This window comes from Salvelinus fontinalis, chromosome 28, assembly GCF_029448725.1.
Source record: "Salvelinus fontinalis isolate EN_2023a chromosome 28, ASM2944872v1, whole genome shotgun sequence".
Classification (NCBI taxonomy): domain Eukaryota; kingdom Metazoa; phylum Chordata; class Actinopteri; order Salmoniformes; family Salmonidae; genus Salvelinus; species Salvelinus fontinalis.
Window position 1 is genome coordinate 8,177,170 of NC_074692.1, and position 70,318 is coordinate 8,247,487.

At 42.1% G+C, this 70,318-nt stretch overlaps 2 protein-coding genes and 1 pseudogene across 5 annotated transcripts; 1 reads left to right on the forward strand and 2 right to left on the reverse strand.

Moving 5' to 3' along the window:
• Positions 1 to 16,370: 16,370 nt before the first annotated feature.
• LOC129825882 (cytochrome P450 1A1-like) lies at positions 16,371 to 24,457 on the reverse strand (annotated as a pseudogene).
• Positions 24,458 to 27,016: 2,559 nt separating this feature from the next.
• LOC129826053 (aldehyde dehydrogenase 1A1-like) lies at positions 27,017 to 37,562 on the forward strand. Of its 4 annotated transcripts, none has more exons than XM_055886340.1 (14): positions 27,017 to 27,345; positions 29,616 to 29,755; positions 31,171 to 31,275; positions 31,460 to 31,600; positions 31,754 to 31,883; positions 33,624 to 33,685; positions 33,885 to 34,013; positions 34,939 to 35,052; positions 35,279 to 35,381; positions 35,537 to 35,721; positions 36,012 to 36,176; positions 36,312 to 36,469; positions 36,773 to 36,847; positions 36,954 to 37,562. In XM_055886340.1, exons 1-14 carry the CDS (start codon positions 27,177 to 27,179, stop codon positions 37,024 to 37,026), a joined length of 1,749 nt encoding a protein of 582 aa, XP_055742315.1. In that variant the 5' UTR covers positions 27,017 to 27,176; the 3' UTR covers positions 37,027 to 37,562. The 4 variants fall into 4 exon arrangements, with proteins under 4 accessions (XP_055742315.1, XP_055742316.1, XP_055742318.1 ...); XM_055886341.1 differs by having other exon boundaries at positions 29,619 to 29,755; XM_055886343.1 differs by lacking the exon at positions 27,017 to 27,345 and adding an exon at positions 27,702 to 28,158 and having other exon boundaries at positions 29,619 to 29,755.
• A 933-nt stretch (positions 37,563 to 38,495) lies between these two features.
• LOC129826054 (transmembrane channel-like protein 2-B) lies at positions 38,496 to 57,981 on the reverse strand. The gene is made up of 18 exons (XM_055886344.1): positions 57,805 to 57,981; positions 53,320 to 53,410; positions 52,982 to 53,063; positions 52,773 to 52,879; positions 52,514 to 52,612; positions 51,329 to 51,471; positions 50,849 to 50,996; positions 49,570 to 49,764; positions 43,031 to 43,210; positions 42,469 to 42,627; positions 42,157 to 42,285; positions 40,527 to 40,594; positions 40,179 to 40,418; positions 39,978 to 40,103; positions 39,477 to 39,555; positions 39,189 to 39,318; positions 38,830 to 38,983; positions 38,496 to 38,793 (listed from the first exon to the last, which is right to left on the reverse strand). The coding sequence occupies exons 1-18, from the start codon at positions 57,900 to 57,902 to the stop codon at positions 38,712 to 38,714; spliced, it is 2,310 nt and encodes a 769-aa protein (XP_055742319.1). The 5' UTR covers positions 57,903 to 57,981; the 3' UTR covers positions 38,496 to 38,711.
• Positions 57,982 to 70,318: the final 12,337 nt, after the last annotated feature.

Genomic DNA, 70,318 nt, shown 5'->3' on the forward strand with positions numbered 1-70,318 from the left:
AATCATATTTTAAGAAGAGAAAGTGTAGAAATGGGTGGGTTTTAACCAGAATTATGACTTTATGGCTGTGTTAACTAGTGACAACCCTATACTGGCTAGCGCGGTATATTGTCTCAAATAAAATACAATTGTATTAGTCACATACACATATTTAGCAGATGTTATTGCAGATGTAGCGAAATTAATGTTTTTCTAGCTCCAACAGTGGAGTAGTATCTAACAATACACAAATATACACAGAAATCTAAACCTTAGAATGGAATTAATAAATATAGAAATATTAGGACGAGTATATATATATATATATATAGTATATATAAATAAATGTGTGTGTGTGAGGGGATGTATAGACATTATGGACAGCATGTGGATAGAATATGTAGCATATCTGAAGAATACGTGGATAGAATAGTGTATGTACAGGAATAGTTGAATAGGATGGCCTTGACTAGAATACAGTATAAACATATGAAATGGGTAAAACAGTATGTAAACATTATTAAAGTGACCAGTGTTACATTTCTATGTACAGTACATAGTGCAGCAGCCTCTAAGGGATGCAGGGATGAGAAGCCAGGTGGTAGCCGGCTAGTGACAGTGACTAAGTTCAGGGCAGGGTACCGGGTAGAGGCAGGCTAGTGATGGCTATTTAACAGTCTGATGGCCTTGAGATAGAAGCTGTTTTTCAGTCTCTCAGTCCCAGCTTTGATGCATCAATACTGACCTTGCCTTATGGATGATAGCGGGGTGAACAGGCCATGGCTCGGGTGGCTGAGGTCCTTGATGATCTTCTTGGCCTCCCTTTGACACCAGGTGCTGTAGATGTCCTGAAGAGCAGTGTGCTCCCGGTGATATGTTGGGCTGACCGCAACACCCTCTGGAGAGCTCTACGGTTGCGGACGGTGCAGTTGCTGTACCATACGGTGATACAGCCCGACAGGATGCTCTCAATGGGGCATCTGTAAAAGTTTATGAGGGTCTTATATTTTCATGATTATTTTTGTCATAAAAATATGTGCGTAAAATATGTATTTTTTATTCTGAGTAGCACAAGTGATTTGTGGTTATGGAAACTCAAATCAAACAGATAAAATTGTATATTTATTATAGTTCTTTTACCATCTAAATGTTCAGGGCTGGACCAAAAACATCCTGGGCTGAAGCCCCAGAAGCCCAGGCCTAACGATGCCACTGCCTGGGCTTGCTTTAAGGTTATTTCCTGGGCAGAGCCAAAACAGCCTTAAGCTAGTGCAACAGTGCTTTAGGAGGAGAGCACTAGTGCTAACACAGCCTCTATCATTACAGTGTTTACCCCTGGTCAAAACATTGCCTGAAACAGTATAGTGTAAGAAGAACCAGTGGCGACATGTCATTCAGTGCAGAGACCCACCTGTTAAGCTAAAAATATATATACAGTACCAGTCAAGAAATGTGGACACACCTACCCATTCAAGGGCTTTTCTTTATTTTTACTATTTTCTATATTGTAGAATAATAGTGAAGACATCCAAAATATGAAAAGACACATGGAATTATGTAGTAACCAAAAAAGTGTTAAACAAATCAAATGTGTTTGACCCAATCAGTTGTGTTGTGACATGGTAGGGGTGGTATACAGAAGATGGACATATTTGTAAAAGACCAAGTCCATATTATGGCAAGAACAGCTCAAATAAGCAAAGAGAAACGACAGTTCATCATTACTTTAAGACATGAAGGTCAGTCAATCCGTTAAATGTCCAGAACTTTGAAAGTCTCTTCAAGTGCAGTCACAAAAACCATCAAGTGCTATGATTAAACTGGCTCTCATGAGGACCACCACAGGAAAGGAAGACCCAGAGTTTCCTCTGCTGCAGAGGATAAGTTCATTAGCGTTACCAGCCTGAGAAATTGCAGTCCAAATAAATGCTTCACAGAGTTCAAGTAACAGACATATCGCAACATCAACTGTTCAGAGGAGACTGTGTGAATCAGGCCTTCATGGTCGAATTTCTGCAAAGAAACCACTACTAAAGGACACCAGTAAGAAGAAGAGACTTGCCTGGGCCAAGAAACACGAGCAATGGACATTAGAAAGGTGTAAATCTGTCCTTTGGTCTGAGATTTTTGGTTCCAATCGCCATGTCTTTGTGAGATGCAGAGTAGGTGAATTAGATGATCTCCACATGTGTTGTTCCCACCGTGAAGCATGGAGGAGGGGTATGATGGTGTGGGGGTGCTTTGCTGGTTACACTGTTGGTGATATATTTTGAATTCCAGGCACACCTAACCAGCATGGCTACCACAGCATTCTGCAGCAATACGCCATCCCATCTGGTTTGCGCTTAGTGGGACTATTATTTGTTTTTCAGCAGGACAATGACCAAACACACCTCCAGGCCTAAGGGCTAGTTGATCATGAAGGAGAGTGACGGAGTGCTGCATCAGATTACCTGGCCTCCACAATCACCTGACCTCAACCCAATGGAGATGGTTTGGGATGAGTTGAAATGCAGAGTGAAGGAAAATCAGCCAACAAATGCTCAGCATATGTGGGAACTCCTTCAAGACTGTTGGAAAAGCATTCCAGGTGAAGCTGGTTGAGAGAATGCCAAGAGTGTGCAAAGCTGTCATCAAGGGAAAGGGTGGCTACTTTGAATAATACATTTTTTTGGTTACTACATGATTCCATATGTGTTATTTCATAGTTTTGATGTCTTCACTATTATTCTACAATGTAGAAATAGTAAAAATAAAGAAAACCCTTGAATGAGTAGGTGTGTCCAAATTTTTGACTGGTACTGTACATATATATTTTGGCTGGTTTTGCATGTTATTTTTGCATTAATACGTGTCATATATCAGTTTGCAAACAATGTAAACAACTTGTTGAGTTAAATAAGTGGCATAAAAACTTGGTCTCTTTTTTTCTTGAGTGAGTGAGGCAGCTCCAAAACGCAGGTGTTTCAGCCTAGTTTAGTGCTTTCTGTGGAGGTGGATCAGCCAGCTGAAAATACGGAGTGTAGAGGTTGGTAATGTTTTCTAGTTGCGCAGTGATTGCCTCAGTGTTCTGTCACTCATGGGGACACTACGTCACAGCAAAATCTTTGGGGAGTGCTCGGAAATTCAAGCCCCTTGGGTACTGCCGTAGAGTTACATTAGAAGTGCCCCTTCAAGAAGGGTCAAGGTCATTGGCCACAGATAACATTACGTCAAATCACGTTATCTCTACAGTAGCTTTGATTGGACAGATCATGTCAACGTCATACTTTCAAAATCCTAGTTAGCATGCTAGCAGTCATTAGAAACATTTCGAACTGTTCCCCTTAAGGGTTTACCTTAAAAACTGATTCGGGATCGGTGTCCCTTCCACGGGACGGTTGAGCTAACGTAGGCTAATGTGATTAGCATGAGGTTGTAAGTAACAATACAATTTACCAGGACATAGGCATATCTGATATTGGCAGAAAGCTTAAATTCTTGTTAATCTAACTGCACTGTCCAATTTACAGTAGCTATTACAGTGAAAGAATACCATGCTATTGTTTGAGGAGAGTGCACAGTTATGAACATGAAAAGTTATTAATAAACATATTCAGCAGCTGGGCTGGAATAATACATTATGGCCTTTCTCTTGCCTTTCAAAGATGATGGTACAAAAAAATACAAAAGAACGGGTTTTTTTTTCTTTGTATTATATTTTACTAGATCTATTGTGTTATATTCTCCTACATTCGTTTCACATTTCCACAAACTTCAAAGTGTTTCCTTTCAAATGGTACCAAGAATATGCATATCCTTGCTTCAGGGCAGTTAGATTTGGGTATGTCATTTTAGCTAGCTAGCTACCTAGCTAGTTGGTGGATATTTTCCTTTTGAATCCAGGGCAGAGGAAAGCAACAGTCACCTCCACAAATAATGTTTACATTGATATCCATACTGAATGAAGCACTTAAGGGACTTCATGGGCACCCTTAACTTTTTAACACCACTTAATTTAAGGGGGAAATTCACACTAAAATGTTTTATGCAACTGGGCCCTGGTACTCAGCACTCTATTGTCCCTCTAATCACACTGACATCTATGCAAATGTAATCAAATCAAACACTTCATGAGAGCCCATGAGCTCATGTTGCACTACATTTCTATAGGCTATGCTATTAAAAATAGGAGGATCCCATCAGCTTTCTATAGGCTAGGCCTACTATATTTATATCTCAACTTTCCTAATATTAAGCACATTGCTTTGCTTTAAAACAGGATTATAGCCTACGTGTCTAGCATGAAAATGAACCGTGGGAAAAGCTTCCTCTATTCGCTATTTGGATAGACATGTATTTTGTTTCCCATGCCCCTGTTCCGAGACAGGGGCATGATCATGGTCAATTCTAAATCAAAACAAATTTCACACATATATTATTTAGTATATGTAAAGACAAGATTAAATTAAGAATAGTCTAATGGGTGACAATATTAGCCACTTGTGAATGATGTATTATCACTTGTGAATGATGCCCAGCTTGTGTGCAGTAAGGCAAGAAACAGCGCATGCCTTTTTTAAGACTTTTTGAAATCATAGTCGCAAACCTCATGTAGCCTAGGCCTTAGGTCTATATGTTTTGATAAGGTTTGTATCACAACTAAAGTGGCCAAATAACTTCTCAAAATTAAGCACATTAATCCACTTTACAACCGGTGTAGAGCCTAACTGACGTACGCGGCTCGTGAGTTTCAAGTTTGGGGAAGATCATATTCACCATAAATGCAGCTTTATAGTAAAGCATTACATGCATAATTGCATTCCCGCTAATTGATTGCAATTTGGAACATTCACGCTTATAGCCTGCTAGCATGTGCGTGTTTATGCCCTTATAATGTGAAAAAATAGCCTAATGGTTTATCAGCATTTTAAGCTAAATGTTCTGATCCGTTGCATCAGCCGTATTGATTTTAAAAGGTTATTTGATGCGAGTGGTTGCATTAATTTAGGATCTATCGCATCCCACAACTGTCCCAGAGTGTGTTTGGAATATTTATTTCTCGCACAGAAGGACAAGTTCACCAATAGAATAGATCAACTTTTGTACTATGGGGGATAGTAGATTGACATAGGCTAATGCTTCTGCTGTTCGTTAGGCCTACTCGTCTTGTTGACTGACGAAAACTAAATGTGGACAGTTCTTCTTGTTATGCTGGTGAATGAGGACCCAAAAGCGACTTAATAACAGAAACAGAGTCTTTATTCCAGTCTTAAACAAAAACGATACTCCTGGATCTATCTTAGGTAAATACAAAACAGGAAAACTGAAATCCTCTCGTCAGTAGAGAGGAACGACTGGAGACGCGACCACTGACTGCAGGTCGCTTCGGGAAGGCACAGGTCGTAGCTGACATAGACACCTGCTCACACGCAGCATCTGAAGAAGGCAAAAACACGACAGGGCGGAACAAGGACACAGAACAGCAAACATCAAACAAGGATCCGACAAGGACAGAAGCGGAAAACAGAGGGAGAAATAGGGACTCTAATCAGAGGGCAAAATAGGGGACAGGTGTGAAAGAGTAAATGAGGTAGTTAGGAGAATGAGGAACAGCTGGGAGCAGGAACGATAGAGAGAGAGAGCGAGAGAGGGAGAGAGGCAGGGGGAGAGAGAGGGATAGAAAGAGGGAAAGAACCTAATAAGACCAGCAGAGGGAAACGAATAGAAGGGAAGCACAGGGACAAGACATGATAATCAATGACAAAACATGACAGTACCCCCCCACTCACCGAGCGCCTCCTGGCGCACTCGAGGAGGAACCCTGGCGGCAACGGAGGAAATCATCAATCAACGAATGGTCCAGCACGTCCCGAGATGGAACCCAACTCCTCTCCTCAGGACCGTAACCCTCCCAATCCACTAAGTACTGGTGACCACGTCCCCGAGAACGCATGTCCATGATCTTCCGTACCTTGTAAATAGGTGCGCCCTCGACAAGGACGGGGGGGGGGGGAAGGAAGACGAACGGGAGCGCGAAGAAAAGGCTTGACACAGGAGACATGGAAGACAGGGTGGACGCGACGAAGATGTCGTGGAAGAAGCAGTCGCACAGCGACAGGATTGACGACCTGAGAGACACGGAACGGACCAATGAACCGCGGAGTCAACTTGCGAGAAGCTGTCGTAAGGGGAAGGTTACGAGTGGAAAGCCACACTCTCTGACCGCGACAATACCTAGAACTCTTAATCCTACGTTTATTGGCGGCTCTCACAGTCTGCGCCCTGTAACGGCAAAGTGCAGACCTGACCCTCCTCCAGGTGCGCTCACAACGTTGGACAAAAACCTGAGCGGAGGGAACGCTGGACTCGGCGAGCTGGGACGAGAACAGAGGAGGCTGGTACCCAAGACTACTCTGAAACGGAGATAGCCCGGTAGCAGACGAAGGAAGCGAGTTGTGAGCGTATTCTGCCCAGGGGAGCTGTTCTGCCCAAGACGCAGGGTTACGAAAAGAAAGACTGCGTAATATGCGACCAATCGTCTGATTGGCCCTTTCTGCTTGACCGTTAGACTGGGGATGAAACCCGGAAGAAAGACTGACGGAAGCACCAATCAAACGACAGAACTCCCTCCAAAACTGTGACGTGAATTGCGGACCTCTGTCTGAAACGGCGTCTAACGGGAGGCCATGAATTCTGAACACATTCTCAATGATGATTTGTGCCGTCTCCTTAGCGGAAGGAAGCTTAGCGAGGGGAATGAAATGTGCCGCCTTAGAGAACCTATCGACAACCGTAAGAATCACAGTCTTCCCCGCAGACGAAGGCAGACCGGTAATAAAGTCTAAGGCGATGTGAGACCATGGTCGAGAAGGAATGGGAAGCGGTCTGAGACGACCGGCAGGAGGAGAGTTACCTGACTTAGTCTGCGCGCAGTCCGAACAAGCAGCCACGAAACGGCGCGTGTCACGCTCCTGAGTAGGCCACCAAAACCGCTGGCGAATAGAAGCAAGCGTACCCCGAACGCCGGGGTGGCCAGCTAACTTGGCAGAGTGAGCCCACTGAAGAACAGCCAGACGAGTAGAGACAGGAACGAACAGAAGGTTACTAGGACAAGCGCGCGGCGACGCAGTGTGAGTAAGTGCTTGCTTTACCTGTCTCTCAATTCCCCAGACAGTCAACCCAACAACACGCCCCTCAGGGAGAATCCCCTCGGGGTCGATAGAAGCCACAGAAGAACCAAATAGACGGGATAAGGCATCAGGCTTGGTGTTCTTATTTCCCGGACGATAAGAAATCACGAACTCGAAACGAGCGAAAAACAACGCCCAACGAGCTTGACGTGCATTAAGTCGTTTGGCAGAACGGATGTACTCAAGGTTCTTATGGTCAGTCCAAACGACAAAAGGGACGGTCGCCCCCTCCAACCACTGTCGCCATTCGCCTAGGGCTAAGCGGATGGCGAGCAGTTCGCGGTTACCCACATCATAGTTGCGTTCCGATGGCGACAGGCGATGAGAAAAATAAGCGCAAGGATGGACCTTATCGTCAGAATGGAAGCGCTGGGACAGAATGGCTCCCACGCCCACCTCTGAAGCGTCAACCTCGACAATAAATTGTTTAGTGACGTCAGGAGTAACAAGGATAGGAGCGGATGTAAAACGCTTCTTGAGGAGATCAAAAGCTCCCTGGGCGGAACCGGACCACTTAAAGCACGTCTTGACAGAAGTCAGAGCTGTGAGAGGAGCAGCCACTTGACCGAAATTACGAATGAAACGCCGATAGAAATTAGCGAAACCGAGAAAGCGCTGCAACTCGACACGTGACTTAGGAACGGGCCAATCGCTGACAGCCTGGACCTTAGCGGGATCCATCTGAATGCCTTCAGCGGAAATAACAGAACCGAGAAATGTGACAGAGGAGACATGAAAGGCGCACTTCTCAGCCTTCACGTAGAGACAATTCTCTAAAAGGCGCTGGAGTACACGTCGAACGTGCTGAACATGAATCTCGAGTGACGGTGAAAAAATCAGGATATCGTCAAGGTAAACGAAAACAAAGATGTTCAGCATGTCTCTCAGTACATCATTAACTAATGCCTGAAAGACAGCTGGAGCATTAGCGAGACCGAACGGCAGAACCCGGTATTCAAAATGCCCTAACGGAGTGTTAAACGCCGTTTTCCACTCGTCCCCCTCTCTGATGCGCACGAGATGGTAAGCGTTACGAAGGTCCAACTTAGTAAAGAACCTGGCTCCCTGCAGAATCTGGAAGGCTGACGACATAAGGGGAAGCGGATAACGATTCTTAACCGTTATGTCATTCAGCCCTCGATAATCCACGCAGGGGCGCAGAGTACCGTCCTTCTTCTTAACAAAAAAAACCCCCGCTCCGGCGGGAGAGGAAGAAGGCACCACGGTACCGGCGTCGAGAGAAACAGACAGATAATCCTCGAGAGCCTTACGTTCGGGAGCCGACAGAGAGTATAGTCTACCCCGAGGGGGAGTGGTCCCCGGAAGGAGATCAATACAACAATCATACGACCGGTGAGGAGGAAGGGAGTTGGCTCTGGACCGACTGAAGACCGTGCGCAGATCATGATATTCCTCCGGCACTCCTGTCAAATCACCAGGTTCCTCCTGAGAAGAGGGGACAGAAGAAACAGGAGGAATAGCAGACATTAAACACTTCACATGACAAGAAACGTTCCAGGATAGGATAGAATTACTAGACCAATTAATAGAAGGATTATGACATACTAGCCAGGGATGACCCAAAACAACAGGTGTAAAAGGTGAACGAAAAATCAAAAAGGAAATGGTCTCACTGTGGTTACCAGATACTGTGAGGGTTAAAGGTAGTGTCTCACATCTGATACTGGGAAGAAGACTACCATCTAAGGCGAACATGGGCGTGGGCTTCCCTAACTGTCTGAGAGGAATGTCATGCTTCCGAGCCCATGCTTCGTCCATAAAACAACCCTCAGCCCCAGAGTCTATCAAGGCACTGCAGGAAGCAGCCGAACCAGACCAGCGTAGATGGACCAACAAGGTAGTACAGGATCTTGATGGAGAGACCTGAGTAGTAGCGCTCACCAGTAGCCCTCCGCTTACTGATGAGCTCTGGCTTTTACTGGACATGAAATAACAAAATGTCCAGCAGAACCGCAATAGAGGCAAAGGCGGTTGGTGATTCTCCGTTCCCTCTCCTTAGTCGAGATGCGAATACCTCCCAGCTGCATGGGCTCAGTCTCTGAGCCGGTGGAAGGAGATGGTTGAGATGCGGAGAGGGGGAACACCGTTAACGCGAGCTCTCCTCCACGAGCTCGGTGACAAAGATCTACCCGTCGTTCTATGCGGATGGCGAGTGCAATCAAAGAGTCCACGCTGGAAGGAACCTCCCGGGAGAGAATCTCATCTTTAACCTCAGCGTGGAGTCCCTCCAGAAAACGAGCGAGCAACGCCGGCTCGTTCCAGTCACTGGAGGCAGCAAGAGTGCGAAACTCTATAGAGTAATCCGTTATGGATCGATCACCTTGACATAGGGAAGCCAGGGCCCTGGAAGCCTCCTTCCCAAAAACTGAACGATCAAAAACCCGTATCATCTCCTCTTTAAAGTTCTGATAATCGTTAGTACACTCAGCCCTTGCCTCCCAGATAGCTGTGCCCCACTCCCGAGCCCGACCAGTAAGGAGTGATATGACGTAGGCGATCCGAGCTCTCTCTCTTGAGTATGTGTTGGGCTGGAGAGAGAACACAATATCACACTGGGTGAGAAAGGAGCGGCACTCAGTGGGTTGCCCAGAGTAACATGGTGGGTTATTAACCCTAGGTTCCGGAGACTCGGAAGACCAGGAAGTAGCAGGTGGCACGAGACGAAGACTCTGAAACTGTCCTGAGAGGTTGGAAACCTGAGCGGCCAGGGTCTCAACGGCATGACGAGCAGTAGACAATTCCTGCTCGTGTCTGCCGAGCATTGCTCCCTGGATCTCGATGGCAGTGTTGCGAGAATCCGTAGTCGCTGGGTCCATTCCTGGTCGGATCCTTCTGTTATGCTGGTGAATGAGGACCCAAAAGCGACTTAACCTGTTGGGGATGGGGGCGCTGTTTAGACTATTTATGCTAATTTGGCTAATTTTTTAAACGGCTTCCCACAAAATCCTTGATCGTACAATATGCATATTATTATTATTATTGGATAGAAAACAGTCTATAGTTTCTATAGGAGTTGAAATTTTGTCTCTAAGTGGAACAGAGCCCATTCTACAGCAATTTCCCTGACATGGAGTCAGATTTGAGAAATGTTGGCCACTTTTCTGAAGTCAGTTAAAAGGGCACTGTCGTTGCTATGACTATACGGACACTTCTTACGTCTTCCCCTGGATGCCTTTACGTGATGACGATTCCAACGGGGTCGATTGCGCGTTCACAGGCCCTACAAATGAAAAAAACCTTTAGCTAGCAAGTCTTTTCTTGCTGCGTAACGCGCGTGGAAGACACCGACCCTCTCCTGTTCCAAGCGTTAGTTTAGCCTGTTATATTTCTCCGGTCATCTTTTCACTCGTTATAGGAGTTACAAACATCATAAAGTAGTTAATTTAAAGCGTTTTATAGCAATTTATATCCGTTTAGTGCGATTTTGGGACATTTATTTTTGCAACGATGTGAAAAGTTGGGCACGCTTTTCAGTTCATCCCGAACGCAGTTGACATTTCCACATGGCAAGAGGACAGCTTTCCACCAAAAGACGATTTCTCCCAAGAAAGGATCCTTTGCCCAAGATACTGATGGAAGAACAGCTCAAGGTAGGACATTTTTATTATGATAAATCGTGTTTCTGTCGAAACATTTTAGTGGCTTAGGACGCCATGTTTTTTGACGTAGCTTCGCTTGGCGCAAACTGTATTGAAAAGTAAGGATAAATTAAAAAATGTAATAACGCAATTGTATTAAGAATTAAATTGTCTATCAATCCCTGTCCACCCTATATTTTTTAGTCACGTTTATGAGTATTTATGTATAAGAGTAGATCACTGTCTAAGTGGCGCAAGGACATTTTCTGACCAGCTGAGCTACATTTCACATTGTCTAACCATGATTTTGGTGGCTAAATATAAACATTTTCGATCAAACTGTATATGCATGTTGTAATGTGATGTTACAGGAGTGTCATCGGAAGAATTCTGAGAAGGTTAGTGAAAAAATTAATATCTTTTGGCGATGTTGACTTTTATCGCTCACTTTGGCTAGAATCAATGCTGGGCTGCTAATTGCTATGTGCTAAGCTAATATAACGATTTATTGTGTTTTCGCTGTAAGACACTTAGAAAATCTGAAATATTGTCTGTATTCACAGGATCTGTGTCTTTCGATTCGTGTATGCTGTGTATTTTTACGAAATGTTTGATGATTAGTAGTTAGGTAAACACGTTGCTTATTGTAATTATTCTAGTCCATTTGTGATGGTGGGTGCAATTGTAAACTATGCCATATACCTGAAATATGCACTTTTTTCTAACAAAACCTATCCCATACCATAAATATGTTATCAGACTGTCATCTAATGAGTTTTTTTGTTGGTTAGGGGCTATAAATATCTTAGTTTAGCCGAATTGGTGATGGCTACTGGTGTTGGTGGACAAATAAAAGATGGTGGATTATGCTAATGTGTTTTTAGGTAATAGATGTACATCTTTACATATTGTGTCTTCCCTGTAAAACATTTAAAAAATCGGAAATGTTGACTGGATTCACAAGATCTGTGTCTTTCATTAGCTGTATTGGACTTTAATGTGTGAAAGTTAAATATTTTAAAAAAATATTTTTTTTGAATTTCGCGGCACTGGTTTTTCAGTGGGGGGGGGGGGGGTGTGCCGCTAGCGCCACGCTGATCCTAGACAGGTTAACAGAAACAGAGTCTTTATTCCAGTCTTAAACAAAAACGATACTCCTGGATCTATCTTAGGTAAATACAAAACAGGAAAACTGAAATCCTCTCGTCAGTAGAGAGGAACGACTGGAGACGCGACCACTGACTGCAGGTCGCTTCGGGAAGGCACAGGTCGTAGCTGACATAGACACCTGCTCACACGCAGCATCTGAAGAAGGCAAAAACACGACAGGGCGGAACAAGGACACAGAACAGCAAACATCAAACAAGGATCCGACAAGGACAGAAGCGGAAAACAGAGGGAGAAATAGGGACTCTAATCAGAGGGCAAAATAGGGGACAGGTGTGAAAGAGTAAATGAGGTAGTTAGGAGAATGAGGAACAGCTGGGAGCAGGAACGGAACGATAGAGAGAGAGAGTGAGAGAGGGAGAGAGGGAGGGGGAGAGAGAGGGATAGAAAGAGGGAAAGAACCTAATAAGACCAGCAGAGGGAAACGAATAGAAGGGAAGCACAGGGACAAGACATGATAATCAATGACAAAACATGACACTTCTAACATCTTCAATATGCTCAGTAGCGTCCTCAATGTGGCTGTCTTCACTTGGCTGTCTTCACTCGTAGTCTACTTTGGGGCTGAGATGCCTGTGAGAAGGACCCAATCACATGACTGCATTGGCTAATAAGAATTGAGATATCTGAGAGAGCCATGTGAGTAAGGGGTGCTTCGGTGCATGGCTGCAGGGAGAGGGGAATTATTATTATTATACTTTGGCCGCAAATGGCCTGGATTTTTAAAGGGGTATTATGGCCACACAAGGGGGATGCCGCAGGAAATTCGAGGCCTGGTGAGAAATGTATGAAGTGCTTGTCAAATTGTGAATGAGAGACTGATGAAGTGTGTGTAGTCTGCACAATAAAACAAAGCAGAGCTCATGCCTTTCATGCGACTTAGAATGTATTAAAAATCAAAACACAGACCAACGTTTCTATCACAACTAAAGTTGCATAAATAACTCTAAATTAAGCATATAGGAGAACCTGTTTCTTTGTTAACACAGAATAGCCGCATGTGTGCACTCCCTCAGGAATTGTTCTATTCTTTTCAGTTAGGTTCTGTTGTATTCTTAATACTATAAAAGAATTTTAAATAATGCCACGTAATTCTAAGCAAATCTTGTCTGCTTAATGAACTAGTTTAGCCCACAGCCATAATGGCATAGCCAGATCAGGGCCTAACATAAGGACAACTCAGAATATACTATTCTGTTCTTCTGAAAATAGACTACTTTTTCTTCATATCATGTTTCTTTAGACCTGTGAAAAGTAACTAATGGATTTATTGTGATGTGTGGGCTCTATTAAATTGATTTATTAGACTTTTTCAAATGTAGATGTTCCAAAGTGGCTTGTAGACTATGCACGGAAGCCAGGAGATGCTAAATGTGTTTATGTTAATAAGTTGTTCCGATGATTAAAAATCAGAGTGTGAACATATCTTGAAAGACCTTGGTTACAAGCTGGACTAATGCCGCGTTCACATGTTAGTTCACATGCTAGGAACTCGGAAACTCTGAGAGTCGGACATTTCAGGGTTTCCTAGTTCCGATTGCCATGTGAATGAGGCATAACGTAATGCCGACGTCATCTTTTAGGGAGAGGTAACCAATAATATTTGCAATTGAGATCAACTGTGCATGTGAATTTATTGCGTATTGATGGTTTAATATGACATCATATGGCGATAATCTAGTGCCATCTATGGTTGCAATAGGCCCCTTGTTATTTGATTATATTCCAATGCAAACTGTAGGCTACCCGTTAGCCTATCCATTGTCACATAATAAAAGTTGTGAAAACCAGTAACAGGCTACTGTTTGTTTCCCTAGCTGAGTTGATGAGCTGATTTGGGCCATCAGTTGATTGACAGCTGATTGAACAGCTTGTTGAACAGCTGATTTCACCATCCCCACTCCAGCAGTGCGTGCCATCCCTGTCTCTTTAATCATGCGACAATGACTGGATATTATCATTCAAGAATCTGACACTTTTCCGCACCCATGTGTTGTTACAATCCTCCCACTGCTAAATGGCATATTATTAGACATAGCCTATATGGTCATTATACTGTATTATACAAGCCTATTATTATTCTTAAAGGTATTTTTTAAAGTAGTGGGAAAGAAGAGGAAGGTAAGTCAAAGGGCAGTGGGCCAGATTTGAACCCATACCGACTCTGTTATATGTGTCCTGGGGTCAGCGGCTGTAACCACAGTACCACACAGGCACTGAGGCCACCAATAATGATTCTGCTTATTGCTTTCTTGAACATATAACAGGGTCCCCCACTCATTTGATTTGAATCAGATGTGTAGTGCTAAAGAAAAAACATAAATGTGCACCCCTTTGTGTCCCTACAGGACAAATTAATGAGTGTGGTGCCATGACTACAATGGTTCAAGCCCAGGACGACACAAAAATGGGTATGGAACTTAACTGGCAGCTGGAAGGCTCCCATGTACCATCTCCTGACATTGTGTCCTTGAGCAAGGCACTTAACCCCCTCAGAATTGCTCTCCACCAGGTGTTGCTGCACTGCAGGGTGTTGGGAAAAGCAGAAGACACATTTCCTTTCTAACCCATGAACAAAAAAAAGTATCTATTCTCTCCATGTTCTTGTCACAATATGACTCTTTCCATATCTCTACACCAACACCGCTGTTAACTATATTGCACCACTGTACAAGTATTCCTGGTATTCTACTACTCTGCCATTACTGTATGTAGGGCTACTATTTAATTGTACAATGTATACTATCCTGTACTATGCCTACTTAAATATTTGACACTGTGAAAGACTAATGTCTCTCTTACTGTGCCTACTTTGAATATTATTGTGAATGACTTGTTTATTGGGAAATATCCTGATATTGTGAGACACTAATATTTCACATTATAACATGTTTACTTTGCCATCAGTTGAGAGAGCTGAAATGAGAGGGCTGAAACCATACCTTTGAACTTGAGATGGGTTAAATGGAGTACTAACTGAAATATAACCACTGGCAGGCCTGTAACATCTCACATGTATCCTAATATGAAATTAACTCCTGCAGGATTGAGTATTTCTTGCAGTACAATGATACACCAAATGTTATTTTTGTCTCGGAAAAAGGAGTGGAGCAATATGGTAAGATGTATTTATTTCAGTATCTCGAGCAAATGCGAATACTTCAGAGGACGCGGGCTACTTGGCCTGGAAGGTGGTGAGAAGCAGCGGGCTGTTGTAATGCGATATATTCGTTTCTCACAATATCACAATCTTTCACAATAAACAAGTCATTCACAATATACTAAAAGTAGGCATTGTAATAGAGATATTATTCTTCACAGTGTGAAATATTTAAACAGGCATATGTGGGTGTCTTATTCAGCGTTTGATCATTTTACATAACAGCTGTAAAGTATTCTGATGCAGTATTTCAAGCACGCAAAATATGCATCAGAAACATGGATTTTCACTGGTTTTAATCTGAAAATGTTTGCAAGGGAAGAATATGTAGGCTACCCTGTTAGAGCCAATTTGTTTTCTCCCCGGGCCCATCGAGAGGAGTAACATTGAAAGAGAAAGCTTTACAGGTGTCAGCAAGATGACTGACACGTTCATTCTAGTATTATCATTAATTTGTCTTCTAAGGCAAGAAGTTTTGAGGGAAGAGAAGCTGCAGGCCTAGTGTAGGCATATTTGACTAGACAAGTTGACTAAAATAGCCTATCAAATTTTGGAAATTATAAGCAGAAATATAAAAATGTGGTTTTGGTTAATTTTTTTTCCTACAGCCCTGTGAAAAAATTTGTCCCAACATCTCTGCCTGTCATACAAGGAGTCTAATTTCTATGGAGGCGACAGTGTCCACTGCCCACCTCCCCAATACAGCCCGCTGCTTCTCGCCACTATCCAGGCGAAGTAGCCCACATCCTTTAAAGTATCTGGCTGGCTAGTTCCGCCTCCAACTTCTCCACACACTGACTAGGCTACATGTAACCATGCTTTTCTGTCTTTATATGTAGACTTTGTTTACTTTGCTGCTTGTAACATGCACTTGGCAGCTAGCTAGCCGGAGGTAGAGTGGGGCCATGCATTCTAAATTAGTTTGTTATTTGTTACCTTCCCAAAAAGGTCTATAGCTTAACTCAGCTGCCTCCTGGTGGCGATTCTAAATATTAAATATTTATTAAAATCCTTCTGCTAAAGGAACATTTTCCTCCTGTGGGGAAATGGGTCAAATTAAGATCTGACATCTGTAGATCTCCCTTTGTCTTCAATGGGGCGATCCTAATTGCTCAGTATTTTTTAAACCATACTGTACCCCTCAAGTGTTTTCTGCTGCATTAGCCTTCTGATTCAGTTTGTGCGTTCCTGCTGTATTGGCCCAATCAGATCAGAGCTGCTTCTACACATGCTCACCCTAGTTTGTTATTATTAATAACTCCATAGTTTAATAGATACTATGAGCTCTGCTGACTAGAACTGTGAGAAACAAATGGGTTGATCAGAGAGCAGAGGGACAGGCAGAGAAATTGGGTGAGCGTAGGGGGGTCGCGTTCCCTGGAGAGTATGGCAGCTATTTTGCTGATTAACAACCCTTATTTCACCCGCCCACGCGATCTCTCTGCTATAACAGACATAGTTGGAGTCTCCTATGACAGCACAGAGGCAAATTAATTAGAAATGTGGGTAAGTCAAAACAATTCTAACTGCGTGACGGAATTGGAGGTACGAAAGCGGACGATGCTCCCTACTCCGGAACACACAAGCCCCTGTCTCTGTGGGTTCAAGCCCTGTATCAGCAACTTCAGTTTATGCCCTTCTAAACTTTGTCTTTTCCTCTCTCCATTTCCGGATGTCCTTTCAAATAAAATTTTTAAAATGCTTCTAAACTGCCATGCTTGTACGTTTTACAATTCAGAGAACCTGCATTTCTCTGGCTGTTGGAACGCGGACAATGTGAGTGTTTGTTATGAGATCTAGTTGAATATCCCGGTGTGCCTATACTGAGGTCTGCGGAGTGGTTCAAACCATTTTTCCCCCCAAACGACATATATTTACCTCGAAAGTGGTCTAAAGTTGAGTTGCGTCCATGCTTCACTCCAACCATGTTCATTAATGTATCCTATGGCGCATAAAACAGGATTTATCATGGAGAAGATAGCATGGAGCCTGAACATGAAACCAGTTCAACTTTGAGTTGTTTCTTGAAGAATATTATTTATAGATGACTTGTGCTTATACAGCTGTATTAAAGCTACAGTCTGGGTTTTGAAAAACAACGAAACGGCCTCCCCACCACTTGTTTTGGTAAACAGCTTAGGGATGGGGTGGAGAGATTTAACTACTCAAATTCATAGACAGACTGGTCATCTATGACATTTTTTGAAGCAATAGAGTGTTTGTTTAAAATTACTGTTTTACAAATAATGGAGTAAAACAAGTTTATATTTTTAGGCAAGTTATCTTCTTAAAGAATTTGTCTTGGCAAACAAACAGTGCTTTAAAATATGTTCAAAAAATGTATCTCAATCTATGATTTTGAGTGGTCACATTTATCCTGTCCCATCCCACTGCTTTATAGCAAAGCATGGTGTATACTGTTGTCTGAAAAAGGACATGTCTTTCAAATTTTACTTTATTTTATTTTATTTAACCTTTATTTTACTAGGCAAGTCATTCTTATTTACAATGGCAGCCTACCCAGGCCAAAACCGGACGACGCTGGGCCAATTGTGCGCCGCCCTATGGGCCTCCCAATCATGGCCAGATGTGATACAGCCTGGATTTAAACCAGGAACTGTAGTGATGCCTCTTGCACTGAGATGCAGTGCCTTAGACCGCTGCGCCACTTGTGAGCCCCAAAATGGCTTCACTGCTGTGACATCCGTGAATTATTCTCTAAGCATATACTGGAAATCAGATACTCATCTTATTCAAATGTATTGTCATGGCTTTTCAGTTCTAGTTTTATCTAAAAAAATATATATATTAAAATAGAACATCACATGATCCAAATTTCAATTTCTCAGACGTGTGTCTTCTGTCCTCTTAACCTCCCTGGAATAAGTCTGATAGATCCAAAGACTGTGACTAATCGGTCTGTTGGAGAGACGGGAGAGCATTTGGTAAAAAGGCGATTCTACTCTATCTATGAGTAGCCCCGGCAACTACTTCAGATGGGGATTGGGGAGAGAAAGAGAGATAGAGAGATCTCTTTAAACCCCGGAGTTACAGATGGAGAGGAGGGGAGGAGTGAGTCGGGTAGGAATGAACCCTGAGTGAACGCTGCGTGGTGCCCAAGGCTCTGATCACTTATCTAAAACAACACTCCCTGTCTTCCTAAGCATTTAGTTGTGATTAATAACCAGATAGGAGTTTAAATAAAAGGCATTTCTAAACTCATTCCACTTGATGAAGGTAGAAGGACCAATCACCATCCCTAATAGTCAAAATAATACTGGGGATGACCCTGTACAATACACTTTTCCAAATCTTGGAATGCATAGATATTATAACATTGTATTCAGATATCATAAAAGTACTTAAGTTATATATAGAATAGGCCAATCTTAAACCACTACAATAGCACATAACATGCTTCTAGGTAAATATCAATATCAATCAATGTTATTACCAATGAGGAAATGGCTCTGGACAAATCCTTGAATATGGCTGCTCACTTTGTATCGGCTAAACTCTGTCTTGACTTTGACAGCTAGCAACTGTGTTTGCATTACAGTGATAATGACGCCACTGCCAGGTAGAGATGTTGTGTTCAGTCTGTATAGTAGTTATGTTTTGGTGTCTGAGTAGCCATGGTTTCTGTGCGTTATCATGGTGTGGGCGAGGTGCTGGAACATTCTCAATACACAGCCGGTGGAGCAGTGTAGTCAGGAAGACAAACATTTCCAACCGGTCAAAACCAGTGATGACCACCACGAGAGACTTGTGTTCATTAGGGTACACAACGGAAAATGTTTTGCAACTTGGAAACAAAAATTAGTATTTCTTATTTTTTTATTTACTCCTTTTTCTCCCCAATTTTGTGATATCCAATTAATAGTTACAGTCTTGTCTCATCGCTGCAAGTGTGTTTTGAGACGCATACAGATAACACTCACATGTCATGTTTAACTTGATACTAATTGACGAAGACACGTGTCCTTAGGAATGAAGTATGCATTGAGCGCCACGTTTTCTGTGGTACTAAAGGGAGGAAAAGAAGGACAAACGAGACAAACTGGGTGAATAGCAACATTCCATTCCCAGAGCTAACACTTTGATCTGCACATACTAGCAGACAGGCACCATGCAGAAATAAACATTACAAGTTGTTACTGTAACTGTTATCAGAGCCTCACCAGTGTGGTATGGTGAAGGGGGCGTAGGATATGTGATGGAACACCTTGTATATGAAGGCCTTGGTAAAAGGCATCTTGGTCTTGTCCACAAACCGATGGAGTCTGGCAGGGCCATGTGGTCGCCTAAACCATACAAAGGCAACATACTAAATGTCTCGGGTGAAGACAACAAGATACTGTACCTGAAAATGCAGAGAAAAGGATCAGATACAATGCCGAGTCGAACAGAAAAAGGGAGACCCAAGAAGAAAGAAAGACTGTTGGATTATTGCCATCTATTCTGGAATTTCCATCTTCAAATAAAGGGATGATTTGTGTGATTGTGATTCACGTACGGTGCAATATCCCTGTGTGTGATCCCCTTTGTGTCTGTCTGAGTAGACTGTCCAAGTATCCAAAATCTCTCTCTCTCTGTGAATGCATGGTGCCTACTGAACAGACTGCACCAGTTTTCTCAGCCCACATCAAAACTAGCTTGGGCTTTAGCAAATTAGAGTGACCTTTTGCGTGTCACCCTGGTGAGCAATGGTCTCTAGCCATTGAGGACAGGACAGAACGGGGGGGGGGGGGAGTGTCTGTCTATGAAAGATTAGATCATTGTATGGAACTGCACGGACGGCCCATCTACACCATCAAACTGTCAAACTGGGCGGTACTGGAGGGATCTCTGCTCATTAGGACATGCTGTTTGTCAGGAATGACCGTTCATTCATAAAACAGCTGAACTCCCATCCATTTTTATAAAACAAAGGAATTATTCTTAGCAGGTAAAGCAGACACCCAAGCAGACATACAAAGAGACAAGGTATGAGGAGACAATAAGACCATATAGCGCTATAAGGGCATAAGCTATTAAAGTTTTCTATAAGAAGTGCTGTTCAGTCAGGAGGAGTCAGGAGGTGTTGTTCCTATACAGAGGATCTCCTGGTGTATTTTGACCTGGACGTCAGGAAACTTGATGAGGTAAAAGAGGCTCCACTGCAAACCAGCTATGATGGTATCGAGTCCTGAAATGTAAAAGTGTAATAAAAATTGTAACATCAGTTACAATCGTCTTTATTACCATCATCATATCCATGGTATGATGAATGCCAACTTAAAGAGATTTCTGTAGTGTTGGTCTGTTCAAAGGTATTCTTCAACCCATCCCTGCCAGGCTTGAGGGAGTTGGACAGCACTGCTGTGTCCTCATCCTCCTGCCGCTCCTCACAGAGTGCAATCAGAGCATCTGTGATGTCACGGATACAGTCCTGGAAACACACATATCATCAAAACGTTACATAACACTTTACTTTACACTCTACTTAATGCCTGCTGCTATTAAGATTCAGATTAAATGCGCAGGACGAGTCCTAACCTTGCCACTCCAGGTTATATCCGGGGCCTATATGCATCCATTACGTTTCCATATACACTCACAATGAAATGTAATCCTTTCAAAACTTTAGCACACGACCCGCTAATCAAATGTACCCTCAAATTGTGAGAGTGAGACTGACTGTAAAATGGCCGCATCTTCTAGAAAACATGTGAGCACATGTCTTCCACCAGATGAATAATTCCTAATGAAAGAGTATGCGCGGGCGTTTTAGACACTGTGCACAAGAACAAAGCCTCGTTCGGTATATATTAGCCTGGTCTGCCCTGTCCTAGAGTATAGGTCTCTTATATTGTAGCTTCGATTTCAGCTTCCAACTATTTCCATTTTTCACATATACAACCCGAAGAGGCAAAATCACAAGCAAAAATATGCTTTCCAAAAAGTAACCTTGCTTTTTCCACATGTACCTCTCCTCAAACTATCTCTCCCTCCCTCTCTCCCATCTCTTCCTTTCTTTTACCCCTGCGTTATTCCTTTACTCTCTGTGTATCCCCCCAGCAAAATCTATCCCTCTGAAACAAATCCCTCAATGGCTGACTGGTTTTCTGTGCCTCTGTACCAGCATCTGATAGCACTGATCACATCTAATCTAACAGTTTACTAATCTACTAAATTCAGCCTAAAAGTCACACATGAAAGCTGAGATTTCTCTCCAGGTTGAGATGTCTGCAAAAACTATCCTCGTCAACTCATTTTGTCACTGTATACACATGATTATACGCCTCTAGCCCATAGTTTCAATAGCATATCTATCAACATATCCTACCCCTGCCTCCAGCTGTAACAGTAGAATGGCTGAATCCTGTTGGATATGTTACCATAACATATATAACATATAACATTTAATATATAACAAGTATACTTAAATATACAAAATATTAAAATAATATACTTTAAATACGAGAGGTATTTTTCTAGTATATCTTAAGTATACTATAAATGTTATATCTTTACACTTCAACACACTTATTAAAAGTTAACTTTATATTGATAGTTGTTTCAGTCTTTTAGTATACTATAAATATACTATCATCTACCTTCACTACACTTATTAAAAGTGTACTTTAAATTAATTGTTTTTCAGGCTTTAAGTTCACTATCATTAAACTTATTCGGAGAAAACTGAGGATGGATCAACAACATTGTTGTGACTCCACAATAAAGTAATACTGCAAAAAAAACTTTTGGGGCCTAAATGCAAAGCTATATGTTTGGGGCAAATCCAACACAACACATCACTGAGTAACCGCCTCCTTCTTTCAAGCATAGTGGTGGCTGCATTATGGTATGGGTATGCTTTTTTCCAGGATAAAAAGAAACTGGATGGAGTTAAGCACAGGCAAAATCCTAGAGGAAACCCTGATTCAGACACTGGGAGAGGAATTCACCTTTCAGCAGGACAATAACCTAAAACACAAGGCCAAATCTACACTGGAGTTGCTTACCAAGAAGACAGACTGTTCCTGAGTGGCCATGTTACAGTTTTGACTTAAATTTGCATGAAAATCTATGGCAAGATTTGAAAATGGATGTATAGCCATGAACACCAACACATTGACAGAGCTTGAATAATGATGAAAAGAATAAAGGGCTAATGTTTCATAATCCAGGTGTGTAAAACTCTTAGAGACTCACCCAAGAAGACGCTGTAATCGCTGCCAACGGTGTTTCTAGCATATTGACTCAGGGAGCTGAATAATTATGCAACGACTATAATTTAGTTATTTTATTTCTACCAATCTTTTGAAAACAAATAAATATAAATCTTCCACTTTGACATTATAGCATTTTGTGTAGATTGTTGTCAAAAAGTTACCAATTACAATTACAAATCCATTTTAATCTCACTTTGTAACAACAAAATGTGAATACATCCAAGGGATATGAGTACTTTTACACTGTAGGTTCAGTGCCAATAATGAGTTTTGAAGTACTTTCTGAAATTCTGTTCAGAAAAGTGAAAAGTTGACAATGATAACGATTGTTTATTGCACAGTGGAGGAACATGCCTCCTGAGAGTATAGTTTTTCATATTGCCCAAAAATATACTTAAGTATACTTTCAAAAAGTATATTTAGCTTAAATGTCCACAAAATATATTTAAAGTATACTGTCAAAAACGCATTGGCACAGAAATGTGCATATCCCCCAGCATCTTTTTCTGTTGAAGTTTAGATTTATAATATGATATTGTTCCTCATATTTATCTCATTCAAATGTAACACATTACACATTTTATTTAAATGTTAATTTATTACCATTATGTGAACAACTAAAGTGTGAAATGGGAATGGTGCACAGTTCTCAAAAGTTTTACTTGTAAATTGCTGCTCCAGCCACAACTGCTTTGTAAATGGCATGTTAACGTTGGCTGAGAAGATGCCTTGGTCAATCAAGGTAACCTTTACATGGCAAATTACAATAGCTAATGTGGTTAGTGAGTAGCAGTGTATTTGTAAAAGTAAATTATAAATACACTTTTTTGTAAAGAAAATACAGGAATTCTACTTCAAATACCATTTTGGTATATTTATCACTTATGAGAAATATAAATAAAATGTCCTTAAGGTGTATTCAACGTATATTTGTTTTGCTCTTTATCTAATATACTAAAAATATACTTAAGTACAAAAAGTGTCCCAATTTAGATAACTTTACATTTATTTAATATACTTAAATGCCAATAATATAAAAAATTAACTGGACATTTAATGTATTCAAAATTGTTCCAATTTAGATAATTTAAATATACTCATGAAGTATGATTTAAGCATATTTAAAAAATAAATAAATAAAATCCCGCTTGGGATTAGGCACCAAACAGAAGAAAACTGACTGGAACAGGGGGTGACTACAGGGAGTGACCCAAAAAGAAGCAGTCATGTTTTGTTTTCTGTTTTAAACCATTTCCGAAGGCGTGCTCTAATTTGCATGACCCAGGTGTGTGCATGACCCAAATACCTTTTCAAAGGTCTACAGGTGCTCCTCGATGTTGTGTTCCATGAAGCTGTTCATTCTCCTGATGTGCTCGACCATCTTCCTCATAGACGGACTCGGCAGGTAGCGGTACACAGGAAATAAGTCTGCCAGGTTTCCTGCAGCGAAGATCCGCAACACCTCGTTGTTGATGTGCACAATAGTGAGGAACTCTGTCATTGTAGTCATTCCTTTTCACGAAACACAGTGCACACACCACATTTGCCACCGACGTGACCAGCGGGACAACAGGGTCCAGACCTAGCCCCTCGCTCCCCTCTGAGCGCTCCCAAATGACCTCCACCATACCAGCCGCCTCGGCGCACATGTGCTCCTTTCGCAGACAGATGGTGCCAGGGCCCCGTGGCTCTGCCTGCAAGAAGGAGAGCAGGGTGTTCTTGCACAGCTTCTTGTGGAGCACACAGGCAGCGCCGTACTCGCTGAAGGTCATGCTGGTGCCATTGGACACGGCGGAGAAGGTGAAGAGGTCAGGGTGTCTGGCGAAAGCCTCCCCATGCCGTACCAGCGCCTGTTTAATGGTGGCATAGCCTTGCAGCACCACCACCACAAGGGAGTCCACATGCATTTGGAAGACATCTCCGTATTGCAGACGGAGACACGTCAGTGACAGGTGCATCTGGTCTCCCATCTGGAGCAGGTTACCCACCAGGGCAACAGGGTCGGCCCTGAAGGGCAGAGTGCCTTTTGGGGCCGCTCCCGCCTTCTCGCTTTCAGCCCCTGAGAGCCACTAGGAGCAGGGTGAGGGTGCAGAGAGCCAAGGTGATTCCAGAGAAGGTTATACAGGAGCCATCCTTTGGGAATATCCCAAACGTCAGCCTCATATTGCAGTCTCAGAGCGCCCCAGCCAGGATACTGTATGTTACTCACCGGATTCCAGGAGTGGAAGTTCTCTAAAGTTGGAGACTGGTCTAATGAGTTCAGTTTGACTCCCAGCAAAGTAAATTGCCGCAGGGTCCGATGACTGGATCGACTCTGCGAGAAGACTGGCACTAGGCAGGTCCAAGTACCATGAGAGGCAGTGACATATCAGCCTATTTAAACATAGACTGCGAACCAGCGGGCGGTCGATTGAACAGCTTCATAGAGCTTGATCTAGCATTCCATTTTCTTCTTGTTCTTTGCGTTGTTTTAACAGGTGTGTGAAGTGAGTGTTGAAATCCATAGTTTTGGATTCAAACAAAGATTTCTACGCGATCTCTGCCAAAATTGCGTCAAGGGAGCCGCAGAACAACCCAGGAAGTTGAGCTTACATAGCTACCTGCTCCACTGGGGGTGTAGCAAAAGAGGAGATACTATAATGACATTGCTGACCTGCAAAAAAAGACTAACCAAAATCAAAACTGATCCTTACCTTAATCCTAACCTTAACCAAACCCTTAACCCTATCCCTGACCCTTACCGTTACCCTAACCCTACACACCTAACTGTGGAAAAGATCCCTGTTGATTGACAATGTTCTGTGTGTTGTGTAATACATAGGCACAGACACATGCATACAAACACACGATAACATACGCACTATACACACAGGTACACATGGATTTTGTGTTGTAGATATGTGGTAGTAGAGTAGTGGCCTGAGGGCACACACTTAATGTGTTGTGAAATCTGTTGTAATGTTTAACCGCCTTAATTTGCTGAACCACAGGAAGAGTAGCAGCTACCTTGGCAAATGCAAATATCTATGCTATGTGTTTAGTTTATTATACCTGCTTTTCATCTTGTAAATGGTTGTTTCCTCCTTCAGAAGAAAAACAAGAGAAATGTATTATTAACTTAGCTGGCAGATCTGTATAATGTCAACCTAAGCAACAAGGGGAAAGACTAAATGGTTTAAAATGTCAAGAGTTACCATGAAAAGAGTGGGTCTGGGATCAAATGATTCAGTGACAGCAGCATATATGATCCTGGACTGAGTCTTGCAGCATAGAAACAGCACACATTTGGGAACATTTACGAATTGTTTTCAGATAAGGTACAGATGTAAGATCTTAATTTGACCAGTTTCTCACAGCAGGAAAATAATCCTGCAGCAACAGGAAATGTGAATTATTGTGTGGATTATAATTACTTTACATTTTTTTAGGGGTCAATACATTTTTAGTTAGGGCAAATCAAGCCTGAAATGTTTGTGGAAATTATAAACTTTAGAAGCCTTTTTAAACCTTGAATACACTAAGTTTCTATGTCCAGCTGTACAGGACATTTCCTGCAACAACAGTGTGATCAATTAAGATCCTACATCTGTATGTTCCTCTGGTAAGTCTCAGGATCCTTGGAGTTGGAATATAATGTGTTGACCTTGAACAAAAGTTTTTGGTTAAGAAACAATAAGGAATTATCTTAGACACACATACACTACCTTTCAAAAGTTTGGGGTCACTTAGAAATGTCCTTGTTTTGAAAGAAAAACAATTTTCTTGTCCATTAAAATAACATTAAATTGATCAGAAATACAGTGTAGACATTGTTAGTGTTGTAAATGACTATTGTAGCTGGAAACGGCTGATTTTTAATGGTATATCTATACATATATCTAAGGACAGTTTTATTGCTTCTTTAATCAGACAACAGTTTTCAGCTGTGTTAACATAATTGCAAAAGGGTTTTCTAATGATCAATTACACTTTTAAAATTATAAACTTGGATTAGCTAACACAATGTGCCATTGGAACACAGGAGTGATGGTTGCTGATATTGGGCCTCTGTGCGCCTATGTAAATATTCCATAAAAAATCAGTCGTTTCCAGCTACAATAGTCATTTACAACATTAACAATGTCTACACTGTATTTCTGATCAATTTGATGTTATTTTAATGGACAAAAAATGTGCTTTTCTTTCAAAAACAAGGATATTTATAAGTGACCCCAAACTTTTGAACGGTAGTGTGTATAATATCATACAAGGAATCCAGGCTACAAAAGATAATGCAAAGTGGAAGACTTGTACAGGAATGACTGCAATAAACACTCTTTTTTATTTCATGATACAGTATCAACATTGAAAGCAGGCCACCAATCCAGACTCAGCATTTTGTCTCTATGCTGCATGTTTACTTTATTTGTAACTCTGACTTGCCCTGCTTTCTCTATGTTTCTGGCGTCTGTGCAAATCCCCTCTCTCTCCATATCCCTCCATATCCCTCTCTTCCTCTCTCCAATGGGTCGTCGGTTCCACTCAGGCTCAATTGTGGGACACCCGGTGCTGTCAGGCTGCGACGCCTCCTTTGACCGACCTAGGCCCAGTCCCAGTCCCAGTCCAGGCTGAGCAATCCGGCAGTCCCGCCACTCCTCCTCCCTCCCGTCATTAGCACAGCCACTGGGGCAACACGTGTCACGGAGCCATGGCGACAACCAACACAGACCAGACTCACTGGAGACACCACCAAGGAACCTCCCAGGACCCTACCATACACACAGGCACGCACACACAAACACATACATTACAACACACAGCAAACACAGATGCACACATACTCACACACACATGCACGCACTTATCACATACATAGAGCTGATTAAATGTCTATTGGGTTGGGATGCAATCATTAGTTGCAATTAGCACTGATGGGGCTTTTGTTGCTTCTTTCTGGCGTACAGATGTTCAGTTTTATAAGACACCATCGAGCCTAATTTCACTGTCAAGGATATCATCCTCATCATCATCCACATCGCCACTGCAATTGGCTCAAAGAATCAGCCTACTAAGTGAGTCCAAAATGTGTGCTGAGTTTGCGATAAGGAGAAAAATACATCAGCGTATGGCTCTTTTTCACGCCACATTACAACACTCCAAAACGCAGCTCCGCTGTGCTTTTCATTATTTAACTAGGGTTAATTACGAAGGTTATGTTGTCTAAGCCCAGGGGTAATTTTCAAAGGACTTTGCGTCTTTCTAGACAGGCTACACCAAAATAGAGCCGCACCAGACACAGTTATGCGATGGTATTGTTCCTGGGAGACAGTGGGCCAGCAGGGGGCCCTTATCAAAGCTAAAATCTTCCCAATTATTACGTTTACCGCCTCCAAATCGGGCGTGCAATAGCCCAAAGTGGTGTAAAACTAGTCTCTTTTTAAATTTCCCTTTCGGCAGAGATAAGTGGATTGGACCAATGCAAAGGTGACGGGGAAAGACAAGAGGTGGCCCTCACATCAAAAATGACATGCTGCGTTTCACGGTCATGGAAGCTGAGCGGTATGCGTGCTTGCCTCGCGGCCAGTGTACAACAAGCGTGGTGTGTAAAGTGGAAAATAGGGATTGGTTCTGTTTGAACAGTGATTAGCGTATGGGCCCAAAGCGTGGGTCCCTGGTGGGTGCGACAGCTACGTGGTTCTCTGTTGGTCCCAGTAAGAAGTGGGGCTTTTTTTACCAGTGAGTGCAACTATATAAGAAGGGTGGTGGGTCTGCGTTGGGTACTTTTGCCTTTCTGAAATTTGGGGCTGAAGTGAGGAGAGTTGAAGACATGCCGGTGATTGGAGTTGAGAACATTCAATCTGCAGGTGCACCATCTGCATGCACAGGTAAGACAACCAAACTCAGGTCCATACCCACTGCGTCCAGTCATTTATTTGTTTCTCACAGTCTGCTAATGCCATACGTCACAAGTCAATGTTAATTAAGTCATAATAAATGTACATTATTCTTGTGTAAATAACCTGTTTTTCTTCTCATACCATAATTATGTTAGGTATAAAGTTTGGTTTCAGAAACAATTTGGATTTCATTTTAAAATTAAACTAAAAATACTTTTCACATCAAGTGAAGACAGTAAAATAACTTGAACTTTATTCTTCAGGAGTACATGCAAACGGTTCCGTTTTTTTTTATAGGTGACTTTGGTTTTTATAAGAATGTCAGCCGATTATGAAAAAGGCTGCTGTGAACTATTATCTATTAAATATAACAGGCTAATATATTTTGAATTCTGTGTATTTCTCAAGTAGTGCTTCAAAATGCAGAATCAGTTACAATCAGTTACAATCAGAATAATGTTCATGCAAACACAATGTCAATATGATGCATTGTTTCTAAAGTATTTTTTCCAAAGAAACTTTTTTAAGACACCATTTGAACTAACGGTTAAATTGAAAATGTTAAAAACATTTGGGTCACAAAAAAAACAGCTCTGTCAACATATTTGCCAACTACTGTCCGACAAGATACATTTGTCATTCATGTTCAATAACTAAACTGTGGTGTGTTCATTAGGAGACACAACAGGTAGTCCCTCCCTGTTTCAGTCCAGGTGACATGATAACGATGGCTGAAAAAGTGGACTGAAAACATTTTCAAAACATTTTGCAATGGAAAACTAAAATCAGCATTTTGTCCAGGTAGTTCCTCCATGTTTCACTCTGTTTTGTTTAATTTAGTGCCTAATAAACATGACCCTGCTGTCCTCAGGTTCCCTCTGTAGCCTAATGAGATGAGATCAGGGCTCTGGAGCCGGCACCGCCAGCCCCGACTTTATGGTGCCAGTCGCGACCTCTGACCCCTTAGTGTGAGGCAGTAGCAGATGCCAATATCTAATTTGGCACAATTTTCATATGGTATATTCCTCAGGGAAGACAATTATATAGGGATGACAACGTTTGCACACTTGCTCTTGCGAGTACTATGCGCGCTCGCACGGGCACACACATTGCTTGTATTGCTTTTAGTAGATTTTACTGTGTTATTTTTACTTTCGTGTGTTGCCTTTCTCTTTTTGTAGTTTGGAAACTTGATTGGTCGGTTTGATTTACTTAAATGTCCACCAACCACGTCTCTTTGATAGAACCCGACACTGTGAAGTTCTCACAGGTTCTCACCATCCCTCCAATCAGGTTGAACTATGCAAATCACCCCCTTCCACAGGTTTGCCTATTGTCCAATCAGTGCCTCTCAATGAGAGGAAGGGGCAGGAGACGATAGGTGGGATGGGAGAGGGGCATGTGTTCAGCCCAGTGTCATACAATTTCACCTTTTGCTGTCCCAGTAGGAAAACAGGGCAACATGAGCTCCGAGCCAGGAAACTGCCAGAACCACCAGGACCATGATCCGGACCACAGAGACGCCGGGCCGGCCAAACAGACCATGCCCATGCCCGTCCCTGACCTGGAAGTCCAGTACACTAAGGTCAGCTGGAACAATCTTCATAGCTAATGTAGTATGTCATTATGTTTGTGTAGGTTAGGTATTCTCTTTTGCTTTTTGTTTTAAATGTTGAATTTTGTGGAGTACTTTGCTGCTAAAATCATCTATGCATTATTCGTTTTAGGAGTGTTTTGTAGTATATTTGCTGGCGAAAAAGCTTTTGCTACAGTGAATATCACACAGTATGTTGTGAAGTCCAGTCTTTCTCCAGATGTCCCCTATCTAAATCCTCAGCCACAAAATGCTGTCTAAACGTCTACATGCTCTGATGCATTTTATTTATAATTGCGTATTTCATTAATAGTTCTTCATACTTTATGTGTGTGTGTGTGTGTGTGTGTGTGTGTGTGTGTGTGTGTGTGTGTGTGTGTGTGTGTGTGTGTGTGTGTGTGTGTGTGTGTGTGTGTGTGTGTGTGTGTGTGTGTGTGTGTGTGTGTGTGTGTGTGTGTGTGTGTGTGTGTGTGTCTATTGGAGATGTAGTAGAATAAGTGTGGTATTTACATCCCTTTGGCAAGATGGTTCCCAGGAGCAGAGGAAGTCAGTAAACTGTTTACTGTGATCTTATCAGAAAGTTTATTACAGTAGAGTAACCACGATTTATTATTTTAATATATTGACTTACTAACAACACTCAAATGCATCTAATCAAGTGAAAGGATTTAATCAAAGGTTAATCTTTCTTTTACAATAAACAGAGATCTGGTCAGGACAAAGCTATAAAACATGCTCTACTGAGGATAAAAATCTAACTCATTGTTATGGAGTCTGTTCCCTGAAATGGAAAACTATGCTCTCTGCCAGAGGCCCGTGGTCATGGATGACAGGAGGGAGGGCGTTCATTAGCCTGGCCCCAGATCTGTTTTCTCTATATAGCCAACTCCCATGGTCGCTGTTTTGTTATGTTTTGGCATGTCAATTCCCATAGTTGGCAAGACAACACAAACAGATCTAGGATCAGGTTAGGAGTTCATTGACACAGGAGTGTTTGTGTGTAGTGTACAGTATACACTGAGTGTACAAAACATTAAGGACACCTGCTCTTTCCATGACATTGACTGACCAGGTGAATGCAGGTGAAAGCTATGATCACTTACTTATGTCACTTGTTAAATCCACTTCAATCAGTGTAGATGATGGGGAGGAGACAGCATAAATAATGATTTTTAAGCCTTGAGACAAGTGAGACATGGATCGTGTATGTGTGCCATTCAGAGGGTGAATGGGCAAAGGGGAGGTGCAACTCAATATTAGGAAGGTGTCCTTAATGTTTTGTACACTCAGTGTATAGCACCAGCTTGGGGTTTGTTGGGTCTGTGTGCATGGCATATTCATTTGTGAGGTTTTTACTAACGTCATCTGTTTTGCTGTTGTGTCTTTATGTGATTTGGGGAGATCAGATATTCATTGATAACGAGTGGCATGAGTCCTGCAGCGGACGGAAGATGCCAGTTCACAACCCTGCCACTGGAGACCTGCTGTGTGAGGTAGAGGAGGCAGACACCGTGAGTGACATTGTCAATTAGTCATACAATCAATCAATACATTTTTTGTGTGGTTCTTTGAGTACGGCTGAGAAAGAGAGAGAGAAAGAAAGAGGGTGTGTGTTCGTGCGTTTGTATCTGTGTGACTTTCGTATGTGTGCCTGTCTGTGTGCATGTGTGTGTCTAACTTTACTTTCGTACCCAGGAGGATGTGGACAAGGCGGTCCAGAGTGCTAGGGCAGCCTTCCAGCTGGGGTCTCCATGGCGATGCATGGACGCGTCCGACAGAGGGCTGCTGCTCAACAGGCTGGCTGACCTGGTGGAGAGGGATCGCCTCCGACTGGCTGTGAGGAACACACACACACACACAGTGTAACACTGCAAGTGCTCAACAGCCATATGTCCCACATGTCCCATACCTGGGCTCAATGTTTGTTATGCATTTGCTAGATGTTGCTGAGGAGTTCTTCATGAGTCTGTTTAATGTATATGTACTCAGACATTGGAGGCTCTTGACTCAGGGAAGATCTTCCTCATGGCGTACTTTGTGGATCTGATGGCCACTGTTAAAACCCTGCGTTATTATGGAGGATGGGCTGACAAGATACAAGGCAAAACCATTCCAGTGGGTGAGTTACTCCGCAAACACTTTAATTTGACCATCTCACAAATATGAGATCATATCCACCTGGTTGACATGAATATATATATCTATTGTATTAAATTACGTGTATCAACAACTGTATTTACATAAAGTACCAGTCAAAAGTTTGGATACTCCTACTCATTCAAGGGTGTTTCTTTATTTTTACTATTTTCTACATTGTAGAATAATAGCGAAGGCATCAAAACTATGAAAGAACACATATGGAATCATGTAGTAACCAAACAAGTGTTAAACAAATCAAAAGATATTTTAGATTTTAGATTCTTCAAAGTAGCCACCCTTTGCCTTGATGACAGCTTTGCACACTTGGCATTCTCTCAACCAGCTTCATGAGGTAGTCACCTGGAATGCATTTCAATTAACAGGTGTGTCTTGTTAAAAGTTCATTTGTGGAATTTCTTTCCTTCTTAATGCATTCGAGCCAATCAGTTGTGTTGTGACATGGTAGGGGTGGTATACAGAAGATAGCAATATTTAGTAAAATACCAAGTCCATATTATGGCAAGAACAGCTGAAATAAGCAAAGAGAAACAACAGTCCATCATTACTTTAAGACATGAAGGTCATTCAATATGGAAAATTTCAAGAACTTTGAAAGTTTCTTCAAATGCAGTCCATCAAGAGCAATGGTGAAACTGGCTCTCATGAGGACCGCCACAGGAAAGGAAGACCCAGAGTTACCTCTGCTGCAGAGGATCAATTCATTAGAGTTACCAGCCTCGGAAATTGCAGCCCAAATAAATGCTTAGAAGAGTTCCCAGTAACAGACCCATCTTAATTAACATCAACTGTTCAGAGGAGGCCTTCATGGTCGAATTGATGCAAAGAAACCACGACTGAAGGACACCAATTTGAAGAAGAGACTTGCTTGGCCAAGAAACACGAGCAATGGACATTAGACCGGTGGAAATCTGTCCTTTGGTCTGATGAGTCCAAATTTTGGATTTTTGGTTCCAACCGCCATGTCTTTGTGAGACGCAGAGAAGGTGAACGGATGATCTCTTTATGTGTTGTTCCCACCGTGAAGCATGGAGGAGTGATGGTGTGGGCGTGCTTTGCTGATGACACTGTCAGTGATTTATTTAGAATTCAAGGCACACTTAACCAGCATGGCTACCACAGCATGCTGCAGCGATACGTCATCCCATCTGGTTTGCGCTTAGATGACCCAACACACCTCCAGGCTGTGTAAGGGCTATTTGACCAAGAAGGAGCGGGATGGAGTGCTGTATCATATGACCTGACCTCCACAATCACCCAACATCAACCCAATTGAGAAGGTTTGGGATGAATTGGACCACAGAGTGAAGGAAAAGCAGCCAACAAGTGCTCAGCATATGTGGGAACTCCTTCAAGACTGTTGGAAAAGCATTCTAGGTGAAGCTGGTTGCGAGAATGCCAAGAGTGTGCAAAGCTGTCATCAAGGCAAAGGGTGGCTACTTTGAAAAAACCCAAATCAAAAATGTATTTTGATTTGTTTAACACTTTTTTGGTTACTACATGATTCCATATGTGTTATTTCATGGTTTTAATGTTTTCACTATTATTCTACAGTGTCAAAATAAAGTCAAAATAAAGAAAAATCCTTGAATGAGTAGATGTGTCCAAACCTTTGACTGGAACTGTAACAATGATGAAATACTTTCAAAGGACAGAACAGCAGACTTATTGCCCAAATTCCTTCATATGTCATTGTCTTCAGATGGAGAGTATTTCACCTACACACGACACGAGCCCATAGGGGTGTGTGGACAAATCATTCCAGTAAGTAAATGCCCTGTGTGTGTGTGTGTGTGTGTGTGTGTGTGTGTGTGTGTGTGTGTGTGTGTGTGTGTGTGTGTGTGTGTGTGTGTGTGTGTGTGTGTGTGTGTGTGTGTGTGTGTGTGTGTGTGTGTGTTTGTGTGCGTGCGCACGCGTGTCCTCAGCTCTCATATAACCCATACCTTTGCTCCTCTGAATGCAGTGGAATTTCCCTGTGATGATGTTTGCCTGGAAGATCGCTCCAGCTCTGTGCTGTGGAAACACTGTAATCATCAAACCAGCTGAACAGACACCACTAACAGCCCTGCACATGGCCTGCCTTATCAAAGAGGTAGACTACACACATGTGAACACGCACATCCACCTCTAATACTTCAGAGGTTTTCTCACAACACATTAGCCGTACCCTCAAGATATGTTTAGCTTAACTCAACAACTATTACTCACCCTCAACCTCAAGGATAAAGTGTGTTTTTTCCGTTTTAATCTGGCCCTGCTCTTTACCCTTAAACCTTTGAAGTTACGCCTAACTCTGTCCCTAGAGGCTCCTGCGGTCATTGTAGTCATTGCCTTGACTAGCTCAGCCAGGTCCCCCACTGTGTAAGTCGGTATTCGACGTCTATCCATGTCTGAGGACGTCGGGAGCCGTGGAACGAAGTGGAAACCGGCCACTAGGGCAACAGTGAGCACTGTTATCTTCAAGTAGGTTTCGGTGTTATGGACGGGGATGGCGGATGGACGTAAGCATCTGCTTCTGATTCCAAAGTTTGCAAGTTTCAATCAAGTGATAGAAAATTATTTTTGATATCCCAAACCAAACCTTAAACCTTACCTTAACCATTCTGAGTTAATGCCTAACCTAAAGCATTTCCAGTTCATGTCTGAACTTAACCTTTATTAACCTTAAAAATAATGCCTAAACTTAACCTTAAACACTTTGAAATTTGATATTTGGAAGAACTTCGGAATTTGACGATTGAGAAACATGGAGAAACATCTAATTCTGAAGTGAGACAGTGAGAGCTGGTAGAACTAGCTAATGGCATAATGTTGTTGAGGCACGTCCATAATTAATGATTCCAAAATCAGACATTTTAAAGTATAGACCTGAGTTAATAAGATCATGTTGTCTCTGTGTGTGTGTGTGTGTGTATGTGTGTGTGTGTGTGTGTGTGTGTGTGTGTGTGTGTGTGTGTGTGTGTGTGTGTGCGTGCGTGCGTGCGTGCGTGCGTGCGTGCGTGCGTGCGTGTGTCCAGGCTGGTTTTCCTCCGGGCGTGGTGAACGTGCTGCCAGGATACGGTCCAACAGCAGGCAGTGCCATTGCTCATCATATGGACATTGACAAAATAGCATTCACTGGATCAACTGCTGTACGTATTCAGAGAATGACCCATTCACTTTCAATCGTGACACATTTCACTGATCACCCAACCTTTAGTTCACCATCTCCTTTCTGTTAGACCAGATTCTGACGTAATCTCCTAAACCACCAGCCCAGTGCCCTCCCCATTTGGTGTGAATGGTTGCCAGATAGGATGGGGGTTTTGGTATTAGTTATGTTGTAAATTGAGCATTTCTCCCTGTGGTGGTTTCCAGGTAGGGAAACTCATCCAGAAGGCTGCTGGTGACAGCAACCTGAAACGTGTCACTCTGGAGCTGGGCGGCAAGAACCCCAATATTGTCTTCGCAGACTGTGACTGTGAGTGTGCGTGTGTGCGTGCGTGCGTGTGTTTGTGCATACGTATGCTTGTCTGTCTGTGTGTGTATATGTTTATATGTTTTTGGGATGCGTTGAGTTTGTGTCTGTGTATACAAGTAAGTGTTCATGAACATGAGTGTGTATGTGTGTTGTAGTGGAGTATGCGGTGGAGCAGGCCCACAGTGGTCTCTTCTTCAACCAGGGCCAGTGCTGTCTGGCTGGCTCCAGGGTGTTTGTGGAGGACTCTATCTATGAGGAGTTTGTTTGTCGCAGCGCGGAAAAGGCCCGTAACAAGGTCCTGGGAAACCCACTGGTACCAGGAGTGGACCAGGGACCACAGGTAAGGCATTGTGGTAGAACACACTGTAATTCCTCAAATTGATAAAAATACCAGTACAGTTGCGGGGACCTGAAACGTTAGTTTTCCGGCCACCCTCGCCTTGATGAAGGAGACGTGCCGTGTGGCAGTGCGTACATCTGTAAATTTGAATATCATCGAACATTTCGGGACAGTCGAGTGAGTTTTAATATCAAAGTCGCAAGATGTGAGGCTTTCATATTAACACTTTTAGAATGACAGTCAAAGCTTGTGTGGTGATGACTTGTCGGATGTTCTCCTTGTTGGTGCAGATAGATCAGAAGCAGTTTGATAAGATCCTGGAGCTAATCGAGAGTGGGAAGAAGGAAGGGGCCACACTGGAGTGTGGGGGGGGGCCCTGGGACCGGAACAGCCTCTTCATCCAACCCACTGTCTTCTCTAATGTCACTGACGACATGCGTATTGCCAAAGAAGAGGTAAACACACACACACAACATACTCTTTCTCGCACACACACACACATACATACGTGCACGCATGAGAATGCACAAATGATCTGTCTCACTCTCTTTCTCTCCCCCTCCTCTCTTTCTCTCTCTTCTCTCGCTCAGATCTTCGGACCGGTGCAGCAGATCATGCGTTTCCGCAGCGTGAATGAGGTAATTCAGAGGGCCAACGCCACCCATTACGGCCTGGCTGCCGGAGTTTTCACCAATGACATCGACAAAGCCCTCACCGTGTCCTCAGCTTTACAGGCCGGCATGGTGTGGTATGTATGGACACCTCCAAAAGCTTTTGACCAGTTCGGGCAACATTTTCATCTGGCAAAAGAGCACAGATACTGTAAACCTCATTATAATCTGGCAGCGTGATTTCATATGAAACACCTCTTCAACACTGTAGGTTATAAGGAAGTGATTATTTATGGATTATTCAGTTTACTCAAATGTAGTTCAATAATCACATCCTTATAACGCACATTGCTGACGGAATGTTTCAAGTGAATTTACGCTGCCAGATTTTGTACTTCAAAGGTATTTGAGCTGGTCCTTTTATTTCCTCTTTATCATAGGGTGAACTGCTACAATGCCATGAGTACCCAATGTCCCTTCGGAGGGTTTAAAATGTCCGGGAATGGGAGGGAACTGTGAGTGACTCCAGATTTCCAGATTTCTAGAATAAGACCAACATTACTTGATTCGATACGTTTATCTTAGTTTCCTTATTGTTTGTACCATGTGTCTGGGTTTCAGAGGGGAGTATGCCCTCCAGGAGTACACAGAGGTCAAGGCTGTAACTATCAAAATCTCACAGAAGAACTCCTAAGATTTGCTGTACGGTCCCAAACAAGTATTTCAGTAGGACTTCCACCGAAATTCTCTATGGACCAACTGGGAATTCTCAGCAACGACCCACAGACTATTGTATGCTATTAGACAAAACAGGGAGTCACTTTCTGTTTAAAACAGCTCTCACAGTGCTCAAGGTTGCCCAAAATGATCATCACCATTAGACGGGACAGCACTTAATCCGAAACAAGTTTGCATGCACAGTCGGTTAACTTTGTCATCAATTGGAATCATTGATTTATCATAGAAACTGCATCCCACTGGTTATTGTGGTCCAATTCGACAGAAAGACAATGTTTTTGGTATAATCTATCATTGGTACACTGTATGGGATCCATTTGAACAGGCCAGTAGTTTGAGATCCGTTGGAATCATAATTGTGTGGTTTATAGTACATACTGTCTTGTCGTTGTTATTGTCAATGGATAGTGACTGTGTATTTTTCTGTAAATGTGTGTGTGTTTGCTTTTGTAAGTCTCCCATAAGTAAGCACATAAAACCTGATATATCTGGCATAGAGATTCGTAGACATATTTTGTAACTCTTGTATTTTATTGGTTGTCATACCAAAAAGGTAGCTCTTTTACATTCCAGGTTGTTGAAAACAGCATAATAACATGGCATCCAATCCTTTTCTAACTAGCCAATGGTTTTGTATCAGGAAACAGAGATGGTAGTTTCTATGTAATAACGCTGAATCCGTGCAGGAAAGTGCAACATTACCCATTTCTCTTTAGTTCTTCTATTATATCCATTCCGCATAAACGCGTCATGTGGCCTTATTTAGTGTAAAGTGACACCAAATCGCCGGCCAACCAATAGCTCAATAACTCATTCGTCGAGAAGTCTTTTTCCTTTTAGTTAAGTTACAGCACGTCACCGAATGTCACTTGTCATATCTTGTGCATATCTTTTTTTATCAATAAAGAAACCTCTGATTATGAACTGGACTTTGTTTGTCACTTGAACACTTTAAGACACTGTGCACTAAATAAGGCCACATGACAGTAGTTTTATGGGGAATGGATTTAACAGTACAGAACTAAAGACGAACAGATAATGGTGCATTTTCCAGCACTGATTCGGCGTTATTACATAGAAACTTCCATCTTCCTATTAACAACCCTTGGGCTAATTGGGATGACAGGAAAGGATTGGGGGAAAACTACATTGGTAACTACTACTGTAGTTAAAACATAGTTATTACCCTGTTATTAGCGAGTGTAAATGTAAAGTGCTGGCACAAAAAAAAGTACTACAAATGGATATCTTACAAACTATTAACGTACGATTTCAGACTGAAATGAGTAGAAGTTTAGATCTCTGCTGAGACAAATAAAAATAACTAAACGTTCCCTAAATTGGTCACAGAATATCTGATCATGTTTGTTTATAAATGGGATTTAGGATGCTGTAATGTCATGATTGAGAGGGTGTTACAAATCAGGCTTTAGATCTTTGACCAGATTCCTATTGTCATGTTCATTAGGATATGGAACGCAAACTTTTTGCAATGGAAAACAAGGGACTTTTCTTATTGGAGTTTCGGTCTGTTTTCTTACGTTTGGTACCTAATGAACACAACCCTGCTCTTCCCCTGCTTGTCTACAGCCTGATTTGTCAGGGTGGTATTGACATCCTAGCACCCTGGTTTTCACCAGTTTAGCGTCTAGAGGGAGGTGTGTCCCTCCCTCTGCCCCTCACCGGCCCTGGGGGAGGACCTCTGGCGTTTCCAGACGGCCCCCTTGGGCCTGGGGGATGACCTCTGGCGTTTCCAGACGGCCCCCTTGGGCCTGGGGGATGGGTCACAGCTGCTTTGGGGTTTGGTGCATCCAACAATACATCCATCTGTAGATTAACCCCCTTGCCATTGGCTGCTGCGCCTGGACGTTTTGCCACTTTGGGAGATTTGCTTCCCTTCTCGTGCACTTTCTCTGAAAAGGCGAAAAACAGAGTGGATGTGCATGTACACCTGTATACATGTAGCTCTGCTGAGGGGCGATATTATGATACAATTCACTCAAAACAAACTGTTTCTTAAGTGGGTCCAGTTTTTTGTGAACGCCCAAAAAAACATCCAGCCACTAGGTGGCACTGAGTGGAGACGGTAGATAGGTAGAGTAGGCTATATGAACTGACCTGGTGGGGGCTTCTCCTCCGCAGCAGCAGGGGGGAGCAGAGAGCGGTTGGGCAGGAGGTCTTCCAGGTCCTGCATCACCTGGTTGGTGTTCTCCTTGTTGTTCCTCCGGTTCTTCTCCTCATCTCTAGCCTAAACACAACGCAGATAATACTGTTGGTGTTTCTAAAATCACAACATCAGCATTGTGTGCATGCATTGACCAACAAGTACTTAGTAGCATTACATTGTTTACAGTAAATCATTTAATAAGTCTTGAGACAGCAGTTTAGTTGATAATGCTCATTTACCATTTGCATCTTCTTCTTCAATTCCAGGTTGGCATTTTGATAGTTTTTAGAGGTCGCATTCAGATAGTAGATGGCCAACCTGCCACAGGATCACAGAAAACTATTTAACCCGTTTTAAACATGGCATGTATTATGATGAGCGTGTGTATTTTACTACGACCATATGTGGGTTGCTGTAATGTGTGTGTGTGTGTGTGTGTGTGTGTGTGTGTGTGTGTGTGTGTGTGTGTGTGTGTGTGTGTGTGTGTGTGTGTGTGTGTGTGTGGTGTGTGTGTGTGTGTGTGTGTGTGTGTGTGTGTGTGTGTGTGTGTGTGTGTGTGTGTGTGTGTGTGTGTGTGTGTGTGTGTGTGTGTGTGTGTGTGTGTGTGTGCGAGTGCATGTGTGTGTGTGTGTGTGTGTGTGTGTGTGTGTGTGCGAGTGCATGTGTGTGTGTGCGAGTGCATGTGTGTGTGTGCGAGTGCATGTGTGTGTGTGCGTGTGCGAGTGCGTGTGTGTGCATACACCATCAGCAGCACTGCTGGTAAGATCAGCCCAGGATTAGTTGCGTAGGTGAAGATATCCCCAATGAATGCTGGTAGGTCGTTCTCTATAGTCTCCATGACGACATTATACATTTGCTCCCTTCCGCTGGTAGACAAGAGATCAGCATTAGACGTGTGCCTAGTGTGTGTGTGTGTGTGTCTGTGCGTATGTATGAGACACCTGAAGGGGCCACAGTCGAAGGAGGGCGGCAGGGTCATTATGGTGTAAACCACGGGCAGAAGGCTGAGGAAGAGCACCAGGAGGAGGAGGCCCATGTAGAAGTTGTTGGATTTAGAGGCCTTGAAGACCCTCTCATGAGGAACGTTACAGCTCATCACTGCCCAGCACTGGTAGTACATGGAGGTGAGGAGACGCAAGACGTTCAACCCTACCAAGCCAGGGGCGTAGAACGCACCCATCCTGAAACAAACACAAATACAGAAATGTAACTCTTATCGCAGATCAACACAACTTACAGGGTTTGTGGAAATGCGTTGATGGTTTATGTGGTGTCTCATATTTACTCACCAAATCATTCCTTGATTGAAGATTAATCCAAGCACGTTGCCGCTGATGTCAAACTCTCCATAGGACGGCTAGAATCACATACAGAAAATATTGCAAATCATGTTAAATAATGTAAATGTAATTCTATTCTCTCTCCCTCTTTCTCTCCCATAGTAATTAACTTAACAGGGCAGTGTCCTGTGTCACTACGTGAAGGATCACCTATCTTGCCGGATGTCACTGTGTGGTATCACTGTTAATTTTGTCAGCATTTTTTTGTTTTAGTCTTAGTTGTTTGACTAAAATACCTTTTAATCTTAGTCCCATTTTAGTCCTTACATGCTTTGTGGTTTTAGTTTATCTGTCGATTAAAACTCTGGACAATTTTAGTCTTGTTTAAGTAAGATTTTACTCTCATTTTCCCCCATTAAATAATTCATATTTACCTCTAATTTCCATCACGTGCACATAGCCTTGTCCAACTAGGCCTACTATCCCCTCATATAGCTGGCAACATTGCTGTTGTGGCAGATTTTAACCAATGCCAGCCATGATTTACTATAATGTATAGGCTACAAAGCCTTGGCTACAGGTTAAACAATTTAGGCCTACAGCTCTGATTTTCTCCCCATCATAACCTTGTGATGGGGGTAAATAACAGCTTTCCAACGCTGCCAGAATTATTACTGTACTCCTAATATTCAGCCAATAACATAAGCATTTTCAATAGCCGACCACGAGAGCGGCAACACAGATTAACAAAAGCGCACATAGTAATTGAGCTTCTGATGTGATCAAAGCAAAAATAGCCTAAATGAAAGCAAACATCCTTTTTCTAGTTGAAGTTAGTTACAATCTGCATCCGTTCAAACGCGAGTAGCTTTGTGCGTGGAGGAGGGCCAGGCAGCTCATGCAGCCCGCGCAACTGAAAGACCAATGAGAGGATTGTATTATATTCTGCAAAGGCATGGTTATGATTGGACAAACAGATCAAACGGAGCTTCATGTGCAAATGACTGTCCATTAGTCTCACATGGAAGTCTCGTCTCGTTACAATGTCATCAACTAAAATGAAAAGTAATTTGTAATAGTTGTCTTTTTTTTCAGGGCATCTTGTCTCGTTATCGTCATTAGTTTTCATAAGAAAAAATAGGTTGTTGCTGAATATTTTCTGTCATAGTTAGTTTTGACGAAATGAACGCTGTGAGGTATCAAGTTTACTTGGAACAAAGTGTACTCACACTTACAATAAGCAGAGAAAAACACTAGTATTGAGTATTTACCTATACGGTGTATAACCTTGAATTAAGAATATATTTACACACAAATTAAGGGGTAACTGAAGAATTATGTATTGATATTGAGTAACTATACCTTGTTACCATACTATTACCATGTTATTACCACTTTATCCCATATTATAATGTAAAAGGTGGCAGGTAGCCTAGCTGGATCAAATCCCCCAAGCCAACTAGTTGAAAAATCTGTTGATATGCCCTTAAGCAAGGCATGTAACTCTAATTAATTGTCTGCTAAATGACTAAAATGTATCAAATGTAATGCTACCAAAAACGATTACAATAAAATGGGAACACACACACACACAGCAGAATGTCAGTGTTCTGTTATGCTTTGATAGCCTAGCACGTACAAATCCAGCCTCCAGGTCCCAGCACCAGCAGTAGTTGAGGAAACGCACAATCATGGCTCGCAGGAAGTCACCAATCAGGATGGTCATATACGTCACCTGGATGTCAGAGACGGTGAGCTTCACAAACTCCTAGAGATACAGCACAGAAAAAAAACTAAACAGGAAACACCCGGCATGTCACAGACAGCCTCAGTCATATCACTGATGCACAATGAAGGGAACTTTTTCCTGCTCAGGTCAGGTGGAGGAAAAACCAGGATGAAAAACTCAGTGACGAAGGGAAAACGGAGGAAGAACGCATGGAAGCCTCACTATGCCAACGGCGGTCTCCCAGCACGGCCCTCTGATGACATCAGCAGGGTGGATGTCTGGAGGGGGGATGTCAGTAGTGTTGTGGTAGGAGCTATAGTTGGAATAGTACTCATTCAGTCCCCAGATAGTGGCATTCCTAATAGACTTCTCCTTTTCCAACTGTACACATGTTAACACACAAAGACAGGTTCAGGTGAGTAAGTCAAATAGACATGCATACAATATGTACTGAACACACCATCACACACACACAGTGGCAGTTCTAACCACCTGCATAGCTCACAAACTAGAATCAGGGCGCCCACTCCAACAAGGTTAATTGACCCACAGTCCCACACGGTGACATGATATCATTGACGTGACGTGCAAATGAGCGCTAGAAAACCGATTGCGCAAATGTCACCATTCCTAATTTTTTTGGTGCAGGCGCCCTGTGCCGCCCCCGGCAAGATGCCGCCCTGGGTGGCATCTTGCCACACACACATACACATACACATATACAGGTGAATAAACACACACATATGTATTTGCAGGTACATGCCACTGACATACTGTCTGGTACCTTTGCGTTGACTTCGTCAAAAAGGGCGAACAGAAAGGTGTAGAGGTTTCCGAGGAACAGGGCAAAGATGCGGCCCAGCTGCCATTTGAGGGCGATACGAGGGTGGTACTCCTCCAGCTCAGCGATGGTCTCAAAGAGAGGGGGGCACACCAGCCCCAGCAGTGACATCACAAACTCCACCTGGAAGGCAAAACACAACCAATCATCGGGATGAAGGCTGGAAAAAAACTTTATTTGTAAAGAGATATTATCAATCATTAGCATTTTAAGCTTTAAAATTATAAACATTTATAACATAGCCTATATCATTTAATTTATAAAGTATTTATAACATTTATATAAACATGTATAAGCATTTCAATGGCTTATTCATTAAAGGTATTCAGTGTAACCGAAGCTTGGTAACACTTTACAGGGTAAAACTTCATTTTAAGTGGTCCTTATTTCAGTGTAATTACATATGTAATTTGAAATGCATGGAAGCTTATTGAGCGCTATGGCAAAAACGGGGGGGTTACATAAAACAACATTTTTAATTGTTAAATCATTTAATGGTACATTTGACCAGGATAGCAACAGTAGCTAATGAGGATGGGTCTTGACAATGGGTGAATGACTTCATTAACCACCAATCAAACATTTTTAACATATTAATAAACAGTTTTGGATTAAATTGTGAGAGTCATTCAGTGCTTGCCAAATTGTGAGCCTAATGACCCTTCACCAATCCCCGCCCCAGAATTCTTTCTAGCAATCGCAGGGCTCCAATGGATAGCAACTGTTGTCAAGTTCAACACCTCAGACAAGCTCACGTTTCAAATGCATGAAAACCGGTGTGCACAATGGCAAAAACGGACTTTTCTTTAAAATAAATCTGTTTAAATGGCTAAATAATTTTACCTTTCACCAGGGGTACTTGTTACTGTGATTCCTGAAATGCAGAGAGGGCTGATGGAGTATTGTTTAATATGAAATTATACTTTTGTTATATTGTTTGCTAGCTCAGTTAGCTCTTAGTCTCATTGACCACCAAACATTGCTAATGCTAACTAGCTAGCCACTTAACATATATATTTTTTCTCAAAATGTATATTAGCTTGCTAAGTTACCCATGTTGTGAATACAACTCCCATCTACTGTTGACATCAGGATAAGATTTGAGAGCACTTATTCACTCCAAAAGTGGTTAGAAGCTTTGACTGCTTGCTGACAGTGAATTCATAGCCATTCAGTGGCTAGCCACACTACACACATAATATAACCAGGTTCCCGTGAAGCAGTTGTAATGACAGTGATTAGCAAGGGGTAGTCTGTGTTCAGGAAACCTGTCATTCAGGGCAGGTGGGGCAGAGCACCACATTTTTTTGCACAAAAAAGAAAAATATGCTAAATGTTATTTTGGCATTAATTCATGTCACATATCAGTTTGCAAACAATGTAAAATAAAATATATGTCATTGAGTTAATAAAGGTGCATACAAACACAGTCTCTTTTTTGTTTTCTTGAGTAAGGCAGCTCCAAAATGCAGGTGTTTCAGCCTAGCTCAGTGCTTTCTATGGTGGTGGGGCAAGCCAGAAGAAAATACGGAGCGTTGCGCCGTGATTGGCTCAGTGTTCTTTCACTCATGGGGACACTACGTCACCGCCAAGTCTAAAGGTAGAGTTCTAAAATGCTATCCCACTGGGTGCTGCCATAGAGTTACATTAGAGGTGCCCATCCAAGAAGGTTCAATGTCATTGGCAACAGATAAATTATGTCAAATCACGTTATATCTACAGTAGCTTTGATTTGACTGATCATGTCAGCATCATACTTTCAAAATCTTAGATAGCAGTCATCATCATGAATCAAGTCGACAATTTACTGGCAAATCCTTTTAATCGTTGTCATATGAAGATAAATAATGAAGAGAAATTATAAATAAAAACGTATTACTGCTCATCAGCCATTGGACATAAACAATACACAATAAGTTGAGTGGTTTGGAAGGAATCAGTGGCTAACTGCAAGCACTGCAAAGCAATCATTAGCCTGCTATTCAGTGGAGTGGCTGTGTGGTCCCAAGTCTAAGATTAAGGGTCTCTTTTCCTAGTTTAAAATTATGCTGTCAGTGAAGCAGGATTTGGAACTGCAAAATCTGACTTTAGTGAGTTCAAGACAACTGGGACCTCAGGAAAAACGAGCTACGACTGGGAAAATACGTTTTGAAATACGCTTTCACCCAACTCGGAATTGTAAATCAGGAACTCGGGCCTCTTTCTAGAGCTACAACCTGAAGATCACTGACGTCATAATGATTCAACCTTTTTTTCTTCTTTGTGCTCTCAGTTGTCTTGAAAGCACAATAAATCCAGGGAGTGCCAGACTTTGATGACAAAATTTGATGACAAAATTTGCCCACGAAGGACCGCCACGCCACCTTCCTGTTCGAGTGAGCACAGCGCAACAAGATGAGTCCAAACATGTCTTGTATGCTGCTGCATAAATTATGTAATATGCCAGGTAAATATGTATACTGTAGCTAAGAAAGTAATACTAAGTGTATGTTGTGTGGTAAGCTGTTAGTAGCCCATGTGCCTCACCCTAATAATTTGGTCTGTTCTCACTTCATAATTTCGCCTACTGTTCTGACTTGGTGGTGCACATGTAGCCTACAACCTGTTTTTGAGGAATGTAATCATTGCATATTGTAAGAGCTTCCATTGTCTGCTTATATGCCCCTTTTATTTATCCTACATTTCTGACTTTGTGTACAGGTAGAACACTGTGAGAACAGCCCATGTTCTGAATACTTTCGCTGTACATTTAAACAGTGCTGAACAAATAGTTAAAATTGACTATATTGACCTAGCTCGCTCATTAACGTCTTAATCGAAATTACGGTTTGCCTCTTATCCGTTTGTTGTCCCCTTATGCCATAGTTTGTACATCTCAATTGTCAGTAGAACCCACATTTATTTAAGCAAGTCAGCCATATCAACTATGTTTTTTTTAAAGGCAGTAAATGATGCTGAATGAACTGTTTCACTGCCAGACAAGGCCCCACTGATATCTAGGTGTAGCACTGGTATAGTGCAATTCATGTATTATTTAATGTTGTGTTGTGTAGTGGCTTTGCTGGTATGCATCCCACATTTAAAAATGTTTGCCCCACCAAGATTTACATGCTAAAATCACACTGTCTGTGTTTAATTTGACTGTGTATTAAAAACACAGTTTGAGATAATTGTGAAGGGATTTCGCCAGCGGTTTGAGTGTTGAATTGGGCTACCCGGGAAAATCTTGTCCGAGGTTGCAACAGTAACCAAGGGTGAGAGGCTTAGCCAAGTGTCAATTAAGCTTGGTTGAATAATGGTTTATGACAATTTTAAGTGTATTTATAAGACCAAAGCTTATTTCATCATGTAACCTTGCAATGGTTTCACAGTTGAAGAACATAACTTTTGGACAGGATGCATTTGTGCACTTATTTATTTATCCCAGGAATAGGCATAATGTCAAGATCTGTCCATCTGCACAATGAGTTCGAAATAACGACGACCTCGAACATGCTCACAATTTGTGTTGTGACGCCATAGTAATAACAAAGAGCAAAGAACCTGAATCAAAATCCAAACATAAGAGATTGGCACAAACTAAAAAAAGTGTTGTAAACGAGATAAAAAATCCCATACATGTTAGAGAAGGTAGGTTTTCCATGTTTGCTTAGCTTTTTGGATACAGAAATTGTGCTGGACGATTTAGTATAGGTAATTAGCTAGGCTGGTTAGCTGGAAAACTAGCTACCTAAATTGTCCAGCAAAATACCAAGAACTAGCTCGCAAGCTAGCTAGCAAACGTTAGCTGCCATTTTTGGTAGGCCAACCAACTAGTCTAGATAGCTAGCTAGCTTAGTTAAAATCTACATAATAGACTAAAGTAGAAGCTCATATTCTCATAGGTCACTATATATGAAGGTAATATACTATGTATGTACACAATAATTACAAGTAAGTACCCCTCAAGATACACTTAATTTTAACTAGCTAAATCCTGTGTAACACCTAATAATCACATTGTACTTAGGCAGATATTTGACCAAAAGCCAGAGAAAATGCAGAGCACCAAATTCAAATAAATTACTATAAAAATCAAACTTTCATTAAATCACACATGAAAGATACCAAATTAAAGCTACCCTGGTTGTGAATCCAGCCAACATGTCAGAATTCAAATAGGCTTTTCGGCGAAAGCAAATTATGCTATTATCTGAGGATAGCACCATAGTAAACAAAGAGAGAGAAGCATATTTCAACCCTGCAGGCGCGACACAAAACGAGAAATAAAAATATAATTCATGCCTTACCTTTGACGAACTTCTGTTGTTGGCACTCCAAAAAGTCCAATAAATATCACAAATGGTCCTTTTGTTCGATTAATTTCCTTCGATATATATCCAAAATGTCCATTTATTTGGCGCGTTTGATCCAGAAAAACACTGGTTCCAACTTGTTCAATGTGACTACAAAACATCTCAAAGGTTACCTGTAAACTTTGCCAAAACATTTCAAACTACTTTTGTAATACAACTTTAGGTATTTTTTTACGTAAATAATCGATCAAATTGAAGACGGGATCATCTGTGTTCAATACAGGATTAAAACTAACTGTAGCTAGCTTTCTGGTCATGCGCCTCTAACAAACAGTACACTTCACTTGACCCTTGTTCTGAACAGGGCTACTTCTTCATTACACAAAGGAAAAACCCTCAACCAATTTCTAAAGACTGTTGACATCCAGTGGAAGCAGTAGGAACTGCAAGAAGGTCCCTTAGAATTCTGGATTCCCAATGAAAAGAGAGTGACCTCAAAAAGAAAAATCTGAATGGTTTGTTCTAGTTTGCTAAATAAGTTCTGTTATACTCACAGACATGATTCAAACAGTTTTAGAAACTTCAGAGTGGTTTCTATCCAAATCTAATAATAACATGCATATCTTATCTTCTGGGGATGAGTAGCTGGCAGTTGAATTTGGGTATGCTTTTCATCCAAATGTGAAAATGCTGCCCCCTATCCTAGAGAAGTTTTAACCTGGAGTACAATCATTGAGACGAGATTGGAGATGTTGGTTAGAGCTGCCCTGCCCTATAAAAATCACTCACAAAATGTGGGTTTGCTATTCAAAAGAAGCATTGCCTGATGTGAACCATGCCTCAAACAAAAGAGATCTCAGAAGACCCAAGATTAAGAATTGTTGACTTGCATAAAGCTGGAAAGGGTTACAAAAGTATCTCTAAAAGCCTTTATGTTCATCAGTCCATGGTAAGACAAACTGTCTATAAATGGAGAAAGTTCAACACTGTTGCTACTCTCCCTAGTAGTGGCTGTCCTGCAAAGATGACTACAAGAGCACAACGCAGAATGCTCAATGAGGTTAAGAAGAATCCTAGAGTGTCCGCTAAAGACTTACAGAAATCTCTAGAACATGCTAACATCTCTGTTGACAAGTCTACGATACATAAAACGCTAAACAAGAATGGTGTTTATGGGAGGACACCACGGAAGAAACCACTGCAGTCCAAAAACATTGCTGCACATCTGAAGTTAGCAAAAGTGCACCTGGATGTTCAACAGCGCTACTGGCAAAATATTCTGTGGACAGATGAAACTAAAGTTGAGTTATTAGGAAGGAACACACAACACTATGTGTGGAGAAAAAAAGGCACAGCACACCAACATCAAAACCTCAACCCAACTGTAATGTATCGTGAAGGGAGCATCATGGTTTGGAGCTGCTTTGCTGCCTCAGGCCCTGTACAGCTTGCCTTCATTGACGGAAAAATGAATTCCCAAGTTTATCAAGATATTTTGCAGGAGAATGTTAGACTATCTGTCCGCCAACTGAAGCTCAACAAAAGTTGGGTGATGCAACAGGACAACGACCCAAAACACAGAAGTAAATCAACAACCGAATGGCTTCAACAGAAGAAAATACACCTTCTGGAATGGCCCAGTTCTGACCTCAACCCGATTGAGATGCTGTGGCATGACCTCAAGAGAGCGGTTCACACCAGACACCCCAAGAATATTACTGAACTGAAACAGTTTTGTAAAGAGCAATGGTCCAAAACTCCTCCTGACCTTTGTGCAGGTCTGATCCACAACTACAGAAAACATTTGGTTGAGGTTATTGCTGCCAAAGGAGGGTCAACCAGTTATTAAATCCAAGGGTTCACATACTTTTTCCACCCTGCAATGTGAATGTTTACACGGTGTGTTCAATAAAGACATGAAAATGTATAATTGTTTGTGTGTAATTCGTTTAAGCAGACTGTGTTTGTCTATTGTTATGACTTAGATGACGATCAGATAAAATGTTATGTCCAATTTAAGCAGAAGTCCAGGTAATTCCAAAGGGTTCACATACTTTCTCTTGCCACTGTATGTGATTTGTTAAGCCACATTTTGCCTATGAACTAATTTAGACTTGCCTAAACAAACAGGCTGAATACTTTATACTTTTGCAAAGCACTGTATCTGATCAAAACAACTGTACCTGCCTCATTCTTTTCAAACCAGGAAAGCTCATCCTGATCTAGGTTGGCAAACTCCTGAGACCTCTTGACCACAAAATAGATGAGGAAGCCGCTGCCCCCCAGGCTGCAGAGGATTAAAAAGTTGGCTAGAACCCGCAGGAACCTCCGCAAGTGGATGTTCTCATCCTTCTGGTTCTCCTGTTCGTCTACTATGGATTCCTACCAAGAACAGTCCGGTCAGTGAGAAACACAGAGAATATTTTGTTTGAAGATAGTAAGTGTGCAGGCTCATACATGTAGTACCTTTTTATGTGCATATGATTCTTGGGAGATTGAAGATAAGAGCAGGAGAACGGCTATTTGCAGAACAATGTTATGGGAGATTCCACGCCAGGACAGCCCAAAAATATTTTAGGTATCTCAGACTGTTCTGGCAATTTTCACATATAAACTTCAATGCAGGAAGATGTTTGACATCATTTTTACATTTGTATCAAGAGTCATCTTTCAGAAAATAATGAAAAAAGTGTCCTTTTCAGACCTATACATGCCTCCTGTATGACCCTATGATCTATGATCCGTAAATGATACAGACAACTTCGTGGTGCCATTGTTCTCCTTATAGTGTGCTCTAACATATGGAGTATGTCTAGATTCTGAAATACAATTATTCACATTCATTTATTCAAAGTTGAAACTATTAATATTAATCTCAAAAGTAGCCTTTTTGTTTTTGTTAATTTTAAGACATATTGTTTGGAACAATATACTCTACAAGTACATCACATTTCCAGAGTGGGCTCTCTGTTAATTTTGAAGTTATAATACATTTTATCAGCACCACCAACACAGTGTATGGGAAAACGTATTCAAACGGAACTCCTTCTGCTAGGGATTTGCTGAATGTGTAATCCTAAAGGAGGACTGTGATTGGTTAATGACATAAACGTCCATTTCTATGTATAAAATGGGTCATACATTTTTTTATTTCAGAATGTTGACATACTCCATATGTTAGAGCACACTATAAGGAGTATAATGACACCAAGGTGTTGTCTGTGTCATGTACGGATCATAGGGTCTTACAGGAGGCATATATAGGTCTAATAAGGGCATAAAATGCCCACTTTCATCATGATTCCCTCTCCTCCCAATTAAGTTTCTATGTGAGAATTATAACAATGTGAGATAGACAAAATATGTCCAGGCTGTCCTGGTGTGGAATCGTCATAAACAACAGTGTCAAGATAGTAGAAGGTTGGCCTACTAGCTATGAATAGGAATTAGCTTCTGCTGTGTTTACCTTAAAGCTGGTGGTGATGGAGGCATACTTGTTGTCGGCTGTCTCTGGGTTGCCAATGAGGTAATCCCAGCTGGTGAACATCTTAAATGCGAAGGTGAACTGTCCGTCATCCCCACCGTCTCCTCCCTCGTCCGAGTTACGGGCCATCCTGAGGAACACAGAAGATGGATGTGACATACACTGTACTGGGAGGGGGGGGGGGGGGGCTTGATTTTAGAGATGTGCGCAAGTAACTGGAGGGTTGCTGTTCGAATCCAAGTGCTGACTGGAAAAATGCGGAGGGAGTGAGCTGGCAATGGGAGGGTTGCTAGCATCAATATTTTAGATACGGGGTGTGAATGTGGATTAGTATCTACTGTGTGCACGCGTGTGTGTGTGTGTGTGTGTGTGTGTGTGTGTGTGTGTGTGTGTGTGTGTGTGTGTGTGTGTGTGTGTGTGTGTGTGTGTGTGTGTGTGTGTGTGTGTGTGTGTTTTACCCACGTTCTAATGACCACCATCAGGCTGTAGCCGAAGATGCCTACACCAACTAGTAGGTAGGAGAGAGGCAGTCTGAACTGGAGGACTCCGATGGTGCGCTCGGCATTATAGAAACCATAGAAGAGAATAGAGTACTTGCAGTAACCCTGTTGAAATTAACAAAAATAATCATGGATGTATGAAAGCAATCCATCTCAAAGAAAGCTGATGTAGATGCAAAATGATAGTGACAGGTTCTTATGCCTAGGGCCAGCCCTGCCGAACACATTACACACCAGCAAAAAAAGTACAAAGGCATACGACAAACCCAATCAAAGAATGGCAGGATCAGATGGCGATACAGTGGTCTATGTATAGTTAGCAGGACCCCGCTATTGTGTGGTGGATATGACTTTCATCAACTGCAGAGCATAACAATGTGTTTAATATTCTAATCAGCAATACCTCTGTCATTACCAGCCGACAGAGATCTGAAATACAGGGAGAACACAAGCAAACAAACTGCCTGCAAAACCATCCCTCTGAATAACTTATCAAGGGTCCATCAGAAAAGAGTCAAATACAGAGTTGCGTTCATTTGGACAACTTCCTCGACTTACTTTTCATTGCTGCCTGTTTTCAGTCGATGTTACTGGCACTGAGATAAGATAGCAATACTCAGGCCCAAACAGCCTTTTAATTAACATTAAGACTGGGCAGGGTCTTGGCAGTTAACTTGACATGATCCATTGTAGCTCAGTTAGTATAACATGGTGCTTGTTACACCAGGTGGGTGGGTTTTACGCTAGTGGGTTTGATTCCCAGGACCACCACTATGTAAAATGTATGCCGCATGACTGTAAGTTGCTTTAGATAATAGTGTCTGCTAAATGGCATATATTCTTACTGAAAATGTGTAACACTTAACTTAAAGCCTGCAAGTACAATGCATTATCATGCAGTTATTCATGAACCTGTATGACACCTTATGTCTTAAAATAACATTTGTACCTGTAATTTAAAAGTACTGTATGACATCACAATCAATGTATGTTTTTTCATAGCTATAATCATGTCAAGTAAACCTGAACCAGTCATATCCAGTAGTTTAAGTCTAAACAAGGTTTCTAAATGTGACATCACAAGGCAATTGCTTGGAAGGAAGTGTGTCACTCCAAAGGAAGTAGTAAGTCACTCCAAGATCCTCACACCAAAATCAAGGAGGACAGAGATGTCCATGGCTCTGTCCTGCTCTGCTCTGGGAACAGTTTTTCTGGGAATAGACCCATACGGAAGACCCATCATCACCTCCGGACAGTAGGAAAAGAGAAACAAAAAGAGAGGGAAGTGGGGATTGGGAGAATGAGACAGTGAGTCCTCCTTCGATATCTCTCCATATACTGACCAAATGTACTACAACAGTATTGCAAAACAATGGACTCGGCGCTTAAGGTAAAAAGCTGCTCACCTCTGGGAGAACCACAAGACCAAACATGAACGCAAACAGGACCAGGTTTAGACCGTACATCCACCGCAAGAAGATGAAGTAGGAAGCCACAGATGACCCAAAGTGACCTGAGGGTTAGAGGTCAAACTCCAAAAGTTACATGATGAATAGATAAAACTACACGACATGAACAAGATAGTAACTCAAATAGGTTTAATAACAGTACCCACTCTCAACCTCTTTTATCTTTCTTTCCCACGGAATACAGGCTGTTTTGAAATTGTCAAAGTCACGGTTGAACTTGATCATTTTCTGAAGAAAATAAAAAGGTTATGAGAGAATATTTGAAAAGATAAGTTTGTCACAGAAGTATAGTTCCTTACTAACATATCAGGTTGTTACTGATGAGGGCAACAAACATTCTGCTAATTATATTATGGTCATGACAAATCATGAAGCTGATGATGAACTTATGATTAAAAGTTGTATTGTATGCACGTTATAACTTAAGTCTTAAAGTATACAAATGCATAATTGCGTGAAGTATGTGTGGACTGAGAAAAGTTACCTTAGCCATCATGACTTTGTAGGCATAGAGCTTCCTCCCTTTGCCCTTTCCCAGAGCCCCCTCAAACTTCTCCACAAACGCCTGGCATTCTCTACAATTCCAACCCATAAAAAAGGATGACCCGTCAGCCAACAAAAAAACATATCAATCACTGGTTTGAAGAACCGCCAACCAATTAATTAACTTTTCCAATTTATAACGGGTGAATTTGATTTACCTTTATTTAACTAGGCAAGTCAGTTAAGAACAAATTCTTATTTTCAATGACGGCCTAGAACGACAGATTTTGTCGTTTACCTTGTCAGCTCAGGGATTCAATCTTGCAACCTTTCGGTCACTAGTCCAATGCTCTAACCACTAGGCTACCTGCCGACCCAATCATGAATTAGTCATGATTAAATTAAGTAGATGAGAAAACAACCAATCCATCAATCAAGACTGTAAATTACTAGTCAGGGAAATTTGGAGGAGGCCATGTGATGAAAGATTATCAACCTGGAAAGACCAGTGATGAGAGGGTACTGGCAAGCTACAGGCAGCTACAACTGCATGCATATTAGACAGTGTTGAGCTCATGAAAAAGTCAAGGCGTCTCATCTGTCTTAATTCTGTACAGTGCTTGGGTCCTGACCTGTAAGTGACTGTCAGCTCACAACCCTGGCTGGAATACAGGGTTTTTTCAACACAGGTCCCAGAGGGCACAAGTCCAGCAGGCCTTGTTTTTGTTTTTTTAAATGTAACCCAACACTGTTAGAAACAAAAAAAGTTCTAAAAGAGTTTTATGTTAAGTTAAAAGGATCTACCTGGAACCATAAAAGGGATCTTCTACTGGGACAAACTGAATAACTTTAAATGGTTCTGGGTAGAACCCTTTTAAGAGTGAATGATAGGTTAATACTGGTCAGTGGAGATACACTCACGTTGTGGAGATACAAGTGAGAAACTGTCTAAAAAAACAACAATTCAAAGAACATCAATCAGCAAAGCCAATTCCCGAAACTCCTAAATAGTTCAAAAGGTGATGGACAATCTGACTACTTTGTGGTTCCACAAAGTAGTTTAAAGGATTTCACACACGCGGCAGGGTAGCCTAGTGGTTAGAGCGTTGGACTAGTAACCGAAAGGTTGCAAGTTCAAATCCCCGAGCTGACAAGGTACAAATCTGTCGTTCTGCCCCTGAACAGGCAGTTAACCCACTGTTCCTAGGCCGTCATTGAAAATAAGAATTTGTTCTTAACTGACTTGCCTAGTTAAATAAAGGTAAAATAAAAAAACACTCAAAAAATAGGAAAATGTATCAGGCAATGTAGCATCAGACACAATTATGCTTTAATTCAATTAAACTAAAACATATATATCACAAATAAGATGATAAATAACACACAGGTTGAATTAATGTTGTTTCCACGTCATTTCAATAAAATTAAGTTGAAACAACGTGAAATAATGGCGGTAGTGATAATGGCGCCGGAGGAGATGGCTGCCATTTTACGATCCCCTAACCAGTTGTGCTACTGTGTGTGTTTTTTTGCGTTATTTGTAACTTATTTTGTAGATAATGTTTCTGCCACCATCTCTTATGATAGAAAGGAGCTTCTAGATATCAGGACAGTGATTATTCATCCCATACTGGAAGAATATATTTTTTTCCTTAACGAGTCTGACGCAAAATATTTACTCCAGACACGCGACAAGGCCCTCATCCCCATCATTCGCAGGAGAAAGAGACGGAGATATCGGGGATGTAGGTCTGGGTGCCTTGTAAGGATCTGACGATGAGTGGGTAATCTGCCTTTACCATCGATCCTATTAGCCAACGTACAGTCATTGGATAATAAAATAGACGAGCTACGAGCACGTATATCCTACCAACGGGATATTCAAAACTGTAATATCTTATGCTTCACCGAGTCATGGCTGAACGACAACATAAATAACATACAGTTGGCAGCTTTAAAGCATTTTCGGCAGGATAGAACAAGACAAGGGGTGGCGGTCTATGTATATTTGTAGACAACAGCTGGTGCACGAAATCTAAGGAAGTCTCGAGGTTTTGCTCGCCTGAGGTAGAGTATCTCAAGATAAGCTGTAGACCACACTATTTACCAAGAGAGTTTTCATCTATATTCTTATTAGCTGTCTATTTACCACCACAAACCGATGCTGACACTAAGACAACACTCAATGAGCTGTATACGGCCATAAGCAAACAGGAAAACGCTCATCCAGAGGCGGCTCTCCTAGTGGCCTGGACATTTGGCAAATCTGACCATAATTATTTCCTCCTGATTCCTGCTTACAAGCAAAAACTAAAGCACCTGTGAGTGGTCAATAAAAAAGTGGTCAAATGAAGCAGATGCTAAGCTACAGGACTGTTTTGCTAACACAGACTGGAATATGTTCCGCGATTCTTCCGATGGAATTGAGGATTACACCACATCAGTCACTGGCCTCATCAATAAGTGCTTTGATGACGTCGTCCCCACAGTGACTGTACGTACATATACCAACTAGAAGCCATGGATTACAGGCAACATCCGCACTGAGCTAAAGGGTAGAGCTGCCGCTTTCAAGGAGCGGGACTCTAATCCGGAAGCTTATAAGAAATCCTGCTATGCCCTCCGACGAACCATCAAACAGGCAAAGTGTCAATACAGTACTAAGATTGAATCGTACCACACTGGCTCCAACGCTCGTCGGGTGTGGTAGAGCCTGCAAACTATTACAGGCTACAAAGGGAAGCACAGCCGCGAGCTGCCCAGTGACACAAGCCTACCAGATGAGCTAAATTACTTCTATGCTCACGTCGAGGGAAGTAATACTGAAACATGCATAAGAGCATCAGCTGTTCCGTACGACTGTGTGATCACGCTCTCTGTAGCAGATGTAAGTCCTTTAAACAGGTCAACACTCAGAAGGCCGTCAGGGCCAGACGGTTTTACCGGGACGTGTACTTCGAGCATGTGCGAACCAACTGGCAAGTGTCTTTACTGACATTTTCAACCTGTCCCTGACTAAGTCTGTAATACCAACATGTTTCAAGCAGACCACCATAGTCCCTGTGCCCAAGAACACTAAGGTCACCTGTCTAAATGACTACCGACCTGTAGCACTCACGTCTGTAGCCATGAAGTGCTTTGAAAGGCTGGTCATGGCTCACATCAACACCATTGTCACAGAAATTCTAGACTCACTCCAATTTGCAACAGATCCACGGGTGATGCAATTGTTATTGCACTCCACACTGCCCTTTCCCACCTGGACAAAAGGAACACCTAAGTGAGAATGCTATTCATTGACTACAGCTCAGTGTTCAACACCATAGTGCCCTCGAAGCTCATCACTAAGCTAAGGACCTTGGGACTAAACACCTCCCTCTGTAACTGGATCCTGGACTTCCTGACAGGCCGCCCCAGGTGGTAAGGGTAGGTAACAACACATCCGCCATGCTGATCCTCAACACGGGGGCCCCTCAGGGGTGCGTGCTCAGTCCTCTGCTGTACTCCCTGTACACTCAGGACTGCATGGCCAGGCACGACTCCAACACCATCATTAAGTTTGCCGATGACACAACAGGCCTGATCACTGACAACGATGAGATAGCCTATAGGGATGAGGTCAGAGACCTGGCCGTGTGGTGCCAGGACAGCAACCTCTCCCTCAACGTGATCAAGACAAAGGAGATGATTATGGACTACAGGAAAAGGAGGACCGAGCACGCCCCCATTCTCATCAACGGGGCTGTAGTGGAGCAGGTTGAGAGCTTCAAGTTCCTTGGCGTCCACATCACCAACTATCCTGGTCCAAACACACCGAGACAGTTGTGAAGAGGGCACGACAAAGCCTATTCCCCCTCAGGAAACTGAAAAGATTTGGCATGGGTACTGAGATCCTCAAAAAGTTCTACAGCTGCACCATCAAGAGTATCCTGACTGGTTGTATCACTGCCTGGTATGGCAACTGCTCGGCCTCCGACTGCAAGGCACTACAGAGGGTATTGCATCCGCCCCAGAACATTACTGGGGCCAAGCTTCCTGCCATCCAGGACCTCTATACCAGGCAGTGTCAGAGAAAGGCCCTGAAATTTGTCAAAGACTCCAGCCACCCTAGTCACAGACTGTTCTCTCCGCTAACACACGGCAAGCGGTACCGGAGTGCCAAGTCTAGGTCCAAAAGACTTCTTAACACTTATTTTCCTTAAAACTGCATTGTTGATTTAGGGCTTGTAAATAAGCATTTCACTGTAAGGTGAAATAACTGTTGTATTTGGCACATGTGACAAATACAAATTGATTTGTTTTGATTTGATTTGAATTGACATGTGTGCCAAGTGACGGTATAAACCTTCAGGAATGTGTAAAGTATTATAGGAAAGAGAAAAACAGCACAGCAAGAGCAAGTCCCTATGAGTCATGAAGGCAATCAGCCAATGGGAAATCGGCAGAGGAATGCACATGTCATGTGAAATGCGTCCATTTTGTTTACTTGAGGAGTTTGAGTCTCCTCTTCATGCGCCACGGTTTGTTCCTGAGAGTGGCTATCAGCTTCTTCTTCTCCTCCACCTCCTCCTTCAGAGAAGCCATCTCCCCCTCCGACAGAGAATCCCCGTCCCCTGACTCGCCCGAAGAAGAAGAGCTGTCAGAAGAAAGAGCTGTCACCAAGTGTCAGGGGTCAAGTCAGGGTCAATCATGTGTCAACCAGAGTAGAGTTCTAGTTGAGGTGGCCAGTGGCTTTACACAGTGCCGCATTATCATGGTACAAACTCAGAAGGACTTTGGACTTGTCACATAATGTTGAAAAGCATCTGGAAGACCAACAGAAAATACAAAAAGAGAACAGAGCGAGAAATTAGGCGACAAGAGGGGGTATACAGTATGCAAGTTAAATGACAGACATCCTAGAATTATCCAGTAAGCATGTCCATCCATTGAAACAACCAGACATTAGCTAGAATGCTTAGTTGCTATAACTATTTTTGGACTTATAAATGAATGATGTTTACCGACTGATTCTTGAAGTATATAACTTATATACAGTGCATTCAGAAAGTATTCAGACCCCTTGACTTTTTCCAAATGTTGTTACGCTACAGCTTTATTCTAAAATGTATTCAATTGTTTTTTTCCCTCATCAATCTATATACAATAGCCCATAATGACAAAGCAAAAACAGGCTTTAAGAAATGTTTGCAAACGGAAATATTACATTTACATAAGTATTCAGACCCTTACTCAGAACTTTGTTGAAGCACCTTTAGCAGCGATTACAGCCTCGAGTCTTCTTGGGTATGACGCTACAAGCTTGGCACACCTGTATTTGGGGAGTTTCACCCATTCTTCTCTGCAGATCCTCTCAAGCTCTGTCAGCTGGGACTTCACAGCTATTTTCAGGTCTCTCCAGAGATGTTTGATCAAGTTCAAGTCCGGGCTCTGGCTTGGCCACTCAAGGACATAGAGAGACTTGTCCCGAAGGAACTCCTGCGTTGTCTTGGCTTTGTGCTTAGGGTCGTTGTCCTGTTGGAAGGTGAACCATCACCCCAGTCTGAGGTCCTGGGCGCTCTGGAGCAGGTTTTCATTAAGGATCTCTCTGTACTTTGCTCCGTTCATCTTTCCCTCGATCCTGACAGTCTCCCAGTCCCTGCCGCTGAAAAACATTCTCACAGCATGATGCTGCCACCACCATGTTTCACCGTAGGGATGGTGCCAGGTTTCCTTCAGACTTGACTCTTGGCATTCAGGCCAAAGAGTTTAATCTTGGATTCATCAGATCAGAGAATCTTGTTTCTCATGGTCTGAGTCTTTAGGTGCCTTTTGGCAAACTCCAAGCGGGCTGTCATGTGCCTTTTACTGAGGAGTAGCTTCCGTCTGGCCACGCTACCATGAAGGCCTGATTGGTGGAGTGCTGCAGAGATGGTTGTCCTTCTGGAAGGTTCTCTTATCGCCACAGAGGAACTCTGGACCCCTACCAAGGCCCTTCTACCTCGATTGCTCAGTTTGGCCGGGCGGCCAGCTCTAGGAAGAATCTTGGTGTCTCAAAACTTCTTCCATTTAAGAATGATGGAGGCCACTGTGTTTTTGGGAGCCTTCAATGATGCGGTACCCTTCCCCAGATCTGTGCCTCGACACAATCCTGTCTCGGAGCTCTACGGACAATTCGTTCGACCTCATGGCTTGGTTTTTTGCTCTGACATGTACTCTCAACAGTGGGACGTTATACAGACAGGTGTGTGCCTTTCCAAATCATGTCCAATCAATTGAAATTACCACAGGTGGACTCCAATCAAGGTGTAGAAACATCTGAAGGATGGTCAATGGAAACAGGACGCACCTGAGCTCAATTTCGAGTCTCATAGCAAAGGGTCTGAATACTTATGTAAATAAGGTATTTCTGCTTTATATTTTTTATACATTTGCAAACATATCTAAAAACCTGTGTTCACTTTGTCGTTATGCGGTATTGTGTGTCGAGTGATGAAGATTTTATTTTATTTAATACATTTTAGAATAAGGCTGTAAAAAATTTGTAAAATACTTTCAGAATGCACTGTAAATGCCCCATGAGCTTAGGTCAACTGTCATACCCCATCAGAACACAACATATACGCTTGTTTTTACTCTTTTACAATGTACATTAACCAAACCTGTATTGCCTCAAAACATAGTCAAAACTATAATTGTGATATCATAGATGGTCAGTCTTGCATCTAAGAATTTGGGTTCTGACTAGAGGGTGTACAACTACAACCGGAAGTGACTTTTTCGTAGCAGGTTAGGAGAATTTACACAGCAGGTTAACGTGGCAGATTAGGAGACTAGCGAAACAGAGGTGGGGTACCGCTTTGTTATTGTTTCAATTCAGGAATCTAGCTTAAAACCTGTCTAGGATCAGCGTGCAGCTAGCGGCACACCCCCCCCCCCCCCCCCACTGAAAAACCAGTGCCGCGAAATTCAAAAAAAATATTTTTTTAAAATATTTAACTTTCACACATTAAAGTCCAATACAGCTAATGAAAGACACAGATCTTGTGAATCCAGTCAACATGTCCGATTTTTTAAATGTTTTACAGGGAAGACACAATATGTAAAGATGTACATCTATTACCTAAAAACACATTAGCATAATCCACCATCTTTTATTTGTCCACCAACACCAGTAGCCATCACCAATTCGGCTAAACTAAGATATTTATAGCCCCTAACCAACAAAAAAACTCATCAGATGACAGTCTGATAACATATTTATGGTATGGGATAGGTTTTGTTAGAAAAAAGTGCATATTTCAGGTAGATGGCATAGGTTACAATTGCACCCACCGTCACAAATGGAATAGAAAAACTACATTGAGCAACGTGTTTACCTACTTACTAATCATCAAACATTTCGTAAAAATACACAGCATACACGAATCGAAAGACACAGATCCTGTGAATACAGACAATATTTCAGATTTTCTAAGTGTCTTACAGCGAAAACACAATAAATCGTTATATTAGCATAGCACATAGCACATAGCAGCCCAGCATTGATTCTAGCCAAAGTGGGCGATAACGTCAACATCGCCAAAAATATATTAATTTTTTCACTAACCTTCTCAGAATTCTTCAGATGACACTCCTGTAACATCATATTACACAATCCATATAGAGTTTGATCGAAAATGTTTATATTTAGCCACCAAAATCATGGTTAGACAATGTGAAATGTAGCTCAGCTGGTCAGAAAATGTCCTTGCGCCACTTAGACAGTGATCTACTCTTATACATAAATACTCATAAACGTGACTAAAAAATATAGGGTGGACAGGGATTGATAGACAATTTAATTCTTAATACAATTGCGGAATTACATTTTTTAATTTATCCTTACTTTTCAATACAGTTTGCGCCAAGCGAAGCTACGTCAAAAAACATGGCGTCCTAAGCCACTAAAATGTTTCGACAGAAACACGATTTATCATAATAAAAATGTCCTACTTTGAGCTGTTCTTCCATCAGTATCTTGGGCAAAGGATCCTTTCTTGGGAGTAATCGTCTTTTGGTGGAAAGCTGTCCTCTTGCCATGTGGAAATGCCAACTGCGTTCGGGATGAACTGAAAGCGTGCCCAGCTATTCACAGCGTTAAAGAAATAAATGTCCCAAAATCGCACTAAACGGATATAAATTGCTATAAAACGCTTTAAATTAACTACCTTATGATGTTTTTAACTCCCATAACGAGTAGAAACATGACCCGAGTAATATTACCCCCTTCACTAACGCTTGGAACAGGTGCGGGCCGGTGTCCTCTAGGCGCATGACGCAGCTCCAAAAGAATGACTAGCCTCAGGGTTTTTTCATTTGTAGTGCCTGTGAACGCGCAATCGACCCCATTGAAATCGTCATCACGTAAAGGCATCCAGGGGAAGACGTAAGCAGTGTCTGTATAGTCATAGCAATAACAGTGCCCTTTTAACTGACTTCAGAACAGTGGCCAACATTTCTGAAATCTGACTCCATGTCAGGGAAATTGCTGTAGAATGGGCTCTGTTCCACTTAGAGACAAAATTTCAACTCCTATAGAAACTATAGACTGTTTTCTATCCAATAATAATAATAATATGCATATTGTACGATCAAGGATTTTGTGGGAAGCCGTTTCAAAAATTACCCAATTAGCATAAATAGTCTCAACAGCGCCCCCAACCCCATTCTGACCATGTTATCCATCAACGCAATGCTATGACCTAACACTACCCCATGTGTGAGCAAGCACAAATACCACTACAACCCAACTCTATTCTGGTAACAAATTCTGGTTGCCTGTCCCTTTCCAAAACTTTCGTTTTTAACGATTTTAACCAAGGTTTCCATGGATGTCCCTAGGGATGTTCGCATCACATGGCTATAACGATTTCTCCATAAAAGTTTAGTTAACACATTCTAGAAATGTAAAAAAAAAAAAAAAACATAATTGGATAATTTTCCCAAATGTTCTTACAACCATTACTTCATGTCCTTCTACTAATGTTTATCAAATACTGTTTTCCGGGCACATTTAAAAAATATGTCAGGGACGTTGTCAAACCATTGGACTCAATCAGGACTCAATCGGAACGTTACCTGACGTTATAGGATCGTGTGAAATATATATTTTTTTGCAGATTGCCAAATAGTGAGCTTGGGTCATTGTCGTAGTATTTTGGAACACTTTAGCGCAACCCCATAACCCAATTTCATAACTCAACTCCCTGAAGCAATAACTCAATACAATGAAAGGGCATATACCAACAGAGTCTGTCAGAGTCCTCCCTCATACATGAGGGTGCGTGGAGTGTGGAGATACGTGAGAGAGATGGCCCTCTCAAAGGATACTGCACCTGCTGTACTTTCCATTCTTCTTTTTCTTGTCTTTCCCGTTCCCTTTGTCCTTCCCTCCTTTGCCTTTGGCATCTCCCTTCTTTTCCTTGTTCTGCTCGTCTTTCTGCTTCTTGCTAGTCACTTTTCCGCCTTTCTTTTTCTTCCCTCGTTCCTCCTCCTCCTCCTCCTCCTCACTCTCCTCCTTGACTGCCTTTTTCTTTCTGCCCGCAGACTTTGTGCCCTTCCGCTTGACGCTTCTGTCGTCTTCCTCCTCCTCTTCCTCGCTGTCCTGGGCACTGGCTTTCTTCTTACGAGCCCTCTTCCTCGGTGCCTCGTCCTGATCCTCCTCTTCCTCTTCGTCCTCAGTGGTGGCCGGTTTGCCGTTCCGTCCCCCGGCTCGTGGAGAGGCTTTGGCTTTCCTGTTTCTGTCCCTCCACCTGGCCTCATCTGAAACACACACACTCACACAAATATTAACAGAGAGACAAAGGCTTCATAGATCCATAGATTGCATTCAAACCTGAACAATTAAACAAACATATAAATCAGGCAGGTTGGTAGCCTCCCACTTCCTTTTTTGATGTTTGTTCCATAATTTTGTCAACTAAATGTCATCATTTTGACGAGGTGTGTTTCCCCTTTGGAATGTCATATTTTTCAAAATAATATATTTTTAAATATCAACAATCAATCGAAGTGAGCTTGACTGTACATACACCCACTTGCAGGAAGTAAGCAAACTCACATAAACACACACATCAAACACTTTCTCCATCATATGACTTACCCTCACTCCCACTGTCTAACTCTCCATCGATTTCAATTCCCACTATAAAATACAAAAACGTTGTGATGCAACACCACAGTCACTCAGAATATCCACAAATGTTGTATTTTGTTTTTGAACCAACAGAAATACCATAATCTTACTGTTCCTTTACGGTTTAACAGTATGGATTCTGTTACATGTTATAGAACATCTAGTAGTACATCTATGTACCACTTCCACATTTACCACGAACACCTCAAAGAAACTGAAGAACTGAATATTCTTCAGTATTCAAGAGAAATCCAAAATAGGAAAAAGGAACAGAATAAATCCAACTCACCATCTTCCATTATAATTGCAATGTCATTTTTCTTCTGAGAAGGCATTTTGGCTGAGTGTTGTCCTCTTACTATCTTCTTTGGGTCAGCCTGCTCTCTCCTTCTCAGGCCATGGAGACCTCAGCTAAGCAGATAGCCATCACACCTGTGCAGGCACTCACATACTCCGACAGTTACACCTGTGTTTGGGCTACTTGACTGGCTGTTTCCCTGACAACCACCAATGATATTGCCCAAGAGATGATAATCATTAAACCTGAAGGAGAAAGACAAAATCTAAAGGGACAATAAAGGGGTACAAAAGGGATGTCCATTTTTTTGAAACATCAGTTGATATGACTTACAGCATGCGTGTAGACACACAGATACAGTACACACACCCACATGTACACCCACACACATAAGTTCCAACTGAATGCCTTCATGGGTGCATTATAACCATTAGTCACCTGTTTTGCAGCGATAATTCATTTTGACCAACAGTTGGAAAACTCACACCAATATATTCCATCATGTACAGTACGTAACTCTGACCCTGAAATTCAAAACCATTGCACAAATGCTGAAATAAAGGACAGTTCTCATTAAAATTCAATGAACTCTTAAGTACTGTAAGCTTGAGGGGAAAGTGAGACAACAAGCAGCCTCTATGACATGATCGTGCTATACAAATACTATCATGGGCTCTTGACATGGAAATATTGCTAAAGTGAAGATGGAATTGGGCTGAAAAGAATGAGGGTTGCAACATAACCATTAGTGATACCTCTTGGACATCTTGGACAGGACTAGTTCATGCCATTGTAAGATTAGTGTAACATGTCTCGAAATGCATTTCTGCTCGTTGCCAATAAATCCATTCAGAACATCTACTCGAAACGGTGCCTGAGAAAGGCAGGCAGCATCATCATGGACCCCACATACCCCAGCCACGAGCTGTTCTCTCACTTACCGTCGGACAGACGTAGCAGAGCATGAGGTCTGAAACCAACAGTCTCAGCGACGGTTTCTATACAAGCCATCAGACGGCTGAACACTTGAACTGGACTGACCACCTGCACTGATTCTCCACACCTTAGCACACATTCACTCACTCATGCCCCCCCCCCCACCTCCATACACACACACTCTATATACATTCATGCTACACACACATCACAACTGCTGCTACCAGACTGCTATTATACTGCTCAATATATTGGACTATAAATGGTGCTTTCCTGTATTATACCTATGCTAAAATGTTTATTCTATTCTACTGAGCCATTTACTTTATCTTCATATTGTTATATTTCATTATTTATTATTGTTGTTGCATTGTCAAGAAGGAACCTGCAAGTAAGCATTTCGTTGGATAATGTATACCATTCGTATCCCATACATACGACTAAAAAACTTGAAATTGAAAATTGAAACTACACAAAGAATACACAATGCACTCACGCATTAAGCTTCATCCTTCACTGTTAATAAGAATAGCTTGTGTGCTTATGGTGACATGTCAGGGATGACCTGGTGAATAATGCATGGCAACCGGAGACATGTAGCGAAAGCAGCTAACGCAACTCTTCCTGTGATTATGTGGGAATTAATAGGGCATGATGCTGAAACCTAAGCCCTGCTGTATCCCTCCTTCTCTGGGTAACTCCTCTTCTCCCATCCCCTGTCCTTCTCAAGTTCCTGTCGAGACACGCCACTGTAGATGAACAGTACAAACCATACAGTGAGCCCTTTAAGATCAAAAGAGGAATGTAAGGCTGCTGCATAAATTATGTAATATGCCAGGGAGATATGTATACTGTAGCTAAGAAAGTAATACTAATGTAACGTCTGCTTCCAACTCACACCCTCAAACACGAAGATCCCCTGAACGCAGCTCACTTTCCAGCCCACTTTCCATCTCACACTCAACCACCTAGATCCCCCGAACGCAGCTCACTTTCCAGCCCACTTTCCATCTCACACTCTCAAACAACTAGATCCCCCGAACGCAGCTCACTTTCCAGACCACTTTCCATCTCACACTCTCAAACAACTAGATCCCCCGAACGCAGCTCACTTTCCAGCCCACTTTCCATCTCACACTCTCAAACAACTAGATCCCCCGAACGCAGCTCACTCTCCAGATCCCAATCACCTGAATTCTAATCACCTGTCATTATCACACACTATTCAGTTCAGTTCTTTGCACCCCGTCACTGTGAGGTATTGGTTGTTTTGTGACACGTCTTTCTGAGCTCTGTTTTTCCTGTGATTTACTCCTACCATGTATGACGCCTTTTGCCTATTCCCTGCATGTACTTTAGCCTATCAGATTTCCTGTTATCTACCTATTGCCTGATCTCCTGGACTACGTTACAAGCCTTCTCCCTGCCTGTACTGTTGCCCTTTTGAACCCCTGTGTATGACCTTCTGCCTGCCCCTGGACCCAGCTACCTGCCTCCTCCTGTGGTCCTTTTTAATAAACACCTGCTGCGCCCTGCGCTTGAAACCAGCTCTCTGTCTCCCCTCGTGTTCATTACAACTAAGTGTATTTTGTGTAGTAAACTGTTAGTAGCCCATGTGCATCACCCTAATAATTTGGTTCCTTTCCCCCTCATAATTTAGCCTACTGTTCTGACTTGGTTGTGTACATGTAGCCTATAGCCTGTTTTAGAGAAATGTCATCATCAAATATTGTAAGAGCTTTCATTGTCTGCATATATGCCCCCTATATTTATCCTACGGTTCTGACTTGGTGTACAAGGAGAAAACTGTAAGAACGGCCCATGTTCTGAATTCTGTCGCTGTACATTTCAAAAGTGCTGAACAAATGGTTATATTGACTTCGTCCGTCCTAACTCGCTCATTAATGTCTTAATCCAAATTACAGATTGCCTCTCATCCGCTCGTCGTCACCTTATGCCAGAGTTTGTACATCTCAATTGTCAGTAAAAATCCCATTTGTTTAAGAAAGTCAGCCATATAAGCTATGTTTTTTAAAAAGGCTGTAAATGAGGCTGAATGAACTGTTTCGCTGCCAGACAAGGCTCCACTGATAGCCAGGTGTAGCAGTGGTAAGGATTCCCTACATAGTTCTGAAAATAAAACTCTGCTGTTGGGACAGATTTATAAAGGCCCTAACAGTTTGTGGGCACCGTTTGGCACCGTTATTGTGCAATTAATGTATTGTTTAGTGTTGTGTTGTGTAGTGGCTTTGCTGGCATGCATAAAAAAATTGGGGGAGTTTCCCCTACCAAGATTGACATGCTAAAATCGCCACTGGCCTTATGTAACTACATAGGACACAATAAAGGAAATCAATTACTGGTCAAAATCTAAATACTGCTCCTAGCGTTGATCAAATCTCAGAATACTTATATCAATTTCAATCAATCAATTTTATTTTATATAGCCCTTCGTACATCAGATAATATCTCGAAGTGCTGTACAGAAACCCAGCCTAAAACCCCAAACAGCTAGAATGCAGGTGTAGAATATTCTTGATCTGACTGAGTTCTAATCGCGTTTGCCTCTGTGAACCAGTTGAATCATGACCAATAGTTTGATAGTTATGTTTGCCGAATTTTTCTCCTGGATTTGCCTTTTTAGTAGCACATTCACCACTCTCTCAAACGGCTAATTCCGACCGCTACGTAAAACAAACTACCCCAGCTCGTAGTTGGTTCAAAAAGGCAACTAGAGATGCTGCTGACAGTGTGTCTACAGACATTACATTACCAAAACAAACAAAAACTGTCTCGGAGAATGAATGCACAACTGGTAAATAGTCACTCATAGATAATATGTCAGCCAGTCAGGTTGCTAGCTGCCTGCAGAGACTTCTATTGCAGTAAAGTTCAAGGGCTCTGTCTAGAAGGATGAAGCATGAAGCCAACTTTAAATGGAGCAGGAGAAAAAAATACACTACTAAGTTCTCATACATTGAACAAAAAATATAAATGCAACATGTAAAGTGTTGGTCCCATGTTTCATGAGCTGAAATAAAAAATCCCAGACATTTTCCATGTTGTGCACAAAAACTAATTCTGATTGGCTGGGCCTGGCTCCCCAGTGGGTGGGTCTATGCCCTCCATGCCCTCCATGGCCCACCCATGACTACACCCCTGCCCAGTCATGTGAAATCCATAGATTAGGGTCTAATGAATTTATTTCAATTGACTGATTTCCTTATACGAACTGTAACTCCGTAAAATCTTTGAAATTGTTGCATGTTGCATCGATATTTTTGTTCAGTATAATAACTTTGCTCTACAGAGAGTAGGTTACTGAGACAGACAGCGATGTAGCTCTCAGTGTTGATGAGGCTGAGGCAGGCTGCAATGCATGCAGGAGGAAGCAGAGGAGACAGAGAGCGAGAAAGACGATAGTACAGTGGTTCCCAAACTTGGGGCCCATGTAGCAACCCCTGAGAAAATCTTATCTTATGAAAAAAGTGAGGGAAAAAAACGACGTTTCAATATGAACATCTCCATGTGGCCTATCTTCCCTGTAGGCCGACATCAAAACGCAATCAACACGCAAACAATACAGTTGTAAAAATGTCCTAGGTTTTTGTTTAGCCGCTGATGCTACTGTACGTGTCAGTGAATAATTTCTCATATTCCCCGCTTTTCAGGAGTATAACATCACAATTGTATAGCTAATAGGCTAAGTGTTTATAGGTGGACTGAGGGGAATGAAACTACAGCAGCCAAGGTGATAATGGCTGGGGACACTTCCGGACCTCACTAAAACGCAAATCCCGGTTACGGCCCTGTAAGGACAGTATCTATCAAATAAGGAGGAGGAGGATAATGATGATGAGCGCGAAACTAAGTAAGGTGTTTGCCAGTGTTTATCGAAATCTGAGGATTAAGTGGTCTCTATAAGTGGTGTAAAAAACCTTGCATAGGTAGGCTTGTTACAATTACCCCCTTAACCCTTATTGGAGCAGTAGTTAGCAGGTCTGGGGATGATTAGGTGGCCATGATGGTATGAGCAGCAGATTGGGAATTTAGCCAGGTCCACGGGGTTAACACCCCTACTATTACGATAAGTGCCATGGGATCTTTATTGACCACAGAGAGTCAGGACACCCATTTTAACGTCCCATCCGAAAGACGGAACCCTTCGAAGGGCAATGTCCCCTTCACTACCCTGGGGCATTGGGATCTCCTTAGACCAGAGGGACGAGTTCCCCCTACGGGACCTCCAACACCCCTTCCAGTAACATCTGGTCTCCCATCCAGGGACCGACCAGGACCGATCCGGCTAACTTCAAAAGCAAGCCAGCAATTGGATGCAGGGTGATTTCTGTTCAGCACGTTTTCCTGGACCAGTTGATCTGGGGATCATGGTTCCATTTACTAAAAGTTCTTAACTACTGTTTATAGACCTGTTGAGTCATGGACCTTTTGAGAACGTATGAAATTCAGCACACAACCTCTGATATTTAATTGGACAAGAAAATAAAGTAGACAGGAGGCCAGGTGGGAGAGAGAAATCAGTGCCTGTGATGCTCTGACGTTTAGCTCTGCTCTTCATTACCGGTGGTTGTACTATAACATTGAGATATCCGGTAATCGAGAACCATGCGGTCACGGTTCAGATATCCTGCCCATTGTACAAACATGGCGGGAGACTGGGAGGTAGCCAAACAGAGCAAGGTTGGGTTGAGACAGCGGGCACAATGGTAGCTGATTACCCATATTGGGGGTAAGGTAACTGTGCCTTTGGATGATCCAGTTTATACTATACTAACCTTGCGAATGAGCTCAAGAAATGCATGAACCACGCTCGTGTCTTCTGTTGTGACTAAAGACAAATGTTTCTTCACCAAAGAAACCAACCGGACCACCAATCATTTAAACGTTTGTGTGGATAAAATGGAGCATAAGGGCCTGCAGTTTCTTAAGATCTCAAATAACTCAAATTAATACTTAATGATAACTGTCTATGAATTGAACATGAGCATTTGCAATGTTAATGGATTGTACTATGCGCCAGTTCTGGAATGAATACATGTTAATGACATTATAGGATTGATTTCTCATGGTTCCTTTGAATTGGTTGAGTTGGGTTACACTACAATAAGTCAGAGAAGCAATGCACAATAAGTTTGTGTTTGACTGTTTGGGATGAAGATCAACATCTCCAAATGAAGGTTTATAAAGCCATGCAAGCTACAGTAATTAGATGCTGGTAGCTATATTACCCCCGATCTCACAGAGGAGGAATGACAGGATGATTAACAGATAAAAACCAGTGTCCAATCAGTGCACCAGAGTTACGATATTGGGACACTCAGTATGTGGATCTGAGGACAGGGACACTCAATGAGTATGTGAAGCTTGGATTACTACAGAGATACTTGTTCAGGCCAAGGACCTTTGGTAAAGGTAACTGCGGTGCATGTCCAACGCTTCAATTTGTGGGAATTGTGTCCTTGTTTCCTTAATAGGTTTGGTTGATGTGAGCTGTCTCTCATTACCAAGTCACTGAAAACAGTCAGCATTTCAAGTTGATCATTGTATCCTGTTTTGAATATAAATGTACAAAATGATATACATTGAATG

Excerpts from the sequence above, each read along its gene's own strand:
- LOC129826053 (XM_055886340.1), top strand. The coding sequence starts at position 27,177 with ATGCAATCATTAGTTGCAATTAGCACTGATGGGGCTTTTGTTGCTTCT. Across the intron at positions 33,686-33,884 it reads TGTGTGGACAAATCATTCCA|TGGAATTTCCCTGTGATGAT; the intron begins GTAAGTAAATGC and ends CTCTGAATGCAG. Across the intron at positions 36,177-36,311 it reads TGCGTATTGCCAAAGAAGAG|ATCTTCGGACCGGTGCAGCA; the intron begins GTAAACACACAC and ends TCTCTCGCTCAG.
- LOC129826054 (XM_055886344.1), bottom strand. The coding sequence starts at position 57,902 with ATGGCTTCTCTGAAGGAGGAGGTGGAGGAGAAGAAGAAGCTGATAGCC. Across the intron at positions 53,064-53,319 it reads ACAAAGTCATGATGGCTAAG|AAAATGATCAAGTTCAACCG; the intron begins GTAACTTTTCTC and ends TATTTTCTTCAG. Across the intron at positions 38,794-38,829 it reads CCCCCAGGCCCAAGGGGGCC|GGGGCCGTCTGGAAACGCCA; the intron begins GTCTGGAAACGC and ends CCCAGGCCCAAG.